We start from the raw sequence: 72,089 nt of genomic DNA, 5'->3' as shown, positions 1-72,089 counted from the left end.
GGGATGCAGAACTGGGGATGGTAACCACTGCAGCTAGAAAAAATCAAGCCAAAGTTGTAAATGAGTCAACATTCATAGCTAGAACAGAACACCTCCTAAACTTCACTGTAACTGGCATGTTTTGTTCAGAAAACAGATGATGCTTGGTAGAAGTTTGTTTTTTTTGTTTTTTTTTTCTGTAGATGTAACGGGATAGATAACTATATTCAGCAATAGTGCAGTGCGTGCATTGCTTTATATTCTTGAACTTCAGTGCATATAAGTTTAGCTGACTTGCCACTGACCTGCTCATGTCACGTTTTTCTTCTGCTAATTCTTGAATTTAATTTCAGTTCCCGTCAAGGCACCCAGTAGATATCTAAGTGAAGGAAAAGCAAAACTTCATAGACTGCTAATAGAAAATTCTTAAAAGATGAAATGAGAATGATGAACCAGTAAGTAAGAATATAATAAAAACAAATAATAGAGAGCTCAATCTCTCAACATTTGTGAATTGCTGAGAACAAAGCTGAGACACTTCCTCCAACATGAGAATAAGAAAATGGAATTTGTTTTATCTGTTTTCTCACTAAAAGTTTGAAGAATTAAAAACAAAATGTCTGTATTAGAAAAAGTTAAGAAATATATTCACTAATTCCAAAAATTATAATAAATGGGGCATGAAATACACTTACTAAACTAATATGTCACTATTTTTGATTCACAAAACAAGATAGACATTTGGAGATACTAATGTATTTTAAGAAAACTTCAATCAAAATGAACTTTCTGCTGTTTTATCAAATCTAAAGTAAAATGACCTGAATAAAACATGCTTATGTTCTATGACTAACATACAACTTTACTGACACCATTAGAAAATATAAGTACACGTGTAAGGTGCTGATCTGCTGGCTTTCAGGAGGTACTAAGGACCATAAGACCTCTTGAAGTACAAGTGACATCTCTATGGCATGGTGAGTTAGTAATTATTAGTAGGAAGGAAATTTTTCCAGTCTTATGATAGGAATGATAGATACAGTGTCCATATCTGGTCTGAACTTCAAAAGTCGTATTTGAATTCCATCTGAAATGGCAATGAAAATAAGAGATTTTTCTTTGAAATAATTTCCTTTCATTTGCTCATTTATAAAACAAAATGCATGCTACTGCACAAATAGAAGTAACTAAAACAAAGATCTGTTTTTTTACTTATTTAAAAAATTGAATAGAAAATATTTGAAATCTAGCTGTAAAATTCCACTCCTGTAAATGTGTGCCTATATTCTGGGAATATAAAATCTGTAGAGACATCTAATAGCTAAATACACTTCCAGTCAAATAGACTATTGGAATGTTGTTAGAGAAATAGAAGAGATGTTTCATTAAATCTCCTGACAGAACTCTCATAACTGTATTGAATATATATATATATATTCATATATATTCAAATGTGATATATATATATATCTATATATTCAATACATTTATTGAATATCATTATTATTCCAAAGCTATATGTAAAATACATATGAAATTAACTGATATAAAGCTGAAGACATAGTCTTGACATGTAAAGATCTTCAGGACAGTGTAATGATCAGTATGCTTAGTCTCTATAGTTAAGGTTAACTTCATTCTGAATAATTCCTTTCAAACTTTAATGCAATATGAAGGCACTAAATGGATTTTATGGAATAAGAGCTTGATAATATATCCTACTGAAGGGATTTCCTGCTCCAGTCTGCAGCTCCTTCCCTTAAACGACATTAGTTTTTCCTCAGATTTGCTAGGAGACCTGTTTGATTGCCCTGTTTCAGTTAAAAATTGCCAAGGTAGTCTAATGAACAGTTCTGCTAAAAGTATTCATTTTGACAGAAACAAGTAAGTATTTGCAGTGCAGCTTAGGAGATTGATTGGGAGGGATGGAAGCCTCCCAGTGGACGTAGTGACAAGCAGCTGGCATGGTGAAAGCTTCCACTGACACAGCTGCAGTGGGAAGATGATATGTGATCTAGCCTTGAGTGTAAGTCACAAGTCAGAGTGGCAAATCAGACAAAACTGAATCTGCTTTATTCTTTCTGGGAAAGAGACCACCTTCATTCAGTATCTAATGAAGATACTATGCAAAAATGAAGTTTGTCACAGTAAGCTGGGAGTTAAGGATTTTATTTAAGTAACAACTTTTTTTGTAAAGGTAGAAGACAGCTTAAATATCATTGAGCCTCATTTCCTTTAGGCATTATGTCTTTTAACAGTAATTATTTGAGGGAAACAGCTCTGCCAAGTTCACATATCATTTGGGAATCTGACTTGCACATTGTTGAAAATGCTCACTTGATTTTATGCGGTCTGGGACACACAGCTGGAAAAAAAAAAAAAAGTTACCATAAATTGTTTCTTTTTATTTAGGATTTACTTTAGCATTTTCTGAATTCAGATTTCTTTTGAAAAAGTTTTTGCAGAAAGTTCAAAATGTGCAAATATTTTCAATGTTCATATATAAAAAGAGCTTTCAGCTTCACACTTGATATTTTGTCATTGAAACATAAAGGTTAAAGCTGAAGAATGAACCATATTAATTGTGTGTATTTTATTTCTTATAATGAATAAGACAGTGTTAAACTATCTTGCTGTTTTAAGACCTCCGTAGTACCATTGCAAGGTAAGGTATGTTACTGACTCTAGGATTTCCTGGCACTTGCCAAAGTAAAATAGATCTTTAAAGAGGTGTTCATACAGGTTTTGTTGTGTGACAGATAATGGTGTGAGTATTAGGCCTGAGTAAAAGAATTAATATTTCTTAGCTTTGTGGAAGTGCTGGAAAGTGTTTGGGATAGCAGCAAAAATATAAAGTGTTACTTTGTGCACAAAACAGACCAGAACTGGCATGCTGACCTCTCCTGGTGTTTAGCATTGAGTCCATTTCTAACTGTGAGATGAACCTCTGGATTTGAACAGCTGTTCTGGAAAACCTTGCAGTTGTTCCACTTCACTTGATCACAGCTTGACAGTTCAAACAACCACAGAAAATAATTGGCCGGTCATCAGCTTCAGGGTTTTGACAAAGACTTTTTTTTGTTTGTTTCCAGTAAATCTGACTTTAGCAAAACAAATTTAACAAGTGGAGAAGTGTAGAATAGCCCAGCCACTGTTTTCAGTTCTTGAAGTTAGTGTAGAGGCCTAGACATATGCAAGCTGTTCTGTCTGAAGCATATGGCCTGGTGTGTCACTTTTACAGATCCAGCATATTTTGCATTTTTTTACAGCATGACATATGGGCTCTGTTTCAGATTTTTGAAGAGGTGTTCTAAGGAAATCTCTGCCTCTGTCACCCCCAGCTATGGCCTGGGAGCCTGGCTGAGCCAAACAAATCAGAAACTCTGATCGCTCCTTGGAAAAAAGAAACTGTCTGTTGTACCACTCCTAAGCAATTAAATTAACAGGTACTGTCCTGGACTCTTATTGTATCAGAGGGTTAAATATCACCCCTTCACATTGTCTGCCACAGCCAGTACTCCTTCTCCTTCGCTTTCCTTTATATAAACAGTGCCATATAGTGCAGCTGAAATAGTCTTCAGGTGATTGAAAAGCAGGATTTTGTACGGCTAATGCAAACAGAGTCTGAGCTCGTGAATATTGCCGGCTACTGCTGTGACAGCAGATATCTAAGCCAATCCACCTTCCCACAGGTTTTCATATTGTTCTCTAAGCGTACTGATCTTTATGGCCTGTATGCTATAAATCTGAATAAAAGGTGAAGAAGAATAATAAATCTAGCAAATGCTGACATTGTTCTTATAAAACTATTTATGAAAACATGCAGCGGATCACTTTGGTATTATCATCACTTTATATACACAGTTTGGCAACTAAACTTTGCTATAACCTAACTACTAAATGTGAGCTACTTGGATTTCAGTGTTTAACAAAACAATTTTACATTTCTCAAAAGCTAGAATTCAAGAAATAAAGACAATATGTAGTCATCATATTCAAGTAAAAAATCTCAAACGAACTCTTGTAAGACAGCTGGATAGATTAGCCAATTGCTCACAAGATTTGAAATGAAGTTAAGATATGTAGGATTCAGCCCATTTGAGATCAGCCAAGCTCAGAATCTTGAATTGAGTTAGCAGGATATTTCTGTCTCTTCTTGAAAAGAATAATTTTAAATGCGGTAAGAGAAGACTTGTATAAGAAGTTACAGTCATCAAATCAGTTACCCGGATTTATTCGAAAAACTTTCGACTCCAGTGAGGGCCAGTAGTACATATTTCAAGGTTTAACTAGGAGTCATTTTGTAACTCTATTGCACAGTCCTTTTTGTATATTTCAGAATTAACTGCTGTGGTCAAGAATCACAATTTTAATATCAATCAATGGAATAACTTCCATATTGCTCTGCTTGTCAAATGTAATGCTTTGCACGTCCTTGAGATGTGAGAACTGAAAAGATATGTCATCGGTGTGGCAAAACTTCTTAATATAAAAGCATTTTTAACAAAAAATGTGATGTGAATACTTTTATTAATATGTTGCTACATTGGGAAACTTCAGCTTTACATTACTGATAGAAGTGTGCTTAAAATAAAGAAAAACCTGATTTAAAAAAAAAAAAAAAGTAAATATTGTCTTAATATAACACTTTCTCCAGGCTCTGTTTTCCTGCTTTATGCTACTTTTGATTAATTGCACAATGGAGAGCAACTGAGAAATTACTGGCAAAATCTTGTGTATCATGACATTGCAAATATGCTTTTCATATTTTTAACCAGCTTGCTTCACAAAGAGCGAGCTTGAACCCTTTTTGTAGAGTTTGATTGGTCAAAGGGCATTTACTTATCCTCTCAATTCAAGCTAACGAGGGGTTTAATGTGCCCTGTACTGTAGACTTGTTCTAGAGTTACGCAAGAGTCATGCTTGAAAAGAACATCTGTTATTGTGTTGTGTTAAATTAGAGAGTATTTACTGTCTGCAAGCCTGTATATCTAAACATATAAGGGATGATTCTCAAGCAGTATCAGTAAAAATATCATGTCAATTTAGATTTTATGCTGCATTTTTGAATACTACAGATTGCAAAGATTGAAATGGAGAGGGTAAGAAAATATGTCAGTTCTTGCACTCCCAGGGCATGTGTTCAGTCTTTACTTACATAATTCTGTTTCAGTTGTTTTCAGCAGACATTCTGTAGGCTCACTAAGGGAAAAAAATAAAATAGTGTTCTCCCTGAATATCATAAAGATATGTGGTGGCAGAAAGAAGGGAATTCAGGCGTATTTATTCCTACAGTACAGTAACCTAGAGCACAAAAGACCCTGAGGAATTCTTCCAGAATGCAGTACTGTACAGACTCACATAGTTATTTATTCATACATCTACTTCCAGAGTAAAACCTAGCAGTTATTCTGCTTCAGCACACTGCATGATAGCATGAGAAAGTGTAAAAGAACCATACAAGAAAACAAAACAAACAAACAAAAAAAACCCCCAAAAGTTGTAGACCTTATATATTAAAAAAAAATTGTATTGAATTTTCTATTACTTTTGAGCTTTACCACTCATTTATAAGTCTGCCCTTCCAGCAGCACAAATCACCAGAGATCTGGCTGAGATTTTATTCAAAAACAGATTTGGTGTTTCTTATCAACAGTCATAAAATTGTGAGAATTTGTCCCTTTGCAGATATGAAATCTAGAGAAGAGATGCAGTGTTATAGGCTGTATTACAAAGGCATCAAGATATTGGAGAGGCTATCTAAAAGTGAGTAGACATACTGAAGAAAGCTCACCCTTGCCCTCTTTTTAATGATTTCTAAAGACTCTGTTAAGGGCCATTATCTAAGTCAAGCTTATGCATTAACAGCATTTAACTGTTTTAAATGCCATTTTTACTCAGTCGGGACTCAGAAGGTATTGTCATTAGAAGTATTTCTATTAGCATTTTCCATTCAAACAGGGAGTTTTCAAAGGGATTCTTGGACTACCTAAGAAATACCTGAGAAAGGCAGGAAAAAAATAAGACTGAAATAAGTCTAACAATGTAGTGAATTTACTAGTTGTACTACATCCATCATTAAAATAACAGCTGTTCTTATACTTCTACAGCTCTGAAAGCCTCACACAATAATAGCTCTACTAAGCATCTCACACATTCCATTCTGAAGTTGGCAGATGATTCCTCTATCTCCTTGTTTTTCTGCTATTATTTTCCAGTAGCTTAAAACTGTGATAAGAGCTAGAAATGACAGAGTTGAAAAGTTTTTTTACAGTGAAGAAATACAGAATTTGAGGGAAAATTATATATTAGGTTGGAGTAAACTAAATTCAGCCAAAGATGGCTAGAAACAAAAATTTTCTAGATATTTAAAAAATTGAAGGTTTAATGTCTATCCATATTATTTTGACATTTTCTAAAATTTTTGAAATGTTACTTTAAATGTCATTTTAAAATGACATTTTCCCCAACAAAACACAGGTAGCTAGAAGAAGGGAAAAGGAAAAGAAAAATTTCAGTTTTCAAGTCAAGTACGCTATAAGTTGATGCAAAACTTATCACTTAACTTTGTTTAACTTTTCTTATTCTTATCCTCAAATTTCTCTATCTGTGAAATTTCAATAGATTTTATTTTTTTTCCAATTTTTATTCCAGCCAGCAATCTGAAGACACTATTACTGCAAAGTACAGTTTCCCAGTTTGTTGTTTTCTGTGTGTCTCTCTCTTGGTAGTCACTTTCTTTGCTGATAGTAACTGTAGTATTTGTAAATAGAAGTAATCCTACCTGGTTATTTATCTAAGTTTTAAACAATGTTTTCAAAACAGTCTGTATTTCCTCAGGATTTTTCATTGGGAGTTAGAAAGTATTAATTCTGCAATGGGTATTCACTCATTGACTTAAGGTAAAACATTGGTTACTACTTGGGCTATGAAAGCAATCAATTTCTGCATGAATTCTGAGGTTGGTCTCTGCCAGGCTCAGACTCTGTTTTTGCTGACTTCTGGAGATTTGTCAAGTGATCATCATACTGGAGGAAAAGATTGACAAAATCTGCAAGCCTGGAGGGAGGGGGGGGAAAAAAAGAATTGAGAAAGTGGTTTTTTTTTTTTGTTTTTTTTTTTTTGTTTTTTTAAATTTCAATTGGGCTAGCATTGTAATTGTGACAAATATGAGTTTTTTTCCATAAGTATGAATACTATGCATATAGACAGAAGTTGTTTTTTGTTGAAGCCATCTGGTGCAGGCATAAAATAATACTAAAAATAATGAAGAGGATAAAGAAATATAAGATTTACTTTTATCTTTATATTTTTAATATTAATATTTTAATTTTTAATTTTAAGTTTGATTGGCTTGCAGTTAAAATAGACATGAGCATTAATACTCATGAGAAATTAGCTGCTCTCTCTCTTTTTGCTGGTCCCCAAATTTCAGAAACAGGTTTTCAAAACTGCTGAGAACCATTCATATTCTACTAATATCAGTGCTGTCTCCTGCTTATTTTATAGAAGTTGGAGTCGAGATGAATGATGTTAAAGTTTCTAAGTATATGAAAAATGGTTCTCACACACAAGTAAATATAATTCCATTTGTATGTCAGAAAAAGCTGAAGAAAGTCCTTTGTATGGAAAACAACAAAGAAATGACACAAATAATGTGACAGAGTAGAAAAAGTATTAAATTTTCAGTATTACTTTTTTTGTGTAGACTTTTCTAGGCAAACCATTCAAATTTAGCTTTGTCCCCAAATTATTTGTAAGGAAAGATGCCCTAGCAGTTATGCAGAAAATAGTGAAACTTTGAAATTAAACCTTAGACTGGTTCGTAGGCATACCTGCATAGGTATAGCAGAGTGCTAAACAGGCTGCAATTGGCACCACCTGCTCTTGTCTCCAGGTGTTTCCCTCTCCTTTTCCAGCTCAAATTTTGTCTTTCATACAAAGTGGGACAGTATCAACAAGAATAACTGAAAACAGCTTCTAGAGAATGTCTCTTGGCATAATGGTTAAGATGCTCAATTAATTGGCCTGAATCAAGCAAAATATTAGTTTTAATTTAAACCTCGATTGTCTGCGTATCAAAGGTTACTGTTATAATTGTTGTTTCTATTCTTCACTAAAAGCATTCCAGATTTAAAGAAATTTCATTATTTCCCTCCACTAACAACTCTGGGAATAGCGCATCTGTCTCAGACTTTGCTTCTTGGTTCTTTGGTAATTTCTTGCTTCTCTGTGCTATCCATGGTTGGCAGTTTGGGCACTGAAAGCATGGGACAGCTGTTTTCATTCCTCTTCTTGGCACAATGGATTAGATCTATACTCATAAATTAAACATGCTCAGGACTGCTCTTGGCACTGAGGCCAGCTGGAATGCATACCCATGCTATTATGCTATTTCTCCCTCCTACAATGGTGACATCATCCAGACTGCCTAATAGGAGCAGTCCTTGGCCTATTGTAGCTCCCAGCTGTGCACAGCAATTGCCTGGGAGAGTCATAGCTGACCCTGAGCCAGGAGTGCACCAGAGACTTTTTAACAATGTATATGATTATGTTCCAGTTGTTGGGAATATTCCCTGCATGATTCTACTATAATTGCAGTTACATCATTCTTTACCAGAAAGAGAAAGCAATTGCAAGGAATGTCTTCTGACAAACCAATATTCCATTAATAGGCATCCTATAGTATTGTACATCTGCATATATTCAACATCATTTTTCTGAAAATTCACTAGCAAAATATACATTTTTTTTTTTTATACCTGCAACTTGTATCATCAAATGTATGTCTGGATATTTGTGTCTGATGAGATTATTGTAAGTCTCAACAATTTTCACAAGTACTAACTGTTGCTGCTACACTTGATCTTAGCCAAAAAGGCCAAGAAGCGAAGTTCTTTACAGAGAAAGTTGTGAGGTGCTGGAACAGGCTGCCCAGAGAAGTTGTGGATGCCCCATCTGGAGGTGTTCAAGCCCAGGTTGGATGGGGCCCTGGGCAGCCTGGTCTAGTATTAAATGGGGAGGTTGGTGGCCCTGCCTGTGGCAGAGGTGTTGGAGATTCTTGATCCTTGAAGTCCCTTCCAACCCTGGCCATTCTGTGATTCTGTTGCATTTCACTCCCCTCAAGATTGAGAGCTTCTGTTTCATTAGTTTCAGCTAGTTATGCAATTTCACAGCTTGTGCACAAAAATGGGAAATATTAATTAGCAATTTTCTTTTTGTTTGTTTTAGAAAAAGCATTGCAAACTACTGAAAGCTGCTGCCAGGTTACTCCAGTGTGCAGAGGAAAATTACTAATAGTATTAGAAAGTATTGAAAAGATAAAGCATCTACCCTTGGGGAACATAAGTTAGCATGTTTGTAATTGATTATTAAATTTGAGGAAACATTTTTCAAAGAAAATTAATTTTAGAGCAGAATATTTCAACAAGAATGTGTCAATTAAAAAAATCTGCGATAAACTTAAAATGGGTTTATACTGTTTCTGACAGTGTAAGGAACTAACACTGTCTTAAAAGCATGTTTTCTACAGAATTGATTCATACAGTATATAGAAATTCCTTAAGCCTTTCAACCTCTTTTGTTGAATTGAGAGTAGCAAATTTTAATCTCAGTTACACTGGTGTGAACAGAAAGAAATTTCTTGCAAGATAGCAGAGTTACACCTAATACATACTGGTGTAATTGAGGGCAAAATTGAGCATACACAGTCATGATCTGAAAGAAAAAGCCAGTTGGCCTTCATCTGGGAACACTAAAACACTGCTTGCTAGGCAGTCTAATCAGTGCCACCTCAAGCACTGACTGGAATTCTTACATGCTCATTAATATTATGTTGCTTTTTATGTTTCTCTAACTGGCGTATTACCATTGTTTTTGTATGATTATATTAATCTCTCATAGAGAGAGGATGGTGCAAATGATCCAACTGTTGCTTGATAAATGTAGTAACACATTTTGGCCTACTTTAATAAAAAAATTTCCTAGAATGTATTCTTTAATACACAAGAGCAGAAGTAATATTTTATTTCTGAAGGAGTAAAGGTTTGAAAATAAGTGATATGGTGCATCTCATAGAACACTGGTAACTTCTGTTCCTGTGCAATCTGAAGTTAGGTATCTATGCTTTAGCAAATGCTATTTTGTTTGCCATTTCATGCTAAATAGGGTCTGTTCCATCCTCTTTGTTGGCTTATTTTATTTGTAGTAATCTTTCCCTTGCTTGGTACTTGGGAGAAAAAACATGCTATCTCAAATTTCTTAAGTACCTGAAAATGTTAGGTAAGGTTTTTGAGTATTTGCAGTCAAAGAAAAGTACCATAGAATCATAGAGTGACTTGGGATCCTAAGGATTATGAAGTCCCAACCCCCTGCCACAGGCAAGGCCACCAACCTCCAGATCTGGTTCTAGACTAGGCTGCCCATGGCCCCGTTCACAGAATCACACATAATGGCCCGGGTTGAAAGGGACCTCAAGGATCATGAATCTCCAACCTCCCTGCCATATGCAGGGCCACCAACCTCCCCATTTAATACTAGATCAGGTTGCCCGGGGCCCTATCCAACCTGGGCTTGAACACCTCCAGGGATGGGGCATCCACAACCTCTCTGGGCAGCCTGTTCCAGCACCTCACCACTCTGTCTGTAAAGAAATTCCCCCTAACATCCAGCCTAAATCTTCCCTCCCTCAACGTAAAACCATTTCCCCTTGTCCTGCTGTTATCTACCCTTTCAAAGAGTAGACTACCCTCATGTTTTTAGATTCCCTTTAGGTACTGAAAGGCTGCAATTAGGTCACCCCCCATTCAATCTGGTCCTAAACACCTCCAGGGAGGGGGTATTCACGGACTCTCTGGGCAGCCTGTTCCAGTACCTCACCACTCTCACTGTGAAGAATTTATCCCTGACATCTAATCAAAACCTTCCTTCCTTGAGCTTAAAACCATTTCCCCTTGTGCTATCACTATCTAGCAGAGTAAAAAGTTGATTCCCCTCCTATTTATAATATCCTTTTAAAATTACAATGAGGTCTCTTCACAGCCTTTTCTTCTCCAGACTGAACAAGCCCAGCTCCCTTAGCCTGTCTTTGTACAGGAGGTGCTCCAGCCCTCTAATAATCTTCGAGGCCGTCTTCTGGACCCTCTCCAAGAGCTCCACATTTTTCCTGTACTGGGGACCTCAGACTTGGATGCAGTACTCCAGATGGGGCCTCATGAAGGCAGAGTAGAGAGGGACAATCACTTCCCTTGTCTCTGCTGGCCACCTCTCTTCTGATGGAGCCCAGGATACCATTGGCATAGTAAAAGCAAAATCGCTGCCAATATTGTTTCTTGAAGTATAAGTCCAAAAAAGTCCAATAAATTAACCTATCCCTCTGTCTTGGACCTTGAAAGATGTGGCATATGGGTATGAATTCTCACAAGAACAAACACAGAAGCAGCTATCATTTCATAGTAAAATAGACTCTCAATTTAGTTTAAATGGAATCTCATTTCATCTAACATCATATTCTGGATGTTCATTCAAATAATGTGACTTAAGTTTCTTCAATATGCCCTAAATCTTCCTGGGTACAGTTTCACTCAATGCAGCTACTGTGTTTTCTATTTTCCAAGTGGAAATCAGTGGATTTACACCGTAGGTGTAACTTTATTATGTTTATATTGTAAAACAGATATATGAAGAATAAATCAACAGATTCTTTACTTGCATGATCCCTTAAAAATCCTTTACCAATTTTCCTCCACAATAAACAGGTAACAGATACATGCTAACTTACAAACCAAAGAACAGAGAGCTGCATAAATAATGCGTAGCATAGAAGGATTTTATCATTTTGCTCAATGAACATTATGTATTTGCTAAGAAACAAGCAAGTTCATGACATCGATGAAATCTATTCTCCTTCTTCGCTAATATTCAGTCTGGACAGATATAGAGGAAACAAGATGTGCTGAGAAGTCAAAGGGCATGTGTAGAACTGGTTTAAGCAATGAAGGAAAGAGTAAAGAAATGGAGAAAGGTCAGCGCAGGTTAGAGATCTGTGATAAGGTATACTTGGAAAGCTGAGCTTGTTACTCCTTGCTATGCATGAGAATGACAGCTGCTATATGATGATTACAGACTTGAGAGATTGGCGGTTTGGGCTGATTGTGGTGTTAGAAAAGCCAATTCCAATTTCTAGCAACACCAGAAAAGTAGTCTCATGCCCTCAGCAGTATGAAATCTAAGTGCTTGTTTAGTTGCCTTATATCTAAAGCTCTCCTTAGATGTAAATCAAATGCTTTTTGATAATGCAAAGCACAGTATACTTACAAATAAACAGATGTGACCTTTTTCTACTGGTTTGTTACTTGCAATTTCCTAACCACAATCGATATCAAACAGTGGTGATTTGTGAGTGGCAGGGAATATGATGACTAGATGATCTGGATACATAGATCCTGGATTTCCAAACAATATTAAGTCTAGGTGGTTTAGTCCAGTGCAGCAAGAGCAAAAGTATATTAAAAAATACTCACCTACATCAAGGTCACATAGCTGGTTACTGGTAGAATTGAGAGTTGTGCTTATGTGTACTTAGAGTTGAGGAGTCAACTAGAGTATTAAACTTTAGAAACTAACACAAATAAAACAAAAACTTTGCTACTTATAATTTCTGCAGAAAGCAAAATATTTGAGAACATAGATGAAATGAAAAATCTAATAAAAAATCATCAAAATGTTTGCAAGTAATTGCTTGCTATTAATCTTGATGAATAGTTGACTGGAATATCAACTACAATTTTATCAGCCTACTTTTTTAATCCAGCAGGATCAAAGAAAATTTAGCGAGAAATATTCAATAAAAGGTATTTTAACCTTGCACCCAAAGCTCCAAGTTTTATAAAAAAAAAACAACAAAACAATGTGTTTTCTGATTAATATATATTTATATATGTATTTTTATAGTAAATAATACATAAATTACATTTTGAGTTACAAAAGAACAATCTGTGCTCGTCAGAAAACACACAGATTATGCTTTCAGGTGGCAAAAGCTCCAGGGTTTCCTGGCTGTCTTTTGTGTTGCACAGTCTTGAAGAGTGCTAAGGGCTGGCAGATGCTTATCAAACATTCATGTAAACACTGTTATCAAAGCTATGTTTTCTGCTACTGGCTGCTCGCAAGAGGTCAGCATGGAACATAATTAAAGGAAAGCCATAGACAGAAACATCATGCCATCAGCTTTTGTAAGATTAGAGGACTTGCTGTTCTCTTCAGTAAACAATAAGAGTGCTAGTAAAGAAAAAGATTCAGAAATTAAGGATTAAGGGTGGATTTTTTAAAAGTGCTTGCGCTCTTTTTAGAACACATCTGATTAAAACACAACTTCTCCCAACCTACTACATCCTATATATCTCCCTCAAAATATTATAATAAATGTTTAAATTTTAAAAATCATCTTCCACTCCAAAATCTGACTGTAGGCATGTGGATCATGCTTATTAATACGCTATTATTACAGATGGTGATACCTAATTTTAATTTGTTATTTATTTTTTGGTTTTGTATGTCAAAAGATAGGAGATGAAAAATAAAGGAAGGGATAATTCCTAAGGCATTGCAAAGCCCATTTAAGTACTTTAGATTTAGAAACACAAAAGGCTGCTTTCACTGCACAGGAAAGCATTGTAATGTTCTCTGTTTAGTAGCAGAAATAATAGTGCTGCTGGTAAGTAAGCTTAAGGAAAAGCAACTTCTGTTCTCAGATGAAAACTGGATGAGCTGTCTACTGGCAAACCAGGCATTTGAAATCATCTAAAGGAAGCATTTGCCTCAAAATTCCCGGAGTCCAGTATCCTGTGTGTCTTTCTGTGTTGAGAATTTTGCAATACCAGAATTTTCATGTGAAATAGGAAAATATTATACTGAAGGAATTGTACAGTGTACCGCAATATTATACAGAATGACCACATGATACTAGGGGTATTTCCATCTACTGCTTACTCAATGTTTCAGTTCTCAGGTTTTAGAATATCCTTATAGTTAAAGTCATTCTGAATTTAATTGGCATGACTTTTAATAGTTGGACTAGCCAGTTAGTTAGAAAATAACTTGGGGAGTGGATTTAATGTAAAATAGATCTTTTAAATAGGCACCTGAACTCTTTCCTTGACTTCAGTGATTTTTGAATAAAATCACTTACATGTTTCTGAGAATATATGTAAACAGATATAGGTGGAGTTCAGAATCAGGCCACAGAGAAAGCAATGGCAGTCTCTGTAGATTCATTTTATCCTTTCACTTTTTTTCTGCAATGCATTATTTGAAATTCTTTATTTTTGCTTCTTTGATGTGTTTACTGATCATTAAATGATGATTATTTTTCTTTGACTATTAACTCTGTATCGTAATATATTTATAAATTATATATAGCCATCCTATAAATATAACATCCATAAGCAAGGACTGCTCATTTGTATTGAGGTTATAGTAATTTTGTTTGTGTCTGACCCAATGTTGCTCAAAGCTGAAAAAGCAATTTTTTCAGTATTTCAACAGTTCTGTGTTATAGCCTTCACCCTTCGCTGCACATTTATCCTACCCTCTACAAACCTTGTTGGGCATAGTGGTAAACTAAACAATATATTCCCACATTACTACTCTTATATTAAAAAACCTTTCTCTTATATCCAATCTAAATCTCCCCCGTTAGTTTGAAACCATTTCTCCTTGTCCCATCAAAACAGATCCAGCTGAAGAATCTGTCCCCTTCTTTCTTATAGTCCCCCTCCAGATACTAAAAGACTACTATTGGGTCTTTCTGGAGCCTTCTCTCCTCGAGGCTGAACAGCTTCAGCTATTATCCTTTCCTTATAGGGGAGGTGTTCTATCGCTTCGATCGTTTTTGTGGCTCTCGTCTGAACGTGCTGGTATATCTATCTATCTATCTATCTATATATGTCTATATATCTCCTGTACTGAGGACTCCACATCTGGATGCAGCACACCACAGGAATACAGTACTCCAGGATCGAGATACTTGTAAATAGGTACCTGTAAAATTGGATCTGTGTTACTTTAGAAGATCTAACAGTGGATGGTAGACAGCCAGGTAGCAATATGTAAGTGAACATGTCTGATATGATGAACAGCAGTACTTCTAAAAATACACAGCTATTGTTATATTCCCCATCACTGCTTCTCAGAGTCATACTCCTGTGCCTTGTAATGACTTCATCATTTAGGAGAAGTTTTTTTCGAAGCTACTGTGAAGTGCAAGTTAAAAGACCAACGGCAAGATTATTTATTTTTGAAGTCCTTTTCAATTTTTTGGTAATAGCGCAATAACTACTGTTTATGTGTATAGATAAACTATAACCTCCAAAATTCTCACTTTTCTTCATGGATTTTTCACTGCATATTTGCTGCCACAGCTAATTTTTCATATTGAAATTGTATGAAAATCGACAATATGTTAAATAGCTGTAACTTAGAAGTTTGAAGATGATATCAATCTTTAATTTATCTGCTTCAGATCATGCCATGAATGCTTTTTATCCACTTTCTGAATAATAGAAAATTCCAAATTTTCTTATGTCTCCATTTGATGTATCTTTATAAACTTTTAGATGTAGAATTTGTGCTTCTAATTAATCATAGCAAGTATTTCATACTTTTTCTTATATTTATGCCAGTGATTTAATAATTTAGAAATAATATTAGTTCTCGTGTAATTGTACTTTTTGAAAATTCATTTTAATTGGAAAACACTGCTTACCTACTAAAAATTGCAGACTTATTTGCAGACAAATAAAAATATTGCAGACAAATTGCTAACTTATTAAAGCTGTTACTTGGATTAGCAGAAGTCCATAAAATGCAGTGAACATTGCCTCTTTGGTAGATATTTCCCATCAGACTATCCTTTTGAATTCTTTAGAACAAATTCTGGGTGTTATATTAGCTTATAGCTTATACCTAAGTAAAGAGTAATATTCAGGTGTGAAAAAGCAAAGATTATATTGTAACATACATAAACAGGATTTTCATTTACATGTCATATAAGGTAGGCTTTCTGCTCTATTTAATATTCACATAACATTTCATTGTCTTATTATGGACACCAGAACTCAATAAAATACATATAAATATGTTAAGACAGTCAAGAGAGGAAAGGTCAGATAAGTTACAAAGGAAGATGAAATTCTGGAACTGTTTAAAGAGTAAAAGGATAAGATGAAGATAGGTTCATGAATTTTGGAAGGTTAAAAAAAAGTCAACATTTTATTCCCAGTCAGGAAGACCTAATTCCAGTTCACCGCTTTCTCCAAGAAACTTACAACAGAGGATTACACAAAGTTACAAATAACTGTCAAGGATAAGTGGACATTAGATTCTCAAGAAGTTTCTTCTCTGATATCTCATTTGCTTTTTCTCAGTTGCTTTTTTGGCAGTTCAATCAAAGTCGGCATGTGAACATACCAATAAGTGATACTGCATGGAATGAAAAAGAGAAAAAATAACTGCAAGTAATACACAGTTTTAAGTATCTCAAATCAATGAACTGATTATTATATATTTGAGTATTGAATTTATTCCTTGCTTAGGTCTTTTTGAGAAAAGGAGTCAAGCAGTAAAATGGTATTCCTGAATTAAAAAACACAACAATTCCCTCTGTTCTTATTTTAACAAACACTTCTGTTCAATCAGAATTGTTCTGAATTTATACAATCGGTTCGCCACAGCAAAAAATAGTTGAACACTGTAATTAGACACTAGAAACTTCAGTTGCCCCTTTTATAAGCTTAAGATGTCTTGATCTGGTAACCTCGATGAAACAGACTCATTACTCAGGAACTGAGTTTGCCTTCCCTCCCAGTTCTCAGCAGAATGTTTAAAACATGGCAGATCTTTTGGTTGCATTTTATGAGGCACATTCTGCTAGTTATGAATGCTCTTTTTTATTTTGAAAGCCAAGAAGCTAGCACAGTACATTTAACAGTCTGTTGTCAACTATTGATGAGATTTATGCAGAACTGCAGCAAAGCATTTTGATGACATTGAATGTGAATCATTTACAGTGAAGTCTAAATGTGAACAAAACACAGATGACAACATGACAAGATACAAGAAGACATAAATATTTGCTGTGTGAGTGCTCACCAATAATTATAAATGAAAATGTACTGTTGATAATAGCTTATGCAAAATGGCATAGACTCTTATGAGCTAAGCAAATAGATATGCTGACAACTGTAACACTGCTGCACTGCTTTTCTTCTTTCCATACAAATAATTCCAAAAGCGTTTTTCTTTATTACCGTTTTTTCTTGTAAAATAGCATCTCATTACATTGATTAGAGAATGTAGCTGTTTTCTACATATGTTTCACTTTTAACATCCAATGAGGCTGCTACTAAGGAAGAACAGTGTCTGAACAGTAAATCAAGGGGAGTATTTCCTGCTGATATCTGTTTATCCCATAGCACTTGTCTTAAAATATATGCTTTAATGTCATCTCTTCAATCAAGTTTTCTTCTCTATTCCTCCTGTGGTTTCTGGCAAAAAGTTTTCCAAGCTGGTTAAGTTTACTGCAGCTGATATAGCATGTATTCTTGTTTACACAGTGTGTTGCATGGATGTTTAGACCTCTTTTATACCCTTAAAACTCTACTTGTTTTGAATCAAAGCTTTATCTGTCCTTGGTGTTATAGTCCCCTTCAGGAAGACTAAATTTCAGTGGTATTCTGAAATTTTGACATTAATTTTTATATGCCAAGGAAATTGAAAAGTTGGGGAACGGTGAGTGATATCTCGACATATGACACACAGGAATAGTCTCAAAAGTTTTGATGCACATAGTATTGAAGGATACTGGAAGAAGAAAGCAAGGAAAGCAGTGCAAAAGCATCTTAAAGAGAAAATGCAGGGACATATCATGAGTGTGATATGCTGATTTTTATCAAGAATATGGGTGAGTGACTCAATTACGGTCATTGGAGACATTGGCTAGGGAAAAATTATTAAATCTTGCAGAGAGATGCAAAACAAGAACTGATTAAAAACTGAAATCAGAGAAATTAAAAACAGATTAGGCAGACCTGCTTAGTTGTTTTTTTTTGTCGTTTTTTTAAAACATGTCAGTAACCTCTGGAACAAACTACCCAAGAGGGATGTCAGCTTCTTCCTTTCTTACTAAATCCAGATTAGGTCTAGTTGCCTTTTCAGCTTATTCAAAAAGTGATCTAGTCAAGTCACTGAGTTCAATGTACAAGTAATGGAATAAAATATTATAGTGTACTATAGTTTGATGGTGTTTTTGTATTTTAAATCTATTCAACTGTAAAAAAAAACACACTATAACTAGCATGCACTAAGATACATTACATAACTATTATAAAGAGTTTTTCACTGTATTTTTACCATCCTGGAAATTTCTTTAGATAACACTACTTTTCAAAGAAACCTACCTATCAGAGATCTTCCAAGTGAATATGCTATTGACAAGAAAAGTTTGTTTTCAGTTGCACATATCTGCACTGAGTTGAAGAAAAGCATTCTGTGATGGGCTACTTCAAAGCTGAACGTTTGGAGATTCTGATGTTAAGAACTAGTTTATCTAAACAAGATATTAAGGACTCATGATGTACATACACTGTGAATGACCAGTGGTACAGTTTTCTTGCACAGAAATGCTGGATATTAGAATGATTAATCAATATTATTCAGTGCAGCATGTAAATATTTACACTGAATTACCAGGAGGTAACATGCATGACATTCAGCAATCTGTGAACTGGTTACTAGGGTGACCTTATGCTCATTCATACGTAGCACTGTAGAACTTCTGCCTATTTTTTTACTACTAAGTTCCTTTCTGATCTTATCCTTCAGTAAGAGACAGTTGAAAGACTGTAACATTAAATCCTAGAAAGCTAAAAATAAAATTAAATGTTACAGGAAAAGAGCTCACAACACTTATTATTTTAATTGTTAACAGTTATTGTTTTAAACTGTTGTTTTATGTCTGTTTAGTCCTCCTTTCAAATTTTTATAGCTTCTAAGAACAAAATTTAAACTTCCATTAAATAGCATTGCCACTGACCACTTTTCCTTTTTCAGATGCTGAGTAGCCACAGCTATTATTTTCCTAATGTAATGCACAGCAAACAAGTTTTCATCTTGTACTCCTTTTCTTATTTGTAAGTTGTGACCATTTTAACCCAACTATTCACAATCATGTTCTCTGTTCCGCTGCGTGCTATAGCACTGTAAAACTGGTTATTAAAGTATAGAAATCAGTGAATTATTGGGTGTAGTCAATTACCTGGCATCAATGTGTTTGAAACAAATTGATTAGTTCTATCCTGTTAAATGCCTGTGTAGTCACTGCCACACAAACCTGGACTCTTAGGCCTTTCATGTGTCAAATGGGACAGAAAGCTTAGATTTCTATGCATCCCTGCACGTATATTGCAGGGAGCTTTCCATCTATTATGAAAATTGCTATCTATTTGAATATGTGCTGTGCTGAATGTCATCATGACTGCCTGCATCTAAATTACTACACTGAAATATCCCACTCAGAGCATTTTTAATGAAATATTACTCTTGTTGTTTTATAACTTTAGCTAGTTGTTTTATATTCAGAATATAGTGCAATATATCAGCCTCTCTTTTCAACATTCCCCATATAGTTGGGTGCATTTTTATGTACTGTATGTGAAATGGGTTTATATTTTATTTCTGCTCTCTCTGTGTTATGCTATTTAAGCCTGTCTGTACTATTCTTCAGTGGTATCTGTAAAGGACCTTAATATCTTCCATCTTGACCTGTATTATGGAGATTCTTTTATACTACAGGAACGTAATTCTAAGATACTATCCAATAATTTGTGGCTAGATACCACCATACACTTTTCTAAAAGACTTGCAGTGCTAAGAGAAATTTATTATGTGATTATGGGGAAATGTAACAGGCTGATTACTCCTGAAAAAAGAGGGCTCTTGCCTTTCAACTAGGCAGAAAGCTTTGCAAGTTCAAACTTGCTGCAAGACAGTGTACCTCATACTCACTCCTTTCTGAGCCATGAACCATGAGAGTTTCAGTGGCTTTTTTTTTTTTTTTTGCTTTATTTCTTTTATGTCTCTGAATAGCACCTAGAAGATGGAAAGTATCTTCTCTTGAGTTGGAACTGGTATGTTTTCTCAGAACATACTAGAGTGCAGAAAAGTGAGACTGCTGTGATGAGAATTCTCAGTCTTTAGCTACTGTGATCATTCTGGGACAAATTAATGACTGTTTCAGCTATATCTTTCTATAATCTCAGCACAGTACAAATGTTAAAATGTTTACAAATGTATTTTACTTTGGATGAAAAATCCACAATTTGGATGTTCGTTGTACACATCCAGGAAGTGATGGTCCTGTAGGGACCTGTAGAGAATTAGCTGTCACATTTGGACACCAAGTGCTACAGAGCAATAATTTGCGAGAGCTGATAAGACAGGATTGAGGAAGCAGAAACTTTACTGCAGGGAGTTCATCTCTGGTCTGTCTGACATTGTGGTCCAGCTACCCCACAGAACAGACATCAAGACTATGTGATAACATAGCCTAGTTAATAAAGTCTATTGAGAAGCATGATCATGATCACCTGAAGGAACTGCTGCACTAATCATGATTCTACTGCTATTTTTTGGAAGCTGGCTCAAGAGTCTATGCATAGTACTACACTACTGTGTACACATTCCCTAAGAGCAGTAAGGCAGACATAATAACATAGTTACATAGCTTTAAGTATGCGTATTTGAAACATGACCTAAAGTGTAGTATGCTTTGGGAAATGTTTTGACTGAATGTTATCCCACTGATAAATATCTATTGCTCAAACCCAAGCCTTTTCTGAATGAGGATTATTTTCAATATATTTCCAGTGGAAAGACATTTTACTGTACGTTTCATCTTCCCATTTTAGTACCTCTCAAAGAAAAAAAGTCCATTAGCTAGCTTGTCAAAGCCCATATAGAATATCATTAAAAGTAATTGAAAGCAGATTTATTTACCTGTACTGTAAAAACACAACAGTGTATTTCCATTTTCATTCTTTCTTCTAACTGAAGTAATCTCTCTAATAGCTGTTGTGATAAAAATTGAAATCACAGATCTTGTTGGTTTATGTTCCTGAGTTCATTTTCACCCAAATTTATTGAATAAGTACCATAGAATCACAGAATCATGGAATCATTTGAATTGGAATGGCCATTTAAAGGTCATCAACCCCTCTGCAATTATCAGAGACACCTACAGCTAGATGAGGTTGCTCAGGGCCCCTTCCTTGAATGTCTCCAAGAACAGGGCATCCATCACCTCTCTGAGCAATTTGTTCCAATGATTCACTGCCCATATCACAAGAAACTTTTTTCTTACATCCAATCTAAATCTCCCCTTTATTAATTTGAAACCATTTCCCATTGTCCTATCACAACAGATCCAGATAGAATATCTGTTCCCTTCTTTTTTTCAACCCTCCTTTAGATAGCCTTCTCTTCTCCAGGATGAACAGTCCCATGTCTCTGCCTGTCCTTATAGGGGAGGTGTTCCATCCCTTGGATCACTTTTGTGGCCCTCCTCTGGATGAACTCTGACAGGTCCATTTCTCTTCTGTACTGAGAAATCCACATGTGGACACAGTACTCCAGGTGAGATCTCATCAGCACAAAGAAGAGGGGCAGGATCACCTCTCTCGACCTGCTGGCCATGTTTCTTTTGATGCAGCCCAGGATACAACTAGCTTTCTGGGTTGCGAAGGCACATTGCAGGCTCATGTACATCTTACCATCCACCAGTACTCCCAAGTCCTTTTCAGTAGGGCTATCCTCAACCCTTTTGTCTCCCAGCTTGTATTGACAATGGGGGTTGCCACACCCCAAGTGCAAGAACTTGCACTTGTCTTTCTTTAAGCTCATGAGTTTCTCCTGTGCTCACTGCTTGAGCCTGTCCAGGTCTCTATCACAAGGTTCTCTAGTGTAAATAGGAAATACAACATATGCTCATAGTACTATACTAATTCATACTGAGATAAGTACACTAAATTCTCTCTTTTTTTTTTTAGCATATTGATTAATATATATTTCTCACAAAGTGGTATACATTTTGATAAGCAATTATGATGGGAAGAAAAATATCTTTCATCATAATATTACAATTGCATCCTGACCCACATCCTCTTCATTCCTCAATTTCAAATTGACGGTTTCACTAAGGACTAAAGGAAATACTTTTTTTTTTTTTTCAGAGGAAGAAATAGATTTGTTATAGGTTAAAACTTTTTGAACTGGGGAAATTAAAATCCATGTGTGTAACAGCTGAATAACCAAAAAATCAATTTGGAATTACAGTACTGTTTATTTTTTTTAAGAATGTTTGTTTACTCTTCGCTGGAGACTATTTGCTCAATGAAGATGTTTGAAACAGTTATGAGAATATGTATAATTGAGGCTATATTTGTTTAAGTTTCTTCACTTGCCTATAAAGTTCTTGTTTAACTAACAGTATTCTTAAGGTGTTCCATATAACACATGTAGACGTGAATGTTAGTTTTGAAAAGACCATCAATACATTTGAGCAACATCAGTAGGATATTTCATTTATTTATTTCAGTGATAATTCAGGTATAGCTCTGAAATTTGATCATGCATCACTTTAAAGGATATTGTGGCAAATCTTCAAACTGTATAAATTGATGTTAGTGTTCCCCTTTTTAAACTTGGAAATGTATTGAGGGAGAAATAGAATAAATTAGCGACAAGCTGTTGACATCTTTTAAAATATCCTTTAAAAATTGTATTTACTTTTACAATTTAAATTCACAGTAAGATTATTCTTCCTATTGCTGTTGGTAGATTTGAAAGTGACAGTCTTAACTGAAACATCGAACGGTGCTTTTAAATTTCAGCTAAAATATTAACAATTCTTTGAAAAGGGAAAAAAATGGTTTTTTTTTATTTTACTTATCTTCACAAAACAAGTCTTGTTTCGTGCATCAAGAAACCTAGTATTTTCATGTTTTAAATAAAATCTTGACATTTTCAAGCTGGAAAAAATAGAAGAAAGGGTCAACATAAGGTCAGAGAACTGTTTTGTTTATCTGTGTGAAAGACACCTGCATTTGGATAACTTACAAACTCCTGGAAAAAATGCTGCTAACTCTCCTGCTAAATATGGGCTAGTGTGTGCCTGCCAATGCATTTTCTGAAGAGGCCATTTGTATTGAGCATGTGGCAGTACAAGAAAACTCCTATTGGATTCTAGGATCCACTGGGCAAACAAACCACCAAGAAGACTCCCTCCTGAGCATTTAATAACGTGCTTGCTGTTTCCTGGTGATAGCTGAAGCAAAAGAAGATAAACATCTGCAAAAATCCAAATGTATGCATACCTGGGGACGCAGCTTTAGGACATAAATGCTTTTCTAATCGAAACAACTTCTACTCGTGTACAAAAACATATTTAAGGCTTTCAGTACAGCTGCATTTCACAGTTCAGAACACTTTAAGGATGTTTTCATTTTTGTGCTACATGATCCTGATCCAAAAGCCAATGAGGTCTAATGAAGCATTCTGTTAATGTCTTACAGGTCTTATGTCAAATTGTAAACCAGGAGGACATCAGTAAATCTAGTAATTTTCATAAGTTTTTTGTAGTAATTCCAATAATGTATAAACTAAAATGTTTATTAAGGAGAATGATAGCACATTTGCTAACTATGTAAATGCTAAAGGTACTGTATTGTCTAGTTCATTTGAACCTTCAGATAAATGCTGTTATTTTTTTGAGATATGTTGTTACTTTCTTGGGGCAGAGAGTTAGTTTTCTCAGTGAGAATGGGTTCCATCAGTTACATGGCGCTGAAAAATTGTGTTTTGAAATTACATTCAAAAAGAAGCAATAGGAAAAGATAATATATTTATTTTATTTCATTTTCACTATGCAGTAATTCATAAGAAAAAGAACTGGATTGTTACATGTGGCTGTTCGTCTTTTAGCATTTCTATAGAATTTCTATAGTAACACGAAGCTGACAGTGTTTGGCTGAATTACTATTAAACTGTTACAGCAGTCAACTAAAGCAAGGGCCCTTTCTTATAAAACACTGCATGCATTCTGAGAAAACAACAATCTTTGCCTAAATCTATGCCCCAACATAAACAAATAATGTTAGACAAAAGGTAACAATCAAGCAAACAAAACATTAAGTTAAACTCTAAGAAATAAACCAACTTTCCTAAAGTCATACAGAAAACTAATGGCAGAGCAGAAACTAAAGCCTAGTCTTCTGAAAACTATGTTGAACATTTTAAGTGGAAATCTGCTAGGGCTGCTCCAAAAGTAATGCCTCCTATTTTCTTATTTTGGCTCACATCAGAAAAAGATGGTGGTGACACAGCAGTAGAGGTTGAACCTTCCTACCAGTATTCTGTTACATTTTGTTTCTGTGTGACAGATGGCAACAGGGGGGCAGTATGACAATATGGTATTCTACATGGAAGTACAGAAGAAGCAAAAGCGTTTCACTGAATTCCTCCATGTTGAAACAATGACACCTGTTTGACATTCACTGACACTTGCTGAACATTTATGGAGAGGCTGACCAGTATATGTGTGCACACTGAGGCAGTGGATGGTGCATTTTAGCAGTTGTGACAGTGGTCACTTCCAGTGGTATAGGTTCTTACAAGTGTGACATGCAGGCTCTTTTTCATCACTGTTGAAAATGGTAGTGACTATGTTGAAAAAGAATGTTTTGTAGGTGGGAATTTTCTCTTTCAATTAGTGTTATTGCATTCTGTGTATCTGTTGTATTTTCCATGGAAACGAATAGGAGGCATTACTTTCAGAGCAACCCATACATATTGTAACATGAGATGGCAGTTAAAGAGATGCACTTTAGCCACCTTGATTTCAGTGCTTTTGTGGAATTGCAGTGCTTTTCAATGTGTTACCTTTATCACATCAAGCCGTGCATAAAAATGAAAAGCAAACCCTAATACACTTCTAATCAATCATATAATTTATTTTTTTCTTCCCTGATAGAGTTCTCTTGTCCTTTGTCTTTGCCTCAATTCTCTTTCAGCTTTCTTTCTCTCCTAATTGCAATAAATGCTTAATCTTCCTATAACAATCATAATAGAAAGAGAAAAAATGAGTGATATTAGCTACTATTTAGAAACGCGTATGGGTAATGCACTACTGAAAAGTTAGAGAAAAAACTCATTCATTGCTGTCGTGCTGTATACAGCTTAACCTACTACGTCATTTAGTATCTGAACTAATTGGGCAATTTAAATTGAAAAGTTTATTATGATTCTTATTACTGCTCTTCATATTTTGCATGGAAAAATATAATTTATCCTCATTCAAAAATAATAGGGTTATTTGGAAGAAACTGTTGATAACATCAAGATCATTTTTCATCTGATGACATTTTGGCTTTTTAATTTTTTTTCTGTCACTATAATTAAGAATGACTCTGCAGGCCTGTACCTGATCTCTAAATGACACCTAGAGTATCATTAATACACTATTAGTTTCTTCCATAAATGAGAATAAATGGAATTCACTAGAATCATGTAATATACCATGTCAAATAGGAGCTTCTGTGGAAATATAAGCAACCTGTAAGAGCACAGTCCTCCTCCTTTGAAGTGCTGAGCAACATTAGAATGCGAAACAGCAGGTAGCTCCTTTACGGCTGAGAAGTCTCAGCTTGGATTATCACTAGGCAACATAATTTTGTACATGTAATATTAATATAGGCTCAATTCAAAACCATTTAAAATTAATATACATCTTTCTACTGATTTTCATAGTCTTGAAAAAAAAAGAAATCTTGTATCTCTATGTAATTTTCAAGAAGGGTGTGTAGTGCAAGGAATGGGAAAAAAATATTGGTAGTTACAGCCAGATGAAATTCTGAGGACATGAGCAGAGCAAAAGATGAAGGTGAATCAAAGGACGCACTACTGCCTTAAACTCAAGGGAAATTCTAAAAAGAAAACTGACCTATAAGCAAGAATGATATTTAGGCTGTTGAAAAAGGATACCAACTTTTTACAGTTGGAGTAGAAAGTAATGCCTCCTACAACAGATATAAAGAGCTCAATTACAATATTTATAATAGAGCAAACTGTCAGCTACAAAATACTCTTTTTCAAGACAGTCATTGTTATTAGCCAACTTGCGCAGATGAGCTGATTGAGAAGTTCATTTTGTTGTGTAGAAGCTGTGCATGGCTGTCCAGAACATGGCTTGTCTTTCACATTGTTGTCACCACTGCTGAAACGCACTTCCTGCTGTGCTGTGCTCACGTTTACTTTTTGGTCTCTATAAACTTTAAGTAAGCATCAACGAATGTCAACATGTGCCATTTTTTCTGCTTGGAACAAGCATTGGGAACAAGCATAACCACAACATTGTGGCCTACTAAATTAATGTTCATACTGAATACAACAACCTACATTTGGTTCATATCTTGATTAAGACATATAAAAAGAATAAGAAACCACCAATTTTCCAGTACTTTTATTTCTGTGGTAGCTGCCTCTCTTCCTGCCTGGTTATTTTAATTTGTGTACCTTTTATCTATAGTCTCATGTTTTCTTAAACTGTTTCATAAGCTCTAACACTCCAACGTATGGCTGAAACAGTTTTGATGTTCTTGTTTTCCAGTAATGATAGGTTATTTGAAAGAAGTCTAATTTTGGACAACAGGTTTTACATGTTTCCCACCATGGTGGGAAAGGTACTTATGCTTCTACATAGAACATCCGATCTGAGCTCTTCATGAAGCATCAAGAGTGATATGAGTAATGCGATGCAAAATAACTCATTCACCTGGATGATTCATATATATGATGCCATTTGTCACCTATTAAAAAAAAGATGTTAGAGATAGTTTTTTTTTTTCTTTAGTTTTTCCAAAACTTTTTAAAATATAAACCTAAAAATAATGGATAGAACTATGTGATAGTTACTGACTGCAGAAGACACGACATTTTACAAGTGGAATAGGTTATACAGTAAAACAGGTATTTATTTTCACTGTTAGCACTCTTGAAAAGATTAGTACAATATAGCCTATTTTTTAAGGTCTATATTCAGATACTTAGAATACAGCAGCAGGCGAAGAAAACCATAACAACAAACACAATGAGTTTGGCATTTCTAAATCATTTGTAATTGTTCATAAAATCAGCTGAACTTTGGAATTCTGCTTATGTGTCACAAAAATTTAACTTGAAACTCAATGGAAATAAGATTATATTTACTATCTATAAAAACAATGCAACAAAGCTGCTAAAATTACCTGAATTAATCCATAACAATGACTGGTATTGCAAGTGGATTATTGTGCCAGGTTTAATTTTGTATAGAGATGTTTGCTTCTGATAGCTTGTGATAAAGCAGTACCTGTGGACTTTTAACTGATCATATTATATAAATATTTAGTATTTTAGAATCTTTACAAATCAGCAGCAAGTTTAATATGCTTGCATATTAATTATTGTTTATACAAATATTTCCAAACTAAATTTTGACTTTATATTGAAGTTTTCACTTAAATTGATTGAGAAAATTTGAGTATTTCATCACATAATATTATAAAACTTGATTCCAAGTCTTAATTGAAGAATTGGTCTAAATTTTTTTGATGTTTCAGATAAAAATGTGTGTGCATTCCTCAGTTACAACTGTAATGTATAGCATTTGGTATGAATTTGCTTCCTAAAGTTGCATCAGACACTTAATGATTTTGTAATTCAAGATTACAACTGGCTAAAAATTTTCTAGAGGAAAATGAGGATTCAATACAACTAGATTTTCTTACTATTTTTGATATTAAAAAAAAATGTTTAGCTTACATTTTTTCATGATGATAGTTTTAAAAAAAAATACAAATGCTGAAAATGTTTTCTACATCTGTTATTCATAGACATGTAGTTATATACAAAAATATAACACACTATAGTGAAAAAGCTGAGTCACAGCTTGAAACAGTGATTGAGTACCTAGTGGGAAGGCAGAGCCAACCCAAGGGAGCTCAGGTGCATGGAATGCACATGAGTGACCAGAAGGGGTGAAGTCAGGATCCACCCCTTCCCAGACTTAATTTAAGGAGGATTGGTGATAGGAACTAACGTTATCTCTTTGAATATCTGTGTCTACTTGAGGTCTTCTGAAGGTAAGAAGCTTCTTAGCTTCTTCTAGGTGTGCATTTTATTTATTTATTTATTTTCTCCTTTTCCTACTCTCTCGGTGTCTTCTGCTGTCATGTTTGAATGAATCCCTCTCTCACTGCTGGCTGTGATCTTGCTGTGCTGTTGTTGTTGTGCTTTCCATCACGTTATGCATGCTCATTAAGTATAAGATATAAACTTTTTGTGGAAATGGACTTACTGTAGCAAGGAATAACACTTTAAAATCTTAGCATTTCAGTCAAAGCTGAAAATCCCCATTTGCAGTCAGCTATATTATTTTTATTTACCTAAAAATATTTGCTTGAAAATATAGAAGCAAGAAGTACAGATGAGATGTCCTTGCAGTAGTGATATCTGTTGGACATACAAGTAAAAGTTAGAGAAAACTTAATCTAAGTTTGCAGGTAGATCAGCTGCTAGGAATAATCTTGTGCAGTGGATAAAAGCATGGATGGAGAAATCTGATGCTATTAGGCTGTGTGTGATGAGGTAAATCAGATGATAGCCAATGTTTTGGCTTTGAATGTATTTTTTCCTTTTCCATTTTTATCAGGGTACTTTACAGTGTTAGTAAGTTATGCTCAAAAAGAAAACGTTCTCAAAAAACATAAATTTTTGGAACAAGAATAAAGGAGAAGAAACTTGTGATGGAGACTTGAAAAAAGATGTGAAATTAATACTAGAAGACAATAGTAACTAGACACACAAAAAGCAGAACTAAACAGAAACTTATATGCAGAGTGAAAGAGTTTGTCTTAATTTTCTTCACTTTCAATTTTTCTCATCTCCTATAATTATTATTTCTTTCACTTAAAAGAAGTGACTTACTTAAGGAATTATGGTTATACAAGGTAGTGTTTTGTTTAATTTCTATGGTTGAAATATTCAAGATAAAACAAAATTCACTTTTATTTATAGAATCCGGGTTTTGTGCTCTAGGAAAGGAGAAGCGGAAATAACAAACAGTATAAAATGAATATTTTTCAAAATAAAGCTTGATCAGTTGGTTTTGTGATGTGTTTATCTGCTCTAGCACTGGCAAGGGAATGGTCTCAATGATCAACAAAGTCGCTTTACGATCTGTTCTACATTACCTATCATTTCAACTTTCTTTGGGGATCGCTCCTGTTTTAAAATGATAGGTGTAACTGAACCCATAGGTGATCAAATACAATATTCAATTACAACAGAGAATTGCGCTTACGGAGCCCAAATAGTTCCCAAACTGATGAGGTTAAAAATTTGCATTCTAAGCGATTCTATTGCATGATGATGATTAATCTTTTATTTGTATACATGCTTTCCGAAGCCCTAAATAATTTTCTTGCAGTTAGTAAAAACAAAGAATATTTCAGTCATTGGCCTGAACCTTAAAAAGGTTGTTTTCTTTGATCTCATTTATAAGTGAAGGTCATAGTCTGCTTCAGGGTATGCTTCACAGCTTTTCAAGTTACTTCATGATTGTGAGCTCAACATGGACAGGGTTTGATGCAACTTGAAAAAAATCTGAGAAGTAGCAATCTGAAAAACGTATTTGTTTATTTGGATCTAAGTAAACAGTTCCTGGCCTTAGGTAGTCTGCTCTATTGCTATCTGGAGTGGACTATGAAACCTCTCACGTCCTCCTCGGGGTTTTGTGTTGTTTTTTATAGAGCTGAGAGAAAACTAGACATTTAAAATTGATACTTTGGGAAGCAAGGCACAATGGAAAAAGTGCAATAGAAAATATTTTCTCTAAAAATCAAGTAGAAAGAGAAATAGGAATCTTATACTGAGATTAAAAACAACTTTTTTTTCTCACAGAAGCAAAAAATGTTGTTGAAGTATTTTCTTTCTGTTAGGTCAAGTTGTGAAGCTTAAATCATCAATAGTGTACTTCGACTTCAGAAAATCACTGCTACTTTACCACAAATCATTGCTACATTTAGCAATAGCGATCTTGCTTAAAGAAACGCATGTTAATAGTGTTTTTCTGACTCAATTCAAATTTCAGAGGTGCATATTACTTGCATTTTAATTGTCCTTGAAGCTAAGTTATAGATAATTATTCCCATCAGGTTTTCCCCCTTGTTTTATTAACATAGTATCACTTCCTGTTTTCGTTTTATAATCAAGTCACTGGACAATGACACTAATACAAAGGAATTATAAAACCCATGACTGTAGGGAAGGAGCTATTTGGTTTATCTTCTGTTTCTGAATCAGACTTAATCGGACTTAAAGGTTTAATTGACACTTAATTTTGGAATTAAGTGTTTTGTCTCACAAGTCGATTTACTCTTTGCAGCTGTAGAGATGGGATTTAAAAAAAATCATATGGGAATCAGATGAAAATCTTTCTTTATAAAATGATCCTGCTTGTTTTAGAAAACAATCTTATTATCTTCAGGGACTGCAAGTTATTTCTGCTAGGTCGATACAGAATCAAGTTTTATGTTCCTTTTGTTCTAGATGTATCTAACTTCTACTCAGAAAAGTAGACTGCTTCATAGAAATATGGTAGTTGTTGGTTCCAATCTTCTATTAAGCTTGGAATTAATAGATTAATTTTAAGGGTTCAAATAAGGTCAAATTAATTATTGATCTGAAAACAAAGACTACCGTACTTGAAGTATAATTAAATCACCAAACCACTTACAGTGAAGAGTAATTTTAGACTGGAAACCAAAATACTGTGAATATAATCTCAGTTAATATGTAGTACATATTGGAGGGCTTTTTTTACTAGAAATTATCAGAGAATATGTGTTTAGGTATAGGGGAAATGAAGAAACAACTAGTTTCTTAAGTATCGCCAACATTTGAAAATAGAAAGATAATTTTAGGTACATGAAGAGGAAATTAAGTTTGGAAATGAAGTTGAGAAAAAGAATTAACATAGCATAAATAGGCAGATTAATTTTGACAGATGTGAGTTTTTTTTGTGACTGCAGAATCTTTTGATTTTGACTTAGTATCACTGGAAAAAAAAAAGTTTATGCTTGTATTTGTGGTTTCAAGATCAGGCTGACAGTAATTTTTCTGGAAAATCTTATATGGATATTACAGTGCATGCTCTAGTCAGCTAACCTGCAATATATTCGTTGCCTTCCCCTATTCTCATGACAGTAACTGTTCCTGTAAAATTTAACAATACGAACTTAACCTGAATTGACATGTTAAATAAATTCCTTCAAGTTGTCAGAAATCTCCAGATTACGCTTTGTTATTCAAGTCATTCCATTTGGATGGGAATTTCAGTACTTTCTTAAAATTTGTGTAGTTTTTTTCTCTTTTCCAGAGATAAAATATTAAGGAATATGAATACTGGATGTAAAATGAATGGTGCATTTATAACAACAAATCATGTCCAGAGATGGGCTGAGCAGAGGAGAAAAGGCAATGCCACTGAATCACTAAATGAACGAGGCAATAGCTATACCTTTTAAATTGGTTTTCTGGGGATTAATCTCCACTCTGTAGTGGATAGACACCTGTAGAGAATTTTACTCTTCTTTCTGTAATAACTCTCAATTTACTGATTTGCAGCAAATTATGTCTACAAGGAGAGATACATCTTATTTTGTTGCCTTGTCTTTAATTTGTAGTTTTACAGATACTTTATGTCTTAAGTCTTTTATTGCATGATCTGGCTGTGTCATCTATATGTTTGTATGCGGTGGCCAAACATGTAGGACTGGGAGAGGATAAGCAGATGAAGTACTATCCAGACTAGAGGAAGTTCTTTTGAAAGATAGAACAGACAAATTCCTCATTTCTAGGACTTTTGTTTATATATGTTTCATGTATATGTTTTCTAATTATCTTCTGGGCTCACACGTGAGAAAAGACATACTATTATGGATCAGTTCTGCTTTGAATTTAGCAAAATTGCTGTTGTACTTTTATTGAAATATACTTTTATTTGAATGCACAGTATGTAGAGCTATATATATATAGCTATTGTTATAATATATTGTATATTGTTGTAAAAATAAAACAATAATATGGTCGTACAGGGCTGAATTTTTTTTTCCAATTCTGTTTATCATCCACTGAGCATATAGCAGAGGAGAGAGGATTGTGGAAGACTATTAAATATGTGATAAATCCTATGTCACAATTCTCTGTCTATTTGTACTTAAGAAAGTGTCTTTTGAGAGATTTGAGAATTTGGTGTCTAGGAATGTTTCATTGTTTTCAGAGGGTTGGTTTTCTGTTGGTTTCAGTTTTGGTAAACATGGAGTGATATGGATATTCTATAAGCGAAAAATACTGTGTAGTATTTGAAAATGTATTGGCAGTGCATGGATATATTTTTGGAACTTGCAAGATATCATGGAATTCTGCATTCTGCAGTATTTCCTGTGGAGGGTGATCTCACATCACTTAAAAGATCCCATTAATTTTTACTGGTCATTACTGTAATTGAAACATTGCAAATAAAGCAATATAAGAATGTGATGGCCTAGAATCCATCTACTAGAGTGTGATGAGAAGATAGATATGAAACATGATATAGCATGTTTTATACTTGATAGTATTGTCCCTAAAAAGAAGGCCATGTTATATCATGTGCTGCACCCTTTAGCCCTCATTAGTAATCTTAGTTCCAAGACATACACATAGCACATACGTTAGTACAAAAAAAAAAACAAAAACAAACAAACAAAAAAACCTTAGAAAGTTACAGAAGAGAAATGCCACTACTAGCTTACAATGCAAATGATGCGTTATGTCATTAGGCAGCAATAAAGGTAATGGTTTCAGAGCTATTAATTGATTCTGGTAGATTTGTGTTTGCAAAACTTTTTCTAATCTTAACATCCCAAGCAACATAAACTCATTATCAAAGGTACAGTGTTACATCTTTATGATAAAAAACATCATGAGAACATAGTATGTAGTCAGCAATCCTGCCTGTTTTCTGCTTTTGAACAATATCCTACGTGCTCAGAAAATCTATTCCAATAAACATTATCTATCATGATTTAATAAGGTTTTCTTTGAAATTTTACCAAAATTCATGACTTTTAAGTCAAACCACAGAGCACACAATGTAATTATGTCATGAATGCATTTAAATTAGCTTATAATTGCTTTAGTTTTCCACATTAAAAAAAATCCTTTTTCATAATAATTCATACAGATCAACAATCTTTTGCTATAAATATGTTCATAGTTTTGCTGGCTTTTTCAGCCTCCCAGTTTTATCCTGGCCCAATCACAACGAATGAGAATCACCAGGTGTGTGTTTTTTTTTTTTTTTAAAGTGGATGGAATAGCAGTTGTCCTTGTATACAGCATATGCTTTTCCTTTCCTGTGGATGCCATCTTTTAATTCTAACAACTAGGACTAGCAAAGAGTCACAGAAATATTACGCAAGTATCCAGACTGGATTTTCAAGTGTATTAAAAATTTACTTTACTGATTTTAATTAAATCTAGCTTTTTGAATATGACCTCCAACTATGGCTGGAAGATAAATAGGATAGCAAGGAGCTCACTAGAAAAAAGATGTTTGCTTGCCTCATTCTGGAAGACATCATTAGTGTTACTTGTGGTAAACAGAATACCTTGAACGGGATTAATTCATTGTTAAGCAATATTAAATAAGTTGTCTGTAAAGCTTCAATTTATAATAAACTGTTAGCTTTATTATTATAACAATGGCTAAAGATACTTGAACACTTTCTGAACATATTTTTCTATTTTTCTGTTAGAAAATATGTTGTTGTAGGAATAAAAGTTTTCCTTTGAAACTCTGACTTCAGTTTTCTTTACAAAAAATGAAATTAAAGGTTTAAATTATGTCAGAATTTTTCAACACTTCAAGAAGCATCTTAGATTTTAAATTGAAATCTGACTTTTGTATTTGGAATGTTATTATGAAAGCAAAATTCAAACTCTGAAAAAAATATTTTTAAACGTGGTTTCATCTAACTTTTCAAAATGTAGTCTTTAAGATAAAAGTTATTTATTAATAAAAAAATATTAAATTTTATTGGAATCCTATTTGCTGAAAAATCTTTCCTTTAGAATTCTATTTTGCTCTTAGAAATAATTTCTCTTTTATTCATACTTTTTTTTTTTTTAAATCCAGACAACTTTCTCCCTTGGATCATTTGACGGTGAACTCATTCTGTAATTACAAGTTTCAGGCCTGTAAATGCCAGATTGTGAAAAGATTTTCTCATTTTGAAATGCTTTAATTCAGGTCCAAAAAATATGTATGCACCTCTGTCTTTTTTTTTTTTAATTTCACAAACCCTCCAAAATTGCTTTTCAACTGCTACCCAAACTTGCAAATGTGTAAATCTTGATTCTAAATCTATTGTGTATCAACATTTACAGAATTACTGCTTTGCTGAATCAAAATACCTCATCAGAATCATAGGAGAAGCCAGAACTCAGGAGTATTTAAAAATGTTTTTCAGATTACATGGGAAAAGGTCTGATTGTTATATTGTGATCTGATCACAGTTTTATGTTTAGAGCATTCTTTATGCTGATTACCCGCAGCTCCCTCAGTAAGATGAGATCCAGCTACACATGTAAGAGGAATAGAGCGCAGATCAAAAGATCTGTAAGAACACAAGTAAACTAAAGGTTAATAAGAAACAAGTTTCTAGCAAGAGGGTGGAAGAATAGGTAGATGATTTCAACAGTTTGGTTAACCTGTGTATCCTGCCAACAAATAAGCAGATTAGAACAGCTGTAGAAGCTCTACATGAACTAGATTTTTCAAAGCCAGCTCAGGTGTACTCTTGTATGTATGATATCTCAAATACTGAAATCTAAGTAACCTTGTTAGTAAGGTCTAAAAGCTACAGAAATGTATCCACTCGGCAGACAACTAGCTTCTGAATATACTACTCTCAAGGACCTGTTTTCTTCTTATTTTTTTCTGTTACTGTCACAATACAAAATTCTGGTGCTCTTTCATCTGTCTGTTTCTTAATCTTGTCCAAAGCAGATTCTAACATGGTTAGTGTAAATTGAAAGTTCTAGGTAATTCTATTTTATCTGAAGCAGGACTAGTCCTGCAGGGCACTCACTGGTTGGGAACCTGTCCCAGAAGTATATTAATGAACTGCTTTTAGTGATGCTATTTCAGAATTTACCAATCAATATTTTATAAGGAACTATTAGTTGTGGCAAAGGCCTGCATTCATCTAGTGATGGTGTTCCTGCCCTTTGACCTTCTTCTTTATTTTTGCATGGTGGTGTAGAGTACTTTTGAGGTTTTAGAATCCTAAACACAGAAGGTTTTTAAAACATTTGCTATAAAATGAGTAGTGAATACAGTGCGGAATAAAATTTTCATTCTCAAGTACCTTTGATTAGTACATTTTCATGTGAAATAGGTATTTATCTGTGTATTCATATTTGCATTTTTATATTTATAATATGTACTTAAAAATATTGTAAATACAGTTAGATATACACTCATATCAGCACACATTCATCTAAACATCTTTTTTTAATCTTAAGTTACTATGGTTTAAAACTTTTAAATTTGTATGTTGTGTGAGAACATCTTAAGCCTACTGCTGCTATGACTAGGCTTATTAATTCCACAAATATGTTCTCCTGTTGTAGTGTCCCCTTCTGAACCTTAATTTACTGAAGTATACATTTATTTCAAGAAGATTCAGAATTACATATGTGCTCCATCATCTATAAAAAGCATGCATTATAGTGTAGTTGAGACCTCTGCAAAAGCATGTCTGTTTGTCTGTCCAGAAGCATACTGTAAGAATATTAGAGCTAGTTCTGTTTGTGAAGTAATGGGCGTAGCAGCATTGTAAAGCATCTTTACTCCTGCAGTATGAATTCCTTCAGCAGTTTGTCAGCACAATTTATGACAGCTATTTATATTCATTGCAAGCATCAGGGAAGTACAAAGCTCAAAAAGATTCTGGCTGGACAGAGTCTAAGTCCTTAGAAAGTATAAGTAAAATGGAAAATACTACTTTTCTGTATTTTACTTACCAGTAGATCAGTAACTTAATTTCATCATTCTTCCTGATGCACTTTAAATAAATTAAATAACATTTGATAATACCTTATGAGACTAAGAAGATTATTTTCATTTTCATCTATTAATAATTTATTTAGATGTGAAAATAACAATATTTTGGGAGCAAGAAAATTGTTACTTTAGGAGAAAGATATTGCAAGATTAATACCGTCAAAATAAGAACTATATGTAAAAGTAAGGGCACACTTATGGAGGTCTGAGATGCAGAAAATGCAGCATAATTGGTGATGAAATCCTTCTAGTAGGTGGAAAAAAAAATGGTTTCCATAGCAATGTGTTACTATTACTTTCCCTTAAAGTAAAAGGTGCTCTAGAATGAGAACGCTCACTAGCAAAAGAGAATGACAATATATTTAATAGGTTTTATTCTGTAAATTTATCACTTCATTTTATAAGTTTTCAGTGTTGTTAATGAACTGGGAGACAAGGATCTAAGGTATAGTCACTTGGCATTTAAAAGCATAGACACAACACATTCACATAAGTGATGGATGCGACTTTTGTTAATGAAACACAGAAGGTATTATTTTTGCTTTATTGCATTCCTATGCCAATGGCAATCGGGATAAAATTCAAATTTACCTCTGCACAACCCATATTTCAGAGAGAGCTCAAGACTCACGTGGTTTTTGATTAAATGAGCTGCAAGATTTGCATTTGAAATAACACCACTGTAAAAATGGCATGTTCTGAAAAATTAAGCTGTCATAGAGAAACCAAATCACCTAGTTGCATCTTCCTCATTTGCCCTACTTTTCTTGCTTCCCTGTGCCTTTCACAACCAGTACAGTAGGAACACGACAAGAATTGTTTCTGTTCCTTTCCTTAATAACTATAGGGCAGATTAATTTCACTTACTATTGCATAGCTGAAATGTTGTAATACATAACATAACATGTTTATATACATAAAACAGCTAAAACAGAAATGTTATAATAAAGATTGCTATGGTTTGTATGGAATTTGTATTGTAGAAAGAGTCCAAATGCTATTCTTGGCTTATCTCAGCTTAGCCTATTCCTCAACAGTTTTGAAAGTTTTGAAATCTATTTTAAAATACTGTGTGTGTGTGTGTGTGTGTGTGTGTGTGTGTGTGCGCGCGTGTGTAGCATCTCACTGGGAAAAGCAAGCAAGGAAGGAAGAAAGTAAAGAAAACAAGAAAGAAGTGAAGGAAAAGATATTTCCTTTTTTCCTTTTTTTCTCTTATATTCTGTAATGGTGAAGTTGTATTAAGAAAATCTTCATCTAACAATGACAAGGCAAGTATTGTAAACCATTGGAATACTGATACTGGCATCATTTAAAACAAGAAAATTTTATGCTAAGTTTGTATTTCTTGTCTCCCTCCTGTATTCATGTTGCATGACCAGTGTAACTGAGAAGCAGGATAGGTTAAGTAGAGGCACTGTAACGTGACTCTGATATTCACTCATTCTCTGTGAAGATTTCTGACTCTTCAGCAAAAAATGACAGCATGGGAATGGGTAAGTTTTTCAGCAGCCTTATTTTACATACTAGTGTTTGAAATAAGAAGTTGATGTATCTGACTGAGGTGTTGGGTTGTGTGTATCTAGGATGTCAGTTGTGTAGACAACATGTAGATACCTGGAAATAAAGAAAGTAGACATCAAAGCAGGAGCATCAGAACTAGATTTTGAAAACATACTGACTGCAGTGCCCTCGTTTTCACAATATGAAAAGCCATACGTTTTAAGTCATATCAGGAAAGAAGAGTTTTGTGGAAGGTGGACTTGCCAGATTATACATACTTGTACTTTTATGGACTCAGGAAGTCTCAGAGGAAATAATATCTGTATGGTTAGTCACAATGAGGAAATAAATCTTACAGTAGAATGGAAAAAAAAAAAAAAAATCTACAAAAGAAAATGCATCCTCTGTTTCTAACTTGCATATTTGTTTCCATGGCTGGCATTGATGTTTATGTTAAAAATTCAGACAATGGCATTTTACTACTCCTATTTAGTAATTTGAAATAATATATTCATCTTTCATGCAAGTATAATGAATTGATTGAGGCCCTTGATATTTAAGCAATTCAGAATATGTTCCTGTTTGTGTCAAACCAAGTTAAAGAGGATTAATATGAGAAATTATTCTGCTGTTTGGAAGTACACTTTCTCTATAATAATAAATATTTGCTCACGTGAAGTTATACTTCTGCTTAAGACAACTTACAAGGTGGCTTTTTTCTTTTCTATTTGTCTCAGATTTTGTAAGTACATCTTGTATGTGATGGAGATGTGATCAAATATTTAATCAGATTCAGATACAGCAAAGATAGGGCATCAGGACAAGAAAGCGTCTACTTAAAGCTTCTCTGGAAATCGTCGGAAAGAATTATCTTGTTACATTTCTGTTTTTTTTTTTGTTCTGTGTTTTTTTTTTTTTTTTAAACAGTACAGTAGTATAAGCAATAATGTTACTGAAATAATTCTTTAATATTCTATAATATTCTGGAAATCATATGAAAGGATGAATTTAGTCATTTAGATCAATCTGTAATGGCGTCCATGTTTAAGAGATTGGGATAAATTTTCTCCTTCATTTCTCAAGCTATCTTTAACTATAAGATGCTAATAATATTTTTACTTCGAATTGTGTGAAATTTGTAGATGAGTTTTCCCGTTTATTCCACATGTTCTTTGTTGGTTTTTTTTTTCCTTTTTTGAAGGTGATGATGTCATCATTGGTAGTTTGTCACAACTATATAATCCAGCCAGATGCATTTTTTGCTGAACATTGAGAACAGTTTTGTTTTGTTTTTGTTTTGTTTGTTTGGTTGTTTTTTTTTCTGTTCTGGAAAGAAAATCTGCAAATGAAATCCAGTTAAATGTGCTGACATTCTTTGGCATATGCAATCTAGAGGGCCATCCAAAAAAGAAATGCATCAGTCACAGTGACAGTTGACTCTTTGGTGATTTACATGCTACCTTGACTTTCAATCTCTCACAGATTTTCCTCTGCACCTTCTGAACGTCTATGGGGATGATTTAAAAAAACACAAAATCAATTAGAACTAATTCTTCAAGATTTAATTTTTTATTTTCCAGTGTGCATTTTGAGTTTCCTTCTTCCTACACCATATGACATTAAAAAATGTCTCTCAGCTACTGACATTGGTGTGACCTTATACAAAGAATTTTAAATTTCCTTTATTTATAGTGCTACCAATCTTTTCCCTCACTTTAAATCACCGTTGGAGGGGAATATCTGCATCTTCTGATACAGGAATTAATAAGATGGACATACATATGGAAGTAAATATTTGTGTCAGTTTTTCTTATACCTTTGTATTCCTTGGCTAGATATTCCTTTACAAATTCCTACCAGAATGTAAACTATTATTGACTCATTGAATATATTCTATGACTGCTTCAAACTCTTGTTCAGCACTGCTCTTCTGAAAATCTGTAATAACACCCAAGAAAATTATTTTTAAAAAATTTATTTGGGTGATTTTCACATTGTATGTCAGGTTATCCAAGAAAGGCAAGTACAGCAATTTGATAACTTAATCATTTGCTCTTTCAACATATTAATAACCTCCATTTAAGTGTTACTTTGAATCTCTATTTGCTTTGACATTTAGTGCTAAAATTATTTAAAAATAGAGTGAATAAATATGTCCCTTGTCTGGCAGCATTTTCATTCACTTTTTGTAGTTGGTGAAATATATCTTCTGCCACTGTTTTAACTTCCGCATTAGAAAAAGGACTCCTTCTGTGGAGGCACTAATATATAGTCTGAACACAATGAAACTGTTTTCTCCTTTGTTTTGGCCATAGAATGAACCTATTATATCCACCAAGACTCTAGGAAGCAGCTTCTAAAAACAAATGAATGCAGCTTCAAGAAAATGTGTATATATATATTTTTATTTTTCATCTTTTATAATGCAAACTTCTGACAATATGCATTAGTTCTTGATTTCACTGAGGACATCACACCAATCATTGAGCCATTTGAAAGCTTTACCTGAGCTATGCAGGATGTCTAATACACAATCTTGATGGACAGGCATCAAAAGAAGTGTGGTCAGTTTCTGGAAGGATCTATAAAATTACAGTATTGGACTAGTTTGTTTACTTTGGAGAAAAGGAGGCTGAGAGGTGACATTGCTCTACAAGTTCCTAAAGAGGGGAACTGGAGAGGGAGGTGGCACTCTCTTCTCTCTATTAACTAATGGCAGGACAAGTGGGTACTACAGAAAGCTATGTCAGGGGAGATTTGGAATAGAAATTAGGAAAAATATTTTTGCCACGAATGTGGTCAAACACTAGAACAGGCTTTCTAGTGAGGCAATTGATACCCCATGCCTGCCAGTATTCATGAAACATTTGAACAATGCCTTCAATAATATGCTTTAATTTTTCATTAGCCCTGAAGGGTTGATTTTTGTAGGTCTACTAGTAACACTGAGACTGTACTAGCACTGAAAATAAGGGATGTTTTGGGGGGGTGAGAGAGGGGAGAGAAAATATTATATGTTTAATACAGCTAAAATGCATTTTATGCTACCAAAATAAAGCACTAACTGCCTGAAAGACCAAAACTTTTGATTTTGTGGTTTATTTTGTGCCTCTTTATTAGAGGCTGCAAATTCTGTTGAAAAGAGAAATGTCTTCCCGTAATACACAATAACATACATATTCAATGAACAAAACAGATAAGAGCAATAGCCAGGCAAGACCACTTGTTATTACAACAAGTCTTGTATTATATGGTTTATTACTGGATAGGACAAAAATGCGGGTACATACTACTTTAGAATTTCAGCATATGACAGATTTCCTGGTGAGTTCTGGGAAAAAGAAAAATACTCTATAGAAGCATGGAAGGGTGTATAGCCCAGGAAAGCCTAGAGGTATTTGTGGCATGATATGACCTATTTCAATGTATGTTCTTTAAAATATATGGAACTCAACAGTTCTATGTTGGTAATAACTTTATTTGAGGTATTTCATGATTCTGACAGACAAATTCAGTACAATAGCTTAGTACTGCATTTCTTTACCATCTAAAATATTAATACAAGATTGACTAAATATCTCTTCTAAAGTCTATATGGCCCAGAGGTTATTAAGAAATCCTTTTTTGGTCTTCAGGGGATTTGATCTACTTTTCATATCTACAGAAATCTTTTGTGAGCTCAGCTTTTGAAGAATGGATCTTTTTTCAAAGCAAAGGCAAAGGAATGCTAATAAATCACATCTTTATGAAATATTCATTAATTCAGTATGTTCTTTACAAGGCTGCTGCCAAGGCAGTGCAGGGTGATGAATTACATTTTACACACACAGGAAATGGTTGACAAGATACATTGTCTATGTAGAGGGTTTCCTGAATGGTCACATACAAAGCTAACCAACAAATGTTGTTTACACTATTAAGCAAGCAGGACAAAAATGCAGCTATCTATACCTCTGCCAAGTTCCTTTACCTCCTTTTTTATGAAGAGTTTTCCTTCTGGCTGATTTCTACATTCTTTTTCCTTGTACTTATAAGGTACTTAAAACTCTAATAGAATGAAGTCAATTGCTTTAAAAAAAAAAAAAAAAAAGAGCCAGCCTTGTGCCCTTTGTCATGTGTTATGAGAAGATGTGGACTTTCCTTAAAGTTTCTCTATTTACGTGTCAGCAGTCATCAAAAACACTGCACAAAAACAAGCAGGATGTTCCTTCACTAGAGAGTGAAATGAAATCTCTTGGTTGCCTCTTTCAACTCTTAAGCACTCCAAAATCAACCCTTGGGTAGCAAGGCCACTGAAATCAGTATGGCTGTGCTCCATCTTGCCCACAGTTGAACTCTAACATGTCATTGTAAAGGATGGTGTTCTTGTGAAATTATTTATGAGGCACATCTTTTGTTACAGAGTACATATCTTTTGACTGACTCGGTACATGAGGAATGATAAAGATTTACAAAGGCTCAGAGACAAAGTTTGCAGAAAGTAGCCATTAAAATGTAATTGAACTCTTCAGGGGAGCGCACGATGAATGTACAAGTGCTACGTGCTGAGTGGTCTTTGTAAAGGATGTGAGAGAAAAGACAAGATGCAAGGACTGTGATTTAATTAGGCTGCATCTTTATTGACTTTACTCATCTGGTTACTATACAGATCATGTTAATTATTTCCAAATTCTTGGGGAGTCAAAATTTAGCATAATCACACTCCTCACCCTCCAGACCTTAACAGGATGTTTGGAGATCTTGCATTCTTCACTCAAATGGAAGTTGAGAAACTGCTGATATAAAATAAAATAAAAATAAAAAAAATCTTCCAGTCTACGTTTATATCATGTATACTGGAAGAACCTATTTCTTTTCCTTAAAATTTCTTGATGGTTCTATTGTGTACCATTCAAAATTCCCATGAACTGCGAATGAGAGTCTATACATAATGTGATCTAGTGGAAGATGTCCCTCAGATGCCAGGGAGTTGAACTAGATGATTTTCCATGATTCTTGATTCTGTGAAATGAATTTTAATACTGCAATTTATTTTAAGCTATTGACCTGACTTCAGATACAACTAACACTAATACAAATCTCATTTTCACATAAATATGTAATACCTCTTTTCACAATCAATATAGATATTATGAAAAATATTTTTAGATACTATTAAATGAAAGGGAAAATGAAAATGTTAATTTAAAGAAAATTTAATATGGTAGGAACAGTGGAGAGATGTGTTCTGATTTTCTAATTTTCTACACTTCTATTAAATTCTGTATGACCTGTTTATTTCAGAAAACCAAAATATACTCCTCTAGTCATTGTGCATCAAACTATCTTGAACTTCACTTCCATTACCACACTGAAATTTGTGAGAACATGCCAGCAGGATTTATGGAAACAATGCTTACAGTAATAGGACTAACTTTTCCATTATATAGTGGAGTCATGAGCAGTGAATGGGGCCTCTCACTACTACTGAAATGCATGATAATTAAAAATAGGTATTCCAAGATGTAAATCTAAAGGGAAATGTTCTGTAATTTGTTTAATCTTCTAAGGTCATTTTTAACAAATTCAAACAAACTTTCTTTTGAATCATTCCACCTCACTAGAGAATGTACACCATTGAAGTATCACTGAAGCATGTCATCTGGCTTTTCCTCTGCTTATAATCTTCCCCACCCTGTGAGGAAGTCTCCTGTGCTGAGGTTATGAAAAGAGAGGTAGAAGAACTAATATGGGTATCCATATGTCTTCAAGCAATTTTGGGAGATTTTTGTTCCCTTGACAGAAGCTGAGCAATACAGACTGAGCCAGGAAATGTGTCCCTGTGCCTTCATTCCTCTCTAGTGTGGAAAGATAGTTCCTCACAGGATAAATTAAGCCCCTATTCAGTTTATAATTTTGGCAGCAGAATGTTAAAGTGAAATAAAATTTAAACAATAATTAACATATTCAGAGATTTTACATAAAGCATTAAAACATAAAATATTTAATAAGATTACATTTGATTATTTTACTGCAAATTTAATTATTTCACGTTTTTTTATTATTATTATTTTAGCCTTGTTTTATTAAAATTATATAGGCAAAATAGAGGGTTCTCAATTAGGTTTTCTACTATTAGTATTTAAATATTTAAATTTATTACTGACTCTGACATCTTCCCTTATTTACTTCGTTAAATGATTATGCTAAATCGACAGTATCATGTTCATGTTTTATCCACGTTTTTATGGTGCTAAATTCACTTCAGTAAAGAAAGTTCACTTCAGAGTTTGAGGCTTTTTGACTCAATTCAAAAAGGTGTAAAGCTGTAACTTCAGAAGAAATAGATTTCCATAGGCTTCATCCAGATGATGGCAGTAGCATAGCTAAAGACATGAGGTTGCACTCCAGAAATTATAAAAAGTATGAAAACTTTCCTTTTCTCTTTGAGCTTCTTTTTGAGTCAAAGAAATGTATATTGGAGATGTCAGCTTCCAGACCAGACTGAAATACCCATCTCTGAGCACTTGGTATCACCAACCCTGATACGTGCCAACTCCTGCAATGATATTGAGGTTTCAAAATCTGAACTGCGGACAGGAAAGATTCAAGAAGTTGCCATACAATGGATCCCCTTTTGTAGTATCCCTAGGATAGCAGCTCAAGAGGAATTTAACAAAAAAGAATTAAACTTAATAATGACGAACAATAGAGTGCATTCAAAATACACCTATTCCATTTTAAATATCTTTCTGTATGAAAACTTTTCTACAGAACTGTAAGTCGGTGGTTCATGCACTTACTGCTTATTCACCTGTAGTTAGCAAAGGTCATTGGTGCCATTTGCCATACAGAAGCTTTTCTTTTGCTTTAGTAGAGGACAAAGGAACACTTTGATGGTAAAGATTGTAGACAAAATCTACATGTTTTAGTAGCATTAGTTCAGAATGGAAATGTATAATGTATGTACTGATTTGAATCTCTCTTTTTGAATTCTTTTTCTACTTTGGATTAGTAATTAGAGAATAAAAGCAATTAAATAATATTCCATGAATAAGATTTAATCTGAAAACTGCCTGCTTAAAAATGAAAGTCGCATTCACCCATAAATCATGTCATAAAATTCAAGACAAGAGACAGGCCTTAGAAAGAAAGTATGCCTTCATGGAAGCAAATAGCAGGTTCTGCAGTTTGACTCTTTACAGTGTTCCTTGAAGAATTTGGTAGTGGTCATTTATGATACAGAATCATAGTTCTGAATCATACAGAATCATGTGATATAGAATCAAGTTCAGAATTTCTGTCACAGGGTGTCTGTTTGAAGTTTATTCTACAGAATAGTTAAAAGTTGATTAGGCAGTAGCTCTGAAGTCCCTCCTGTGTATTTTTCTCTAGGATTTATCTACTTCTGTACATATATGTGAATAAATACAGAAGAAACGCTTAAGTTTCTTGTTGCTTTGGCCAGGCATCTATGGTTATGAGCTCATCAAAGGTGCTTAACATATCAAAACCAAAAGCTAAAATCGTTGGAGAGAGAGTATATAAGCATGGAACTGTAATCACCTTTTATTTGTTACTCTGTGAGAAATATATTCTGAAGGAATCTGTATGTTTCTCATAAAAGAAGTCTGCAATGTAATATACATTAAATTAAATGTCTGACTGTTGATAGGAATACTTGAAAGAAATAACATCAAAAGAAGTAACCTTGAAAAATAACCTTGAAAGATATCTTTTCTTCTTTTAGTTCCTTTCTTTTTTTCATGTCTAACCTCTGTGATTGAACTGATTCTCCTGTGAGCACATTGACCTAATTCAACTTTAGCAAAGCAATAATGATGCAAATAATGGAATTTGGAGCAGACTTCCTGATTAATCCAAGGTAAATTGTTCAGTGGACTGATTGCCCTCCTTGGAGAAAGTGAGAAATAGTCTCTTTTCCATTCAGTTTGTCCTTTTCTCTGAACATTACGTTATCTACAAGGATGATGAGAGTGTATAATTCAAGATGCATTAAGATTGTTTGAAAAGCTAAAATGCAGGTTTAACTGACATGACATCCTTCTTATTTAAAAGCTTAAAAATTTATCAGTTACTTGTGATGCAGAGATTCCCACCTCTGCAAGAGCATCAGGGATTCTTGAAATATTGGCTCAGAGAAAGGCTATCAAATGGCTCCTATCTGTTATTGAATTTTGGCAGAATTTAAGGTACAGGAATCTAGCATGCTCAAAATCCTATGTCAAATAACATGGGGAGAAGACAGGGACATATCTTGCCTCATAGGAAAAAAAGTGTGGAACCTCGCCTTGTTTTTAGCTAATGTATAGGGAGAAAGGTATTTAAATACTGTAGAGATTCATTTCTCTTTTTCTGATTTTCTCAAGAGTTCAGGGAGAGATGACCAGCCTACAGGTGAAGTGAAAGGAAGGAATCTTTCCTAACAATGTTTTGCTTAACCAGTCTGGGAAAGCAAAAAAATATCATCATCTCTATTTGAAAGTCAAGATTTTCCTATCTAGAAGGTCTGGAATCTTTGATTGTTTAGGAAGGTTGTCCAGTGTTTGATGTGAATACAAAAGTAGACAGCTCTCTTTAATTCTTCATGCTCCCTAACACTTGAGATGCACACCCTCCCATTCATCATCTCATCATCATATAAATCATCATGTTTCTCACATATAACATCCACTCCTAACAAAAGCAGATGGCAGCAGTGTACACACAAGTTTGATGGGATCTCTGATAGGAAAGGTTCCATTTATGGTACACGATTGTACTTCTCCTTCAGTGATCACAACACGTCCCTTTAAGAATACGAACTCAAACAACTAACTGCCTTAAAAGCTTCTTTTCACACTTTCTGTACAAGAGTCTTTCTATCACTTTAATAAATGTATATTTACTCTTGTAGTGACAAAGGCCTTACATGAGTAGCAATTTCATGTTTGTGTCCTAAAGGTAATAGGCATTATGCTCTAGATGTAGAAAGCAGAAGCAACTGAACCAAGCAATGGGATCATTAGAACACAGTCAGGCTCCTAGAACGCTAACATTTTTGAAAGAATCTTTTGGTTTTGTGAAAAATTTGGTGCAATTCAGGGAAATTTGAGGCTCCAAAGACTAGATTTATATATCCTAAAATCTCAAATAGGAAAAGCTGTTTCACAGAAATTCATATGGAAATCAAGATTCTAAGGAATACAGAGGAGAAACCTCTGTAGAAAGTAGAAAGACTCTTTAACATTAATCACATAAAGTTATGCTCTGTTTCTCTGTATAAATGTACGTTTGTTCTTGAAATCTTAATTCTCTGCTGGAGCTACCAAAAAATTACATGTGAGAAAGAGATAATGTATTGCGAATATCAGCATCTGGGAGAATGAAATGGTTGATGATTTCAGTCAAGAAACAAAATCTGATGGTTTATAACTTTTTTGGAATTTTGCAGCAACTATTTATTTTTCTCTGGTGTTATTTTTTCCTAATCAAATCTAAAGATACAAATGTGAAATATTGAAAAGCAAGGTGCAAGTAGGTATAAAGCAGCAGAGATATTTGGGAATATCAAACAAAATGCATAGGTATGCTTACGTATAAGTATTTGCGTATGTATGTGTAAAACAGCAGAAATAGAATTCACCATTGCTTTGTTACATTTGCCTTTTCAACTGTTTAAGCAAGTCTCTGAGGAGGTTTCTGTATGAAAAGTCTGTTTCTGATTTTGTTATATTGCTGCAAAGGCAGAGGTAAAAATCTGGCAGAAATTGACTAATGTTAAAACTATCAGGCAACATTTTTTACATTTTAACACTTCTGTGGGGTCAATTAATGTCTTATTTTAGAACCTGATTGTAATGATTAATGAAGTAATCTTTGAACGTTAGCATTAACGCTGCTTGCCCAAACTACTACCATTAACCTGCAATGCAGCAAAATGTTGACAGCTATAACAAAGCAACACATCCTGCTGCCTGGTTAGCCTAATATTCCAAAAATGCTCTCTACTTATGTATATTTAAGCAAATACTATTTCCTTTTAATATTGCCGCTCATTTAAAGCAGTGAAAACAATTAGTTGGTCATTTGCAATTGATTTCCTCAAATTGTTTTCTTGAACAATAACTATGAAATCTGCTTACCTGACAAATATTTGAAGCTGTATTTAATTGGAGTCCAAGATGCACAAATGTGTGAAAAGTAGATTATTTCTGTGCTGTGTAAATAATTGTTTGTCACAGGATAGTAAATACTTATGGATAACATGTTGCTGAATCTTTATCACATTACAACTTCAGTTTCATTGCACTGTACAGATCAAAGGCAATAGTTGCTGTGCGTATCTATTAATTTGCAGGCCTGAATTAATGTAATCTGCAGTGCAGTGGTCATATTATGAGCCCAGGGCAGTACATCCAAATGGTTGCTTTTCCTGCAGAAGGTTGTCTAATTTGAGTCTTCCCTTTCATAGTTACATAAATTGAATCTTGTTTTTACGTGGAAGCACTATTGCTTTAAAAGTTGTAACTGGTGTAAACAAAAATGTTGATTCACTCTTACACAGCTAATTTTTGTGGCTAACAGCTACATATGTACAGTGTATGACACCAATATATTTAAAAATAAGGCACTTAGTGAGAGGTAATTTTTCACCGCATTAAATGATAGAAGCTCATCAAAAATAAACCTTATCTATGATGACTATTGACAGAGAAATATCATTTTATTTAGATTTTTTTCTTATATATTTGCTTCTTGTTTTTAACAGTTAAAAAAATCCCTGTTTCAAACATTGACCCCTGTTTTATTTTCATTAACTTTGCTGTTCATATCAAGAAAGTAGAACACCTGGCTAATACATTTTAAGCATTCATAAATAATGATTAATACTGTAGTCTTTTCTCAGGGAATATCGGAATTAATCAAGACTAGAACATGAAGATTTGGATTTGTTGAAAAAAGTGCAAATTTGAAAAACCTCAAGCTGTGGTTTCAAGTACACTTTCAGCTAGCACTGCTGCCCTAAGCAGCAGTCCTGATCTCCTTCTCTACCTGACAGCTTACTCTTACTCTGCTTTGCTTCCTCCCTTGGGCTAGCAGATATGTTTGAGCTGGTGCTCATTGAACTACATCAGGGAACGAATCAGAGGTAGAATTGCCTTCTTTAGAATTTATTCTTCTGTTTCCTACTGTGGTTTCTTAATTTTAGAGATGTTTACTTTTTGTTCTGTTTTTCTGTAAAAGTTAGCACAATTTATTTTCAGTCTATGCTTAGTACCAGAAAGTGCCATACTGATATGAATGACAGTTCTTTCTAAAATAGTATTATTTTGATTTGATCTGCCCATATGCTCCCCACCTCTCTTAACTGTAGAACTGCAAGAACTGCAGGTTTGTTTTTTTTTTTTAAATTTCTTTTTTTCTTCAAGATACTGTTCCTCAGCTGCTCTATTACAGCATCACAATCCTTTGTAAGGCTACAGTGGTCATCAGCCGTTCAGCTGGAAGCTAATGAAATGATGATGTTTGCAAACATTTGTATGAAATTGAAGTGAATCTGCCATGGGATTATGTCAACAATCCTTTAACTTTTCATCTCCATAAGCACCTTTGTATTCCCATAATTATTCAGAGGACTTTCCTTATGTGCATCCCTGTTTGTATATCTGCAATTAAAACACCACTGAGAGTGGGACTATTAGTTGTCCAACTTCAATAAACAGTTATGTACGATATACCCAGAAACAGCATAAGTAAGTGTGAGGCTGAAAGTTCCTCTGCAAAACTGATGAAGAGAGTCAAAATTAGAGGGTCATGTTCACATGAAATAAATAGAGAAATACAGCTTAAGATGTCTGAATTCATACAATAAGTCAAATCTGAAGCTGGGAGAGCATTATAGATTATACATTTTTTTGTTATTTCTGAAATCTCAAAAAAATAACATTGATAATAAGAAATATTTTGAATTCTTATACATGAATACTCACTTCAGAACTGCTTTGACATCTGATGAATATGAATCATAAACCTTAGATTCTCTGAGTATTTCTACATAAGGAAGCATGAATTGATATCTTGCATAATTCCATATACTGTACTACTTTATACTATGCATTTTATTACTTTACAAATACAAGTTACAGATCAATTCCCAAAGAGTGTTGAAGTCATGGACAATGTGGAAAAATACATTGTACCTTGGGACAATAGTAAGAAAAGAACAGTATGCCCAATGCAGTGTAGTAGAAGACAGGGGCATATGGGTGTTTTGTTTTTTTTTTTAAGTTAAAGTATTCTCAGATCATGCCAAGGGTTGGTTGATACCTCATTCTGAAGATCTCTGGCAATTTTATTTAAAGAAATTTTTTTCCCAATTCCAAAATCAGTGGTCAATTTATAATCAAGCATAAAATTAAAAAGCTTTTATTTCTGACTGCAGTGGTTTTGCCATTTTTTGTCTAGTCCTTTTTATAATTTATCAAATTCCATCAACAGATAATTTGGATGTTTTTAGAAAAGACAAACAAAAAATTACTAATCTTGCAGACAACATTGTTTCACTCATGTGAAGCAGACAATCTAAAATTATTCAAATTCTAAACAAACACCCAAATAGTAACATGTATTAACCACTTGCACATGTATTTTTTCTCATAAGGATGTGGAGGATAGTAATTTGAGCATGGGCTAGCAGTGCACCCTTGAAGAAAATAAGTTTTTACTATAAGAATAACAGATCTTTTTAAATTTCATTACAGAAGTGGAAGAATCCCCTTCACTGGAAATATTCAAGACTTGGCTTGAAAAGGACCAGGAAAACTTAATTTAAGGTACTGTTTTCAAAACCAGGGTTTTTTTTCTTCTGAAAAAATTAAAATCTGAAAGATTGTGTTTTCCTGGTAAGTAATTTTTTTTCAACTTGCAATTCTACAATAGTCAGTCATTCACTTACTGATGATAAACGTCTAAGGATATCCATTAGGGTGTTTACCTGTCATCAAATACTTTACGTCATGTGCAAATAGCTTTATCATTTATTAAGATGTTGCATCCTCTTACTAATGAAACATTTTCAATTAATTTACTAACAACAGTTTCACTGAAAAAAAGTTGAAAGCTAGATGAAATACTCAGAAGGAAGTTACTATTTTTACTACAAGTGTGCACATAAAATGTATGATTGCATCTTTTTTTGGATGGGAAGAAAGTTAACTCATTGAGGGAGATACTCATTGCACATTTACCTAGAAGGAAGAGAGGTCTCACAGTAAATCTGTGACTGTCAATACTAAAAAGTTCAACTAGTTCACTAGAGACAGGAATCATAGTCCAAAGATCTTTAATAATAGTCTTCAGCAGAAATAAATTACACATGCAAATACAGAAACAATCTCATTTTATATACTGTACATTTCGGAATTGTCTTCATGGATCACTAGGAAATTTGATGGCCTTTCACCCCCAAGGACACACTTTAAATTAAAGCTGTGTAAACTTTGAGATGTAACCTGCACAAAATTATGTTTTAAATTTATATTAAAGTTGTATAACCTTGGAAAAGTATAACATTTTTGGCTAGACAACAAAGTTTTCACATGTAAGATATGTTTGCTATATTAGTACTTGTTATTTCCTTTAGTAATAAAAGATTCTCCCCAAAGGGATGTAAGAAATACTCTATACCATTACACTGCAAATAATACTGGGGGAAGGGTACGAAGAGAGGGATAAGGAACTCACATTTTTAAATGAAGTTTACCTGAGAAATTTTACTCCACTACACTGTTTGAAAGACAGATAAAATTAGTTTCTTTTGTTAAATATAATTATTTTATGTGCACAAGATGAGGTGAGGAAGCAAAATTCTGTTAATAATTTTCATAGGACAAATTTTCAAATGCTCAACATTTTTTCTAAGATGCTTTGCTCATCTGACAGAATGGATAATTTCTCTAAACTACGCATTTTTCTTTGACAGTGATCTAACTGAAAACCGTATTTCTTTGTCTAAAGTGGGATCTTTAGAATGAAGAATAATAACACATGGATATACAGCCCCTTTTCTGTATTCTGTGAAGGAATTGTACTCCTTTCTGTTGTTCAGCTGTGCTTTCTTACTGTGTTTTTTATTGATCACTCTCTTCTGTAACATTGCAGGTGGGTGAGTGAAAGCAGCCCTATGCTAGAGTAGTTTTTGCTTTCAGAAACAAATAGCTAGGGCTCCCTCATTATGTTTTTATAACATGAGGATTCAGCATGAGATGCAGTGCATCATCTCTCTGTCACATCATATTACTAAACAGAACCTCAGTGGAGATCATAAATATGCTCTTTTGGAATAATATTGCTCTTGGCAGCAATCCTACTCCATATTAGAGAGTTGTACTAAACATAGATTCTTCTTTCAATTTTCCTTACCATTTAGTTATTGCTCCTCTAGGTTTTCTAATCAAAACAGGATGAGATGCCAACAGGCTGTGAGTACTGCCTGAATAAAACACCTGAAAGTACAAATAAAGAAGTTATCTCTGCTTCCTCTAGAACAAGGAGAAAGGTATGTCTGTGAGATGTGTGTACAGATCCTACTTCAGCATTCTCACCATAGCCTAATGTCTACAAATAATACAAAACCTGCTGATGGTGATTGTTACTAATAATTCATAATAGATAGAGCCTTTGTCCTAAATAGTAACTGACGGTTGTTTTTTTGTTTGATTTCTTTTTGGTTTTGTTTGTTTGTTTGGTTGGTTGGTTTTGTTTTTTTACTTTTACTTTTCCCAAAACATAATAAAACCCATTTGCCACTTAATGATTCTTTCCTATAGTTCTAACTATTTGTCCAAGAGAATAGTAAAGCACAGCAGTTGATAGAAGAGTGCAGCTGGAGATGAGCTTGAACAAAAGTGTTGGGAAGTTGGGAAGTCACAGAAAAAGGAAAGAACATAGAATCATAGAACTGCAGGAAATGACCTGCAAGATCATCTAGTCCAACCGTCCTCCCATTACCACTGCTACCACAAGCACTAAACCATATCTTGCAGCTCCTCATCCAGACGCCTCTTGAACACTGGCAGGGACAGTGACTCCACCACCTCCCTGGGCAGGCCATTCCAGTACCTGACCACTCTCTGAGAGAAAAAGTTCTTCCTTATGTCTAACCTAAACCTCCTCTGGTACCACTTGTGGCCATTTCCTCGGGTCCTGTTTGTTGCATGAGAGAAGAGGCCAAACCCCTCTTCATCACAGCCTCCCTTCAGGAAGTTGTAGAATGCAATGAGGTCTCCCGTGAGCCTCCTCTTCTCCAGATAAACAATCGCTTTTCCCCAGCCGCTCCTCATAAGACTTGTGCTCCAGACTCCTCACCAGTTTCGTTGCCCTTCTCTGGACACATTCTAGGGCTTCAATGTCGTTTTTGTAGTGAGGGGCCCAAAACTGAACACAATATTCGAGGTGCAGCCTCACCGGTTCTGAGTACGGAGGGATGATTACCTCCCTGCTCCTGCTGGCCATACTATTTCTAATGCAGGCCAGGATGCCGTTGGCCCTCTTGGTCACCTGGGCACATTGTCGTCTCATGTTCAGCCAAACATCAGCCAACACCCCCAGGTCCCTTTCCTCTTCACAGTTATCCAGCCACTCATCCCCAAGCCTATAGCGTTGCATGGGGTTGCTGTGGCCAAAATGCAGGATCCGGCACTTGGCCTTGCTGAACCTCATCCCATTCACCTCAGCCCAGTGATCCGGCTTATCTAGATCCATCTGAAGGCCCTCCCTACTCTCAGGCAGATCGACACTACCTCCCAATTTGGCGTCATCTCAAACTTACTGAGGGTACACTCAATCCCTACATCTGGGTCATCAATAAAGATATAAAATAAGATGGGCCCCAGTACCAACCCCTGGGGGACACCACATGCCGTGCTACATTAGCAGGTTATATTTTGCATTAGAATAAGCAAATCTTTTTATCAACTTTTGCAACTACTTTTTACCCTTCATTTTGAGAAGTCTTCTTTTCAATGGATACCTGCATTAGTTATTTTTCCCACAAACTTTACCAGAGTTTTATAGTTATTTGTAGTATAGCCTCAGGCTTTCTGAGGCCATGAAATAAAATGCAATCTAACAATAAATATAGATATTATGTATACAATTTGCAGTTGTCTCCAGATCAGAGAGCAGTGCAAGATTTTCAAAACCAGGCTTTCTTGTTTGTAAGCTGTGAGTGCCTGGGTATATTTCAAAGCTGAAATATACCCCTGATTTAAAAGCTATCCACTTCCATTTGTATTTTTTTCCATAGCGCAGACAAAAGAAATACCAACTGGCAAATAAACCAAACAAACAACTAAGGAAAAGGTGTGGACGGTATGATCTGTCTGGTGTGTCTCCTGTCCCTCAAAAGGGGGCAAAATTGTAAGTGGACACCAGAGAAACTAAACACTAGAATATTTTGCTGCAGGTTGTGGGCAATCTGATCTCTTAATGCAGCTGGTACTTATAAGTGCATGTTATGCTAATTACTTATGTAAATTATTTACTGGTTATATTTACTTTGTGACACTGACTTTCAGTATGTTAAGAAAGAACAAATTAGAAGGACACTTTTTATTTAAAGGGCTTTGTTCATGAAGATCTTAACTGAAATATTCTGGTCACATATGTGAAAGTTCTGTGACAGCTCCAATCTGTTCTATGGATATAATGCAGAGATGGCATTCATCTTCTATAGTCTCACTGCCTGTTATTGCAAAGTGCAATTTAAATACTTTCAAATTTAGGAACATAATTCATGGACTACTTTCAGTAAATGTGATTTCCATTGCACACTTTTCTTTGGAGAGACTCAAGACCTGAATATTAACGACAACAAAGTAACAGCAAAGATGGCTGATGGTGGGAAATCTTATTAGTAAACAAGAGCTGCATCTGAAAAATATTGTCATTAAAAGCTATGTAGTAGTTAATTGAGTCTGATATGAAATTTAGTGCTGGAAAGTTAATGACTAAAGCAGCTATTTCACACAGCTTGGTTATTGCAGGCTCTATAATGATCTCCTTTGCTTCACAGAAACAATGAAATTAACCTCTGTTTTGTCCTGCAGGTGTTGTGTTCTGATAATGCATATCCTTTACAAGTATGAGCAAATTATTTGCTTTGCATACAAATTGAGCATAAGCTGAATCCATATGGAAAAGAAAATAAACACATGTTTTTGAGGTAAAGAATATACAATTAAGTGTAAGTCAAAATTCAGGAAGATGGCATCTTGGTTGACTTAAAATAACAGCTCAGATAGGATTATTCTTTTTCTGGATATCTATTGTCTTAAAATCTATTTAGGCCTCATTTCAGCATATGAAATAAAGGAAATGCAGAATTTTAAGTAGGGTTGCATAAAAAGTGGTATTAGGGAGGTGAGAGGAATGTTAGCTTTTGATGATCAGAGTATCTACTGAGTCAAAGGAAACAAACTATATTTATAATTTAGAGAGGAGAACCTACAAGTGGGAGGGAGAGACTTTTGCTGTAGAATCAGATTTCTTCAATATCCTTGCAGTATGCAAAGTAATGAAAAATAAATTCAAAAATCAAAACAAACAAACAAAAAGAAAATGGTGAGAATATTTCAAATGAAAAAACAGGAAATAAAAAATGATATGCATTGAATGAGGAAGGTAAAAAGTGAGAGTCTGTAAATTCCTTGGAAGTACAACACTGAAAACCAATTATTTTACAATAATTTCTTTCTTTTTTTTTTTTTTTTTTTTTTTCTGACTGTAAAGTTTAAAATTTAAAGGGGAAACTTCATTTCAAACTTATGCTCACAGTTTTGTTATTAGACTTCAGCAATGCAACTGTCTCTTGATCCAAAGATACCATATCATAGAATTACAGAATATTCAAGACTGGAAGGATTATCTACAAGTTGTTTTGTCCAATCCCTTTGCTCATAGTAAGATCAACAAGAGAAGATTATTCAAGCTCTGACTGTCTCCATCGATGGAGGCTCCACAGCCTCTCTGGATAACCTTTTCCAATGTTCTATCACGTAACAGTAATCACACTTTTTATCACACTTTTTTTTACATTTAAATTTAATTATCTGTATTTCACTTTGTGCCCATTATTTATTTTCACTTGATATCATAGAGTACCTGCCTGTTTTATTCCCTCCCACTGGGTATTTACACACATAGTTAAGTTCCCCTGACTATTCTCATCCCAATGTTAACATGTTCCAGCTCTTTTAGTGTGTCCTTGTTTGACAGATGCTTGATAGGAGTCTGAGATGCTATTGGCACAGCAAGTCATTCTGGTCTGCAAGGCACAGCTTCTTGATCATGAGTAGTGACAATGATAGGCAGAATGACTCTTTCAGAGCTTTCCACATGGAGCACAGGAACAGGCTGCCTGGGGGTTGTGGAGTTTCCTTTTCTAGAGATATTCAAGATCCACCTGGACCTACCAGTGCAACCTGGCCTAGGAAGCCTACTTTGGCAGGGGACCTCTCTAGAGGTCCCTTCCTGCCCCTACAATTCTGTGATTCTGTGATTCTCTAATTTCTCTCTTCTCCTCCCTCTTTTGTGTGAGGGAAGTTGTAAAGGAGCAATGTTCATTCTGGTAGGAATGGCTAACAGGAAAGTGGCAGGAGGCAGACAACAGTAATGTTATGAACAAATACTTTCTATCCTTCTTTCTGTTCTAAAAGAAGCAGAGTCGATCTAAGGATTTCTGAACTTGTGCCAAATACAAACCATATTAAAATAGGCAATAGAATTTTACTATTAGAAGAGTTACAAGGTTAACATTTCCAGTTACATCTATGAAGTTAAATCTAATATCTCAAAGGAACTGAAATAACTGGAGTTGAAGAAGTAACATGGAGTGGGAAAGCTAAGAGAACATTTACGCTTAAATACAATGGAGACTGCATCCCACGAGATGGCAAGCAAGCAGTGACATTGCCAGTATTCTTGGGCCTTGGGATGTCAGCTGTCAGCTGAGACTAGCAAGAACCATAACTGTTTTACAGAAAGAGAAAAATTCCTTTATCTGAGGAAATTTAAAACTAAGTTGAATTCATATGTTAGAAGTAAGGAGACTCTGATATACTTAACATCTCTCTCCACTTCAGATGGTATGTTGTGCAGTATTCCCTATGCATCATGTATTAGTTCTATGAAAGGGAATGTAAGCTGCCTTGCTCTCCTATTCCTCACTGCAAAACGATGCAGTCATAAATATACAAATATCCAACTGGATGTCTTATTTAGTTTTGTGAGCTGAAGTTTACTACAACAAGATGTACCCATGACTTCCCTGATGACTAGGGTTTTGGACACATTAAAAAGCACCGAAGGAATAGTCCTACGTTTACGCTGTAGTGGACAACTGTGCAACTTAAGCAAAAAGCAGTTTCTTGTTTGTTTTCCAGTTTCACAATGAATGATGAAAATAGAAAAAGGGATTTACTGCATTACATTATATATTGTTGGAGTCAGTGTTACCTGATTTAATCGTGCTAAAGATACAAAAGAATAATTGGATAAAAATAAAGACCCAAATTAACTTTGTCACTTTAATCTATTTTATTTACTTAGATTGAGGACTCTTATCCTTGTTTGTAGAATCTGAAATTCATCCAAGCTTCCTGGTATGTGAACAGATAATCTTAAAAAAAAAATAAGAATTTGTAGGGCAATGTAATAGCATAATTTTTACTATAAAAGAATCAGATGTTCTATAGCAAATAATATATTTTTAATAGTTCCGGAAACTCCAAGAGTTTATCTTAAATTTTAAATTCCTTAGAAATTGGATAAATATTGCAAACTTGTATTTTCCATTATCTGACATTCTTTCAAATCTATGCAATCACCACTATGACACCTCCTAGCTTTTAAAACAACTTATCCACAGAAATAAAGATTTACTGAATTCATGTGAACTTGTCTGGGTGACAATTCTCCATGCATGTGATTTTCCTGAAGTTTCTCTCCTTTGTTTCAAGGAACGCTTTCCTACTGCATTTGATGCAAAGACTGCAGCAGAATGTAATTCTAGACCAACTTAATTTTTTTAACCTGGTAACTCAAAGATAAAGTTTGAAAAGTTATCATTTGAAAAGTCTGGTGGGAGGAGATTGAATTAAAAAGATCTCATTTACCTACGAGATGGCCTTAGCTTTTCTATTAAATTATACTCAGAGATTTAAAAAAAAGAAAAAAAAAAAAGAATATTCATTTATTCTTCTGAGTTTCAGGTTTAAATGTGAAACAACTGCAAGAGCTTTAGGGATCTCATAAGGAGATAATATTATGACTTGTCCATTTTTTTAAATCCTTCCCTGTAAATAGCAATACCTATCAGCTAGAGGTTCCAGAAAGTAGATGAATATTTGGTAATGTGCTGGAGCTATATAAATATGAATTTACTTCAGCAGTTTAAAGAATAATTATATTTAAAATATGAACACAGTATGTTACCTTGCTGGTAACAATTAATCACAAAAACTACTCAATTCATCATAGGATAGTTTAATGATTATCACAATAAATACGATTTTGCTGATGAGAATCAAACACCGTAGTGCCTAAGACATTTTTTACTTTTACAATGTGGCGTTGAACAGACTTTTCTTTCATCCATCCTCCTGCAAAATTTATATCTGACTGTTTTCAAGACCACTGTCCTGCAGCAAATGTTGCCAGCAATACTGAATACTTTCAATTAGTAGTTCTCTACTCCTCTGGTAGCTAAGCAACTGACCTGTGGTGAAGAATACATAATGATCCTCTGCGTATCCACCTTGGAGTATCAGACAAAACATATATTCAAGGCATGGATTTGTTCACCCATACTGATGACTTTGGCTTAACATTCTGTGAGTTATGAAGAAATATATTTGATGTAAATAATTCAAAAACTGGAATAACTGTTTGTATATGTATGTTGCTGTATATTTACGTATTTATTAGTAGTTATGTTGTGGCTGTGCAGAAAACATTCAAAATTCTGTAAATTAAATACAATAGTGTGAACATTTATAAAAGGCTTTGAATCTGATGTCATCAACACAAAACCAATCCTAATTAACTATGCAAGGAAAAATTTTGCTGCTTGGTTGTTTTTTGTTTTTGTTTTTTTTTTGTGTTTTTTTTTTGTTTGTTTTTAATATTGGGAGTAATATGGTCTTGTTAATAAAGCAGAGTTTATGTAATGGGGATCTGAGTAAAAACAACAGCTGGCACACACTTAATCCACACAAAATAGAGAGGCTGTACTTGTCAGGGGGATGGTAGCATGAAAAAAATAGCTGAAAGAACAACCTTATCCATTACAAGGCTTTCAACAAGATAAATATTTCTGTAAATCAGAGTTAGCCTGGAAGAATTATAAGAATCCAACAATCTAGAAAAAGCATGCAAAATTATCTCCCTTTAGCTTCGATCAGAAGACTATGCTTATTCTCATTCAGTGAAGCTTTCACAGTTGTAATCCCTTTATGTATGCCTTTGTGTACCATCTGTGGGAGACTGCACAGTGTGGGGAGGACCAGGATTGGTATCATATATGAAGCAAATTAAACACAGATGAAGATCTTTAATAACATTGCCCAATAAAACCAAAAGAAATCAACCACGAGCAACACAAAGGCAGCATTTTAAATTATTGATCTTACATTGCAATGATCTAGATAGTTCAGATAAGAAACAGAAGGACAGTTTGACCAACAGAGATAATTAATCCACAAACACACTGAGGTGAAAGATGAATTGTCAAATATCAGACCGGTTTAGCATTAGATTTTACAGTCCCAATTTAAGGAGTGTTTGGATTGAAGTGTAGTTCAGCTTATTCAACAAAGTAAAGAACACATGGCAGTCACTGAGATGAGTGAGTAGTGTTTCAGAGATGCTTGCATCCTAGTAGTGAATTGTATGCCTTGTATACATTTATGTACGCCTTTTTCAGTTATCTCAAATCCCCAGGGAATTTTTAGGAATTGTACTCTTCTGTAAAATTAATTTGAGAGGAAGAGAAAGTATGGGCAGATAGAAAGACTGAAGAAACAAACAATTAGCTACTGGAAATCTGTGGCTATCTTTGTAATAGTTATTGGTTAAGATAAGAGGAATTTATATTTCTCTTGAAAGCCATCATCCTGGTCTTTGAATTGTCTTGCCAGTGGCAGCTAGAATCTAAACATTTGATTTCCTTTATTGAAACAGACACTGGAAGAGTAAAGTCTATTGATATATACCGTAACTGCAATTTCCTACAGAAAGTGGGACATAACTTTATTTGACTCTTTGAAGTCCATAAGTGCAAAGCTATCTTTATATAGCTTTTTAGCTACATATGTAAAAAAATATGTTACACACAGAAATAAATAAATAAATACCACCCAATTATTAAGAAAGCTTTCTGTTTACAAATAAAAGATATTTTGCCCACTTGGTAGTCCACATTTCATTAGCAAATGCATATTACCAATGTTAAAATCCTTTGTATAAAAACAAAACAGAAAAAAAAAAAAAACAACCAAAAAACAATGGTTCCTATAACTTGGCTCAGAGCCAGTCTTTATAATCATTGTTGCATCACAGCTTCCTCTGTGATTGACGGACGCCTAAGAATTGCACAGCTGAAATAATATATCTGGCCTGAAGTTATTTCTTTTGTTAAATTTTACAGATCTCAGAATCTACATATATGAAAAATAGTACAGGAAAAAGAACACCAATTCATCCATTAAACAAAAATGATGTAAATTAGAAGTGAGAAATCTAAAACAATTTACTACACATGGTTAAATAGCTTACAGTTATTTATATATTATAATATATAGTTATAATAAGTTATAAGTTATAATAACAGTCCCCAGTTCCCTTCCACACCAAATATTGGGAATTGTTTGGGCTTTTAAAACTAATGAAGTATTAACATAAACCACACTATCACAGAATCATAAAATGTCTTGGTTTGGAAGGGACCTTGAGGATCATCAGGTTCCAACTCCTGTGCCACAGGCATGTTTCCAACAGCTAGATCAAGTACTGGATCAGGTTGCACATGGTCCCATCCAACCTGGCCTTGAACACCTCCAGGAATGGAGTGTCCACAACTTCTTTGGGCAGCCCGTGTCAGTGCCACACCATTCTCAGTGAAATACTTCCCCAAGCATCAAATTTAAATCTTTCCTCCTTTAGTTAGATAGTTGCCCTAACACTATCTACCCATGTAAAAAGTTTATTTCCCTCCTGTTTGATCTCCCTTTAAATAATGGAAGGCCATGATGAGTTGTCACCACTGCCTTCTCTACTCCTGATTGGCAAAGCCCAACTCCTTCAGCTTGTCGTCATAGGAGACATACTCATCATCTTTTTTGTTCCTCTCTGAAAGCTCGACGTCTTTCCTGTCTTGGGGGTCCCAGACCTGGATGCAATACTTCAGATGGAGCCTTGCAAGGGTAGAGTGGAGCTGGATGATAACCTCCCTTACCCTGCCGGCCACCTTTCTGTTGCAGGATACAGTTGGCCTACCTGGCTGCAAGGGCACACTGCTGGCTCATGTTCTGTTTTTCATCTATCAGGATCCCTAAGTCCTTCTGAGCAGGGCTACTTTCAATGAGTTCCTCTCTCATTCTATATACATATCTGGAATTACCTTGACCCATGTGCAAAATCTTGCACTTTGCTTTGTTGAACTTCATTAGGTTCAACAGACTTTTGAGTTTATGTTAATTATGAAATTTTCCTTCATTTAAAGGAGATGATTTTGCTTGGTAACATAGATGTAAAATCTTTAATGAACAGACCTGGGTTCTTTTCCAGTCTAGAACTTAGAGTCCCTCTGTGGTATGAGGAAAATAATCGTGAGCCCTCCCTTTACAACATCCATTTTTACAAATAGCATGCAGTTATTTTCAAAAGGAGCCACTCTGCATATAAAACTGTAATTTAAAATTTTATCTTTTTTTTTTCAAGTTTTATCTTCATTTTTACTAAGAGTACTTCTAGTTTTCAGTCTCATTCTTTGTGAATTTAGTGTGAAGAAAATTTCATAGGTGCCATTCTGTCAGCTGTCACAGCCATTCCAAATAATATCAGCCTGTTGCCACCAGAGTGGATGTTTAGCCATCAAGTACATGGCTGTCTGTCTTACAGTGTACAAATCACTTTATTTCTCCAGCTAATCTGCCTGTGACAGGCTGATATCTCTCTGAAGAACAGCAATTACTGCCAAGGTGTAAGCAATGGTAGTATTCAATGCTGTGCCAAACTACAGAATCGAACAAGAAAATATTTTTCAACAAAGTCATTTAGTGGGGGAGAGGAATAAATATTTTAACATCTAAAATTTCTTCCCAACTTGATTTTTATTTTCCTGAATTCAAGGGAATTGTATCTGTTAGATATTGCTCAGTTGTGAGCATGTCCTCACGAGGAGGACATGTGCAGTGGAATTTTTCCATTTTAAGCTTGGGATAGTAATACTTTCCAATAATATCTACATGCCAAAAGGAATCATTGAACAATTTAATAATAAGTGCATTTACTAGATGGGCAGCATCAGAAAGTGGCAATCAGGGAAAAGGAAGATTGGTTTTAGATTGGCATTAGCTATTCTTTAAACAACGTGCTTATACGTCTACATAGTGTGAAATATGGGAACAAAGGACCATCTCCACAATTCTGATGTGATTCCAGCTCCTGCAAAGCAAAGAACTAATTGCTGTAGAACTCAATATTGAGAGTTTTAAAATATTTTCTTAAAAATGTTATGGTAATTGACAATTTATGTAGAATTTTTGCACCTTTTTCTATGTGACTGTAAAACTCCCTTTCAAAGTCACTTCCCTGTCATTATAAGCTCAAAGTTTTTTTGCTCTTATGATGTCTTTTTTTTACCAAAATCCAGACAAGAACAATATTTCTCCCATAAGATTATGTTATTTTTCCTTATGTTTACAATAAATATATATAATATATATAATATAATATCATATTATACATATTATATAAATAATATAATACAATATAACATTATATATTATATATATTACAAATATATTATATAATATAATAAATATTGATTTCAGCGTACAAAGAAATCAAGCAAGGAAGGATGCATAGCTTGTTTATAGGTAAATACTAGAACAGTGCTTTGCATGTTCTGTTTACGGGCCAATTCTGTAGTATATGAAGGCAGTAATCAGGTCAAGTAAATCAGAGAATTTCTGGGTTCTGAAAGCTACATGTAATCCCAGAAAGGGGAAACTTCTCAGAGAGCAGTCTCTGATGGAGGGCTTTGCAGTCATGTGCTTGTGCAGTATCCCAACTGTTTTTCCTGCATGAATCAGAAACGAAAATCTGTGGGAGCTCTCAAACACAGTCTGAAACATGGTATCTCTAAATTGAATAGATGTATTACTATAGATTATTTATTTTTTTGCACCTAAACATTTCTCTGGCTTTAAAGAAGTTTTCAGAGTATGTCGTGTAGGAGGTATTGATTTCCCACAGCTCTGACAATATCACAGTATGAGCAGTGCTGTACCCAGCACCGCAGTACAAAGGTGCAGGAAGTTGCTGTTCTGGCTGTTCATTGAAATTATAAGATGAGGAATTAGGTGTGTCTTCTGCTGAGGACTTTCCAGCCAGAAGTCTTTAAGAATGCATCACAAAAAAAGATTGAACTTTGAAGATTCACAATATGTTGTAACAACCTTTATCTGCTTGCTAACTCTTTAAATTATACTGTATTCACTGAGATCTTTCTGAAAAGGTACGCTACTTGAGATATTCTCTTGAAACTGAGTTTGAAGTAGTGATAAAGTAAATATCTTCAAAATATTATTTCTTTATGTGTTGTACAGTAGGTCGATGGAGATTTTTCATTTGATTCATTTTCATGTAAACTTGCTGCTACAGTATTAAGGAAAAAGCAGCGGTTTATTCTCATATTCTACTGCATTTAGAATGCATGTTGTAGAAACATACACAGTGAGAACTAATGCCATTCATTTGACTATGCCCTGCGTCCAAAACCTTTTTCCTTTCTTTTTTGTCAGTACTGAACAACATGAAAAAGGGAAAGGAAGTCCTGCAAGGTAAGTAGCAGCAGAGGTGATTTTTGCTCCTGACGTAGTTAAAGTGAGCTGAAGACATGAAAGGTGGCTAGTTTGATGACACTATGACAATTAAGAAGAAATAAATAAATACATGCTCTAAAAGACGACGTTCTGAACTCTTTTTTTTTTTTTTTTTTGGCTAGAATGTCGTTTCGTGAAGACTCTAACTGGCAACTGCAAATTATCTAGGGGGGCAAGTGTCACCGTGCCGCAGTACTTCTGATTATGATTGTAAAGATAAGATGAACCGGAGGGGTGGAGGGGGGGGAGGGAAGAGGGGGGAGGTGTTTGTCTTTCGGTGGGGAGGGGAGTGCGGCTTGAAGGAGCTGACCACTGCAAAAGGAGATAATGCTTGCGCATGGCAACAAAGGCACCACGCCCTGCTGGTTTAACTGTAGGTCCAGGTGTGTCACACTAAGAGAGAAAAGAAGAAGAAAAAGAAACTGAGAAGCGGGGGATAAAAGGTCTCCACTAAACTAAGTACTTGAGGGAGGAACTCCCTAAGAAAAGAAACCTTGGGGGGGGGAAATCGCCGAGAAAAGAAACCACTGCGGTGGAGGAATTCCCTTGGAGAAAAAAGCCTCTTAGGAAAGAACCCCCTGGGTCCTGCTTGCAGCGAGGCTTCCTGGCTTTCTCTCACCCCCTGTGGTGACTGGATGAGTTCTTCAGATCAGCGGAAAACTATGAGCTACACTGGAAACCTCTCTTGCTCTTCACAAAGACTTCTTGCTTTTATTTCCCAATCTCTTTTCTATCACCTATCTTTCCTTCCCCATCTCCCTGGTTGACTAGGATTCGTAATAAACTGGTCAGGCAAACATTAGACTTATGTCTTAATCTTGTCTTCAGATATATATATATATATATAATAGAACCTCTTCTCCCTCCTATAACTGGAGCTAGACATGTTTAATTTTTTTGCTAAAAAATAAATGGAATAAAATGATTGACATTTGCAATCTTTTTTTTTTTTCTCTCCTGGATTTGCACATAAGTGAAATTAAGAAGAAGAATTGACACCTGTATAGCTATAACAGAAGTGATTATTTTGATGTAACTTTATTTTTTCCTTGATAGAAGAGAGTATATACAAATGATGCCTTTTATTTTATTATGTTTGCCCACAAAGTCAAAGATGGATGTTGGTGGAGGCGGAAAATTCCAATATTCTATTACATTTTGTTGCCATGTGACAGACGACAGCAGAGGGGCAATCTGACAGAATGGCGTCTGACGTGAAAGAGCAAATGAAGCAAAGATGTGTCATTGAATTCCTCGTTGAAAAAATTGTTCCTATTGACGTTCACTGACAATTACTGAACAGTTATGGAGACTGCACAGTGGATGTGTGCACAATTAGGAGGTAGAGGGTGCATTTTAGCACTGTTGACAGCAACGTTAAAGACAAACTACGTTCCAAGAGGACTTGCAGATTTTTACAAGCAGGGATTGCAGGATCTTGTCCAATCTTGTCCATGGCTGCTGAAAATGTACAGCTAGTGGTGGTAACTGCTGCAAAACAGTGTTTTGTAGTTGAGAATTTGTTCTATCGTACAGTGTAATTGTCTCTTTGTTTCTGTTGTGGTTATCATGGAAATAAATAGGAAGCATTACTTTTGGAATGACCTACATATAATGAACTCATCAAAAAAAGGAAAGCTGAGATTAAGGATGAATTAAAACTCATCAGTGACATTCAGAGAGAAAGAGTAAAAACTAAGTGATGAAAACACAAATAGAAAACTTGACAGTAGTGAGCTAGCATTGCTGAGTTCATATATAGCTGTAGATTTGTTTCTTCTTGGATACAAAATTCAACTTCTTTTCCTGAACAAGAATCAAGAGAACGTATTTTGTAGATGTAAGAAATCTTTCAAAAACTTCTGTCAGCATTAAAACCAGCAAAATTTTTAACTGTATTGTGTTTTTCTTTAAGGTTTAAGCATTTTTTTTTTTTTTAATTACTATTTATTCCTCATTGCACATTAGGGGAAAAATACATCAGTAAGGAATACCTTTAGAAGCATTCTAGACCTTTTATCGTCCTTTTAAAATCAACCTTATTAAATCCTTTGTGGAATCCAGTTTGCTGGTTTTATTCATTCTGAATTTATCTTGTGATTACATACAATAGTAATAACATTCTGTAACTGCTTTCTCTTTCTTCCAACTTTTCACCTTACCACAAATTATGTCTTTACAAAAGCTGATGTTTGTTTTTCCTCCTCACACAGTGAATAAAAAACGAATGTGCATAGAATAAACGATTACACAATTATTTTTTTATTAAAGAACCAACCTGATGAAGTGTAATCTCAATGAATGGAGAAATTTCTAGCATTTTCACTGCAGCAGCTGATCCTTACATGGTACACAAGAAGAAGCATTAGCAGCACATAAAAAATTCTTCACTCCAAGCAATTCATCTGCTTTTATCTCTGACAGATCATCTTTAAATAATTAAAAAATGAAACACAAATGAACAACAACAACAACAACAACAAAACAAAACAACAATGACAAAAAGCAACCAAAACCAAAACCAAACAAACAAACAAAAAAAGCCAACCCAGAAAACAAATAGAAACCTTGAGGTTTTCTGGAGTATATCTTCATTTTTTTACAAATCAATGTGATAAACAATTAATTCCTTAATTTAGTAACATCTTCTGGGGATTCGTTTGTTGTTGGTACACCTCCAATAGGTGTGTTTTTTTTCCACAGGAAAACTTGCAACTTGCAGATCTCAAAAGGAAACCTTGTTTTAGGAAATCAAAATCCATTTCCAAATTCCCATACACTGGAACTCAGTGCATCAGTTTTCTCATTGCTGTGGCCAAATACTATAACTTGACTCTTGCATTATATCTTTCCTTTGAGCAGACTGAGACTGTTACTGACAAAATTATAAGAAGAGAGGCGGGACTTCAAAGGTAAATGAGAGTGTATACTGTGAGGGACAAAAGTTGTGGAAAAGCTCTGCAGTTCTGATTATCCTTCACGTAGTTTACTAGGGGTAAGTGTGAAGAACTCGGTGTTCCTTGAGTGTATCCTTAGCCCATATATGGTAAAGAGGCACATATGTGAACAACTTTAAGAGATTCTTTTTTCTACCCTAAATATTCTTCAAGTTTGTAAAAATTATTCCCACTATCACATTTGAAGGCAAAATTATTCCTGTTTGCAACATGCTTTGAGATCTTCAGATTATATTAACATAATGTTAACAATTATTCTATGGGGCTACTTTGACACAGTTCTGGCTTCATGATATCCAAACTGAGGACTTGCTGCAGAATACCATGTGTCCTGTATAGCCAATGTATCTTATTTTCTTTTATGTAAAAAAAATAGAACACCTCCCAGAATTGAGAGTTCACACCTAGATCTCATCCTATTGCAGTTATGAAATGGCTTTAATAAATTGGCTGGTTAGGGAACTGGAGAATGTTCCTCAAATCCTCAGGAAATAAACACTTGTAGATTACCAGGTACATACATACTTTAAAATCATGGAAAAAGTGAAGAAAAAAAAAACACCTCACACACAGTAATACAAAAGATATCTAAGTATTTTTAGTTGTGGGTAGCAGCTATGGTTTTTAAAGTCATCCAGAACCTGCTATAATAAATTTCAGATGAAAGTTAAATAATATACATTTTTCAATGTTATTTTTTTTTATCTGAATCAGAGAGTGATCTTATGCTAAGATCTATATTTAGTGTCAAAAAGTCTTCTAAAAACATTTTCCTTCATGTTATTGTCAGCATGAAAGACAAAGTATTCTGAAAACTGGATCAGGAAATGACATCTCCAATGATATCCATCTATTTTGACTTTGATAAACCCTTTGAGAGGACTCAACTCAGAAGATCAATAAAATGACAAATCAGCAAAATGTACAAATTTTTCTTGCTTTTACCCATAGGAAAGTTGTGTCCTTAACAGCCACAGTACTTTTCTCTTTCATAATAAACATTCCACATTGTATCAGAAAAAGATATTTTGTTATCAATGTCTGCCCAAACAATCACCTCAGCTAAAAATATCTTCAGAAGGCAGTAATAGAGTGACACATTTCATTTATACTTCCATAATTATTAATTGATACAACACCCCTTCAGCAATTTTGTGATGACACCAAACTGAGTGGTGCAGTTGATATAACAGAAGGAAGGGATGCCACCCACCGAGACATGAACAAACTCAAAAGTTTGGCCAAGTGAACCTACTGAGGTTCAGCAAAGCTTATGTTGGGGCAATCCCAGATATATGCACATACTGGGAGAAAAACTTGAGAGCAACCCTACTTAGAAGGATTTATGGTCCTTGCAGATGAAAATTTTAACATGAACCAGCAATGTGACCAGAATGCCAACAGTATCCTGGGCTGCATCAGACAAGGAGTGGTCAGCAGGGTAAGAGAGATGATTGTCCTGCTCTACTCTACCCTTTTGAGGCCCTGTCTGCATTACTGCATGAAGGTCTTGGACCCTGAACACAGGACAGATGTTAAGCTGTTGGAGTGGGTCTAGAGAAGATGCATGAAGATGATGAGAGGGCTGGAGCAGTTCTCCTATGAAGACAGGCTGAAGGAGCTTGGCTTGTTCAGTATGGAGAAGAGAAGACTGAGAGGATGCCTTATTGCAGCCTTCCAGTACTTCAAGGGAGCTTATTAACAGGAGAGAAGTAAACTTTTCACATGGGTAGATAGTGATAGGGCAATGGGGACTGGTTTTAAACTAAAGGAGAGTAAATTTAGATTATATGTTGGAGGAAAATTTTAACTGAGAGAACAGTGAAGCACTGTCACAGACTGCCTAGAGATGCTGTGGATGCCCCGTCCTTGGAGGTGTTCAAGGCCAGGTTGAGTGGGGCCCCGAGCAGCCTAATCTAGAACTTGGTTTAGTGATTGATGGGCAACCCTGCCTATGGAAGAGTGGCTGGATGTAGGTGTTCTTTAAGATCCCTTTCCAATCTTAGTCATTATATAGTTCTATGATTCTATGATTCTGTGATTCTGTATGTACAAATCCAGATATGTTCCTAGAGTTGGATTACACTTAGCAAGGTGTTGGTGATGACTTGATTTTCAGGGTCAACTGGATTGACTACTAGTTATGTCCTACAAGCCAGAATAATCAAGCATTTCATTACCAGTTAATGTTTAGTTTCTAGATATTTTTAATTTGTAATGTTAGAAAACATAAATATCTCTTTAGAGACAAAACTCATTGGTATTATGATTATCAATTGTTACGTTTTCATGTGTATCATGATACCTTAAGTTATGTATTGCCCAGTCTGAACTGAATTATTTTATATGCAGATTTAAGGTACCAAGTATTCGACTTTAAAAAGTGGTTCTGGTATCCTGAGTTCCTCAATAATAATAAAATCTTACATTCCAACAGAGAAGGATGGATAATCAGATTTTTAATTTGCATCAGGCGTATTAATTGCAGAGTAGGATTTCCACATAAAATATCAATGTGCTGGAACAAACAATTAATGTATCAGAAAACTTACATTCATTTCTTGAGGTTTAAAAGCATTTTTTTTTGTTTTCATAAATCTCAATTGTAGTTTTTTTTTGTTTCATTCTATTTTAAATCTGTAAATGAGAACAACAGAACCGATGTTTTCTTAAAACCTTAATTAGCTAAAGTGTTAATAATGCTTTTCTAGTCATTGTACTGGCAAACAAAACAACAAACCATTATGGAAAGAAAATAATTTACATGGTATGGGAAAACTTTTTAGAATAGCTTTCAAGAAACATGACATGGAAAGAAATACTGAATTCAGGTTTTACCTTTTTTTTTTCTTTCTTTTCTTTCTTTCTTTCTTTTTTTTTTTAAGTGGGAGAATAATAAAAGTATATTTGGAAGTGAAGTTCAGCAGGGAATTTGCGAAGTGGCTTGAATGATATAGCATAGCAAGTGTATGCTTTATATTTTATCTGATTCAGTTAAATTATAAACAGAATACAAGAACTATGCTTTAATATGTATTAATAGTAATAAAATATTCTATTACATAGATAAATTTTGATTGTTTAAAAACAGGTAAGTAAATATTAGATAAAAAGGATTCTTTGTGACCATTAACAGTGAAAAAAAGGAAAAAAAAAAAAGCATTGTGTTTTTTACATTCTTTGTCTCATTATTTATACATCTGATCAGTCATACATCTTTTTGTTCAGTGTTCCATACTAGAATGTGACTACACTAGAAATACGCTCTTCTCAGAACAAATGAATTCACTTTGGGTTTACGCTGTGTTGTTTTTTTTTTCTATGACTCCTCTGTTTCAAACCACTAATCCTTAATGGGCCTTTAACTTTCCTTTTCCTTCTCTTAAAAACCGGTAAATATATGCAAGTCTTTCTCTTTAAAGCCAAACAGAAAGAGAAAATATTTGAGTTTGCATGCCACAGCTGCAGGCAGTGAATCACACTAGAGAAGAGTGGAAATACCACTGACATAATCCAACAAGAGGTCCGATTCATTTTGTGTCTGAAGCAGTCATTGTGGTCTTAAAAAGCTGAAATATGTTTCCTTTGCAGTCTTCACGGGGGAAAAAAATGAGAATATCATCCTTACTACTTCAAAAAAAGATTCCACTTTTTATTTATTTCTACTCCTATTTCTTGTTTTTACTTATCTTCCTTAGTTTCTTACTATTTTGCAACTAGCTTGACTTTGCATATAATAGCAAAACTGAATTAGAGATATGATGTTAAAGAGAGCCAATCAATATCTTCCTGGCCCTCTCAGTCCCAGCTGAGCTTGTGACAAGAAATTTAATTGCTGTATAAGAATCAGATCCAACGATCTCTTCAGAGCCCATGTTTTAGGCTTCTAATATAGGGCAGTCAGAAAACCTTGTTTCCCATCTTGCACACAGGGGGAGTTAGTATTCCATCTGTTCAAGATCTTAGTGGAAGCACCTGCCTAGGGTCCTCTCTAAATATGCAGGACTCCACTCAGTATGCATAGACACTCTTTATATAGCTTCCTACAGATCATCAATAGTGAATAATGAAGAGAGTAATATTAAATTCAGACTTTTAGATTCTTTACTCAAGGCTGTAGGGAGGTTTTGTCCTCTAGGGATCCTAATGCCTGAATTTTCACTTGAAGGACTTTAAAGAGCTCAGGCACTTTCTTTAAAAAAAAAAATTAAAAAAAAAAATAAAAGGAACTGGATTAATGATTTAAAAGTTCAGCTACTTACAGATGAAATGATGACTGCAGTAAAAATCTACTGGCTGCAGTACTTGTCTGGAAACAATCTTTGTTACAGCTTCAAAATATTCAGACACTGTTGTCCATCCCTCCATATAGTGCTGTATTCAAATGGTTGCAATTATCAGGGCAGGACGACAGATAGGAAGAAGAGATGAATTAAGGAGGGGAAAGGGGATGGTAGTTGATTTGAATCCTCTTCTGAAAAAGATGCAATGAAATATACGCTTGTTACAATCCCCAGTGAGTGCCTTGGACATGAGAATAATGCTTGTGTCCTAAAGCGGAAATTGTAACTATGTATTTAATGTATGTGAATAGGTGCACTTTGAGAACACTTCTCAGATCAGTTATCAGCTGTGTTAGACAGTTATATGAATAACTTCAGGATGCTGACCAAGCTTAACTCAGGTCAACATGGATGATGTATCAACCTGCTCTGTCCTTTCAAGAAAATGTAAGAATGTAGAAGAACTCAAATTTTTACCTGATGTTGAAAGTTTTATCAGAATAGATATGAACTTATAGAAAGTTCATAGATCTCAAATTATTCCTAGAAAGCAAAAATATTTTTGGTAATTAGTGTTGTAATAACTTTCTCATTTCCACATAATAAAAATTGCCTTAAATTGGCTAATATTTCAACACTTTATTGCAGTAATCTTTTTCTACAATTTATAGAGATTTAAATTCAAGTTATATTCTAAATCTTAATTTTAAATCTTTAGTCATACCTATATGTACTGAAATCCATGTATATTCCTAAACTAAAACCTAGGTTTAGGTGTCTATATACAGCAAGAATATGGCTCAGAATTGAGTAAGCTCCAACAAATGGGATCTGTTCTGTTCTGAAGAGATACAGGTAGTATATTTAAAAACCTCAGGCAGATGTATCCTGTAGAAGACATTGTTTTAAGCTTCCATAAATCAACATATAAAAATGACAAAATATACCAGCTCCCCACTTTTTA

This window comes from Meleagris gallopavo, chromosome 5 (assembly GCF_905368555.1).
Source record: "Meleagris gallopavo chromosome 5, MGAL_WU_HG_1.1, whole genome shotgun sequence".
Lineage (NCBI taxonomy): Eukaryota > Metazoa > Chordata > Aves > Galliformes > Phasianidae > Meleagris > Meleagris gallopavo.
Note: the sequence above shows the minus strand (reverse complement) of the source record.